Source organism: Sapajus apella, unplaced genomic scaffold, assembly GCF_009761245.1.
Source record: "Sapajus apella isolate SASKATOON/1434 unplaced genomic scaffold, GSC_monkey_1.0 scaffold161, whole genome shotgun sequence".
Lineage (NCBI taxonomy): Eukaryota > Metazoa > Chordata > Mammalia > Primates > Cebidae > Sapajus > Sapajus apella.
Window position 1 is genome coordinate 2,082,177 of NW_022437101.1, and position 68,522 is coordinate 2,150,698.

The window sequence follows — 68,522 nt, forward strand, 5'->3', positions numbered from 1 at the left end:
GAAAGAAAGAAAAGAAAAGAAAAGAAAAGAAAGAAAGAAAAGAAAGAGAAAGAAAAGAAAGAGAAAGAAAGAAGAAAGAAAGGAAAAGAAAGAAAGAAGGAAGGAAAGGAAGCAATGAAGGAAGGAAGGTAGGTGGAGGGAGGGAAATTGAGAGAGACAGTGTGCAGTGCCCTGGGTTCCCTTTATAAATTCAGCCTATCTCTCTGCTTTTGTGCTTCTGAGTTTTCATTTCAAAGAAGACTCTTGAGTCTGCAAGGTGAACAATATGCCACACCTCGGAAAAGCCGGTCACACATCCCACAAAAGAATCTTTCTCAAAGCTCTGTTTCCTCTTGGTTCCCAAGGACAAGCTCTCTCTTGTTCTTCTCCTACCATCTGCTCCTCCCAGCTCCTGGGATTTCTCTTCCTATTTCTGCTGTGTATATGCCAATGGACCCCGTAGTCTCTGTTTCTTATATTAAGGTGCAGCAATATGGGCTGAGGTGATGCAGAAGGGCCCCTCCACCTGCAAAAGCATATACACGAAAAGGAAACATTTTAAAATATATAACCAAGTTCCAGAGAAAGAAAGCAAGTCCTCACATTCCAGAAAAAAGAAGTAAGATGTCCAGAGCATGGCAGTAAGCAGGAGCCCAAGGTGAATCAGAACAGAGCCTCAGTGGCTCCAGCTGAGTTCACCGTTCCTGCAAACAGAGAAGACATAACAGCTCATGCAAGGCGGGAGAAGCAACTAAACTCCTTGTGCAAACTCGGACCCCCAGAGGCATGCCGATCATGTGACAAAACTAGAAAAACCTTTCTCATCAGCGCAGGAGAGGATGAAAAAAGCCTGCCATCCACAGGGCTGTAGGTGGAGGGAAAAGACGTCTATGAGAAAGTAAAACCATAGACTCATGCCATTTGTGGTGAGGAGCCTGAATTCATACAGCTTATATGTAAAGCAGGCACTGCAAGCCAATATATATTTTTTTATTCTTTCCAAATATTTGTTTATTTTTATTTCACTAGCTTTTGGGTACACGTGGTTTCTGGTTATATGGATCGACTGTACAGTGGTGCAGTCTGAGATTTTAGTGCACCTGTCACCTGAGTAGTGTACATTGCACCCAATACACAGTTTTTTAAATCCCTCACTACCCCTCCATGTTCCCCCTTCTGAGTCTCCATAGTCCATTATAGCACTCTGTGTGCCTTTGCATACCCATAGTGTAGCTTCCACTTATAAGTGAGAACATATATTATTTGGTTTTCTGTTCCTGAGTTACTTCAATTAGAATAATGGCCTCCAGTTCTGTCCAAGTTGCTGCAAAAGACATTTCCTTTTTTTTTTTTTAATGGCTGAGTATTATTCTATGGTGTGTGTGTGTGTGTGCATGTGTGTGTGTGTGTGTGTGTATATATATATAACATTTTATCACTCATTGGTTTATGGGCACCAAGATTGGTTCCATATCTTTGCAATTGTGAATTGTGCTGTAATAAATACACTTATGCAGGTGTCTTTTTGATATAATGACTACTTTTCCTTTGGGTAGATGCCCAGTAGCGGGATTGCTGGATCAAATGGTAGATCCACTTTTAGTTCTTTAAGAAATCTCCATGCTGTTGTCCACAGAGGTTGTACTAATTTACAGTCCCATAAAGAGTGTGTAAGTGTTCCCTTTTCACCACATCCATGCCAACATCTATTGTTTTCTGGCTTTTTTTTTTCAAACAGTCTTGCCTTGTTGCCGAGGCTGGAGTGCGATGGTGCAATCTCAGCTCACTGCAACCTCCACCTACTGCATTCAAGTGATTCTCCTGCCTCAGCTTCCTGAGTAGCTGGGACTATAGGCACATGCCACCACACCCAGCTAATTTTTTGTATTTTTACAAAGAGACAGGGTTTTGCTGTGTTAACCAAGATGGTCTTGATCTGCAGGCACATGCCACCACACTCAGCTAATTTTTTGTATTTTTACAAAGACATGGGGTTTCACTGTGTTAGCCAGGATGGCCTTGATATCCTGATCTCATGATCTGCCTGCCTTGGCCTCCCAAAGTGGAGAGATTACAGGTGTGAGCTGCCACGCCCAGCTTTTCTGGCTTTTTAATAACGGCCATTCTTGTAAGAATAAGGTTGTATCTCACTGTGGTTTTAATTTGCATTTCCCTGATGATTAATGATGTTGAGCATTTTTGTGTTGACAATATGTTTAATATTATTAAAGAATATTTTTTGCAGTAAAGAGACAGCTTAATTAATGCAAGGCCAGTCATGCAGAAGACAGAATTATCACTCAAATCAGTCTTTCCAAAGGCTCAGAGGTTAAGGTTTTTCAAGGGTAGGTTGATAGGAAGGAGTCCAAGGAATGGGTGCTGCTGACTGGTTGGGGCTGCAATCATAGGGATGTGGAAAACACGACTTGTGCATTGAGTCTGCCTCTGGTAAAAAAATTATTAAAGAAACACAAGAAAGATAACAAGGAGTTCCAACATACATGTAGGAGTTCTGGGAAGAGAGATGACACCAAATGGGGTGAAAACACTGTTCGGACAGAAAGTGGCTTAAAATATTCCAGAATTGAAGAAACATACAATTATAAAACCCATGGTCAAAGAAGAGATTATAACGAAAATTTTAAAATACTTAGAGCAGAGAGATAAAGGTACCTCATATTAAAACCTCTGTGATACAGCAAAAGTATTCAGGGAAGATATATAGCTTTAAACACAACAGAAAAAAAGAAACATTGAAAACTGATGAGCTAAGTGTCACTTAAAAGGAAGAAAATGAGCCAAATGGTAAACTTAAAGTAGAAGAAAATAATAAAGATAAAAACAGCTACCCATGAAAGAGAAAACAAAAAAATAGAGAAGCTAAACAGAGCAAAAGTTAGCTGTTTGAAAAGACTAACAAAATAGACAAGTCTTATAAAACCAATAAAAAGGAAGTTAGAAATAAATAATCTTATGAATAAAAAGTGGACATTCTTCAATAAAGCAGAAATTAAAAAGATCAACCACTTTTTCCCAGTAAATTTCAAAATGTAGATACAAATAGAAAGATTCTTGGGGAAGTATTATTTGTCAAAACTGATGCAAAAAGAAATAAAATTCTAGATAGTCTTATAAATCATAAATAAACTGAAGCAATATTTTAAAATCCCTTTGGATAAAAAAAGAGGCAGGAGTGCAAAGTTTTATAGACAGGTTCTATCAACTTTTCAAAGAAGTGATTATTTCAGTTGTATCAAAGATAAATAAGGAGATACTCGTTCTTTTTCTACCCTCCCTCATTTATGCTCTGAGACTACTATAATTTTAATACCTAAACCAGGCAAAGACATACAAGAAAGAAAAATTACAGGCCCATTCCACTCATGCATATCTATGAAGAAATCTTAAACAAAACATAAGCAAATAAATCTTAAGATATCAAAAAGATAATACACCTATGACCAAATTGAGTTTCTCTAAGAATGTAAAATAGTTTAGTATTAGAAAACTAACTGCCATTTACTCATTGACAACATAAAGAATTAAAATGATAGGATCATTCTAATCATTAAAGTATGTTCAATAAACGTCACCATCATAATTTAATTTTTTTAAAAGAATCTCCATAGAAGGGGGACTTCAAGGTCGCTGACTAGAGCCATCTTGTACTTGCTGCCTCCTTCACAAAGAAGAACCCAAATAGCAGGTAGAGAATTATACTTCAAATAGAGCATCTAAGAGAATTCAACAGAGAAGTGACATGAAACACCAAAAGCAAGGAAGGAGAAGGAAGCAAGGGAGCCTGCTCAGTTGGGATTGGCTGGGAACCCAATGTGGAGAAAGGGTAAGTGAGAAATCCCCAGTAGCACATATTTCCACCTTGGACTCCAGCAATCCTAGCCGCAGAAGAGCCCCTTGACTCCCATGGGCCCCAAGACTATCATAGGGAGTTGCCTAAAGACCATGCAAGAGCATTGCTCCAAAGATGGAATTCATCCCAAGTTCCACACACCCCTCTGAGTTCTAAGCAGCTACAACAAGGCACCATTTTGAAAGCCCAGTCCCAATCACACTGCATCCTGCTGGGGTCTCAACAGCCCCTGCATCTCCACATCCCCAGAGCCCCACAGACATCCCTCACCCATGGTCACTGCTGCTGCTGACTGCTGCTGTCAGGGTCAAAGCATGAGTCATTGGCAGTAACCCTATCTCCAGGGCCACCATGCATTTTCACAGACCCTGAGGACATGCTACTCCACCTGCAGCCACTGCCTACCATGGCAGACTGCTGTCACTGGGTGCCAAAGGGTGCCCCACTGGCAGAAACTTCATCTCCCCCAGTAGAGGGGTCCCCATGCATTTTCACACACTACAAGGACAGGCTCCTCTGCCCACAGCCACAGCCTGGAGGCAACATGCATGCTCCCCAGCCACCTGCCTATAACTGCTGCCACTGAAAGTGACCCTGCTCTCCCAGCAGAAGGGCCACAGTATAGTCACTGCTGCCCAAACCCAGGTACTCTGCCAGGAGCCTGAAGATCACCCCACCCCTTCTCACCACATCCACTGCACACACACACAACTGGAGGTCCCGAGGACAGGCCATCCAGCTCCATTACCACCCCTCCAGTTCCCAAGCACACCATCTGGGGACCTGGGGATTACCCTACCCAGTCCACCACCAGTGACAACTAGGCACTCCTCTTAGGGACCTGTAAACAGGCCCACTGAACCTTCTACTAACACCACAGCTGGCATCCACCCACACAAGCCACCTGCAGGATGGGGACTGGCTCACTCAGCCTGTCATAGCCACTGCCAACATCAGTTGTGACTGCTTTGGAGTCAAAGGGTTGTCCCACCACCTGCTACAGCCATTTCCCACACCATGTCCACTGCCTGGGTACATAAGAACTCCCCAACCTACCACTGCCAATACTGGCACCCAAGCAAGCCCCAAACAGACCCGCCTGGACGCACTAACACTGGTGCTGGGGAATGCCACACTGGGACCTATGGATAGGCCTGCTTGGCATTCCTATTCCCAGAAAAACTTCACCACAACCTCCATAAACAACTGCACACTAAGCCACTGAAGAAATCACAAGCATTACTGATAATGTGTACAGCTAAAGAACTTAAACAAAAACTATACTTCTGTATGCACCTAACCAAGTACCCTACCCAACCAACACCACAGATGCATTTTCAGGAAAAAGTCATCTCAAAAAACAGACGCAAAATATTGGAGGAAGTGACTGTTAAAGAAGATGCTCAGATAAGGACAGGAAAAAAAAAAGGAAAAAGCAAGACTACATGACACTTCCAATTCTTCAGCAACAGATTCCAATGAAAAAGAAATTTATAAAATACTAACAAATATAATGATATAAAAGAAGCTCAGTGAGACACAAAAGAATGCAGACACTGCAAAGAAATCAGAAAGACAATGCAGGATTTTAACAAAAAATGTTACCAAAGAGATAGCTATCGCAAAAGGGAAAAAACAGAAATCCTAAAACTGAAGAATTCATTGAATGAAATTTTAAAAATACATTCAAAAGCTTAAACAATAAATTATATCAAGCAGAAAAAAAGAATGTCAGAACATGTAGATAAGTCTTTTGAAATAACTGAGTCAGACAAAAATAAATTTTAAAAGAATTTAAAAGAATGAACAAAGCCTATGTGATATATGGGAGACCATAAAGTAACCAAGTATTTGAATGCTTGGTGCCCACAAGGCAAAGAAAAACCAAAAGGGAGTAATAGAAAATACATTTAACTAAATAATAGCTGAAAACTTCCCCAGTCTAGTAAGAGATTTAGACAGCTAGATACAGGAAGTTCAGAAATCCCCAAATAGATAAAATTCAAAAAGTCTTCCCAATGGCACATTATAGTAAAACTGTCAAATGCCAAAGACAAAAAGAGAATTCTAAAAACAACAAGAGAAAAGCATTCAGTCACTTATACGGGATTTTCCATCAGACTAACAATGGATTTCTCTGCAGAAACCTTACAGTCCAGGAGAGAACGTAAAGATGTATTCAAAGTGCTAAAAGGAAAAAACTATCAGGCGAGTATCCTACATCTAGCAGTTATCCTTCATAAATGAAGGACAAACAAAAGCTGAGGGGATTTATCACCACTAGACCTGCCCTACAAGACATGCTTACAGGAGTCCTATACTTGAAAACAAAAGAATGATATCCACCATCATGATGAAAACATATGAAAGTATAAAATCCACTACTACAGCAAATACACAAATAATGAAGAAAAAGGACTCAAATGTTAACACTACAGAAACTACCAAACCACACTGATAAACAATGAGAGAGAAATAGGGGAACAAAGAATATACAAACAACCAGAAATCAATTAATAGAATGACAAAATAATTCCTCACATATCAACAATAACCTTGAATCTAAACATATTAAACTTCCTACTTAAAAGATACAGATTGGCTGAATGAATTTTTAAATAAGTAACTACATATTGCCTAAAAGAAACTCAACTCACTTATTAAAGATACATATAGACTGAAAGTAAAGGGCTAGAAAAGATATTTCATATAACAGAAACCAAACTGAGCAGAAGTAGCTATCCTTATATCAGATAAAACAGACTTTAAGACAAAAACAGTAAAAAGAGACAAAGGAGGTCATTATATAATGATAAAGTCATCAATTTGGCAAGAAGATATAACAATTCTAAACATATATGCACTCAACACTGGAGAACCCAGATGTAGAAAGCAAGTACTATTAGATTGAAAGAGAGAGAAGATTCCAATATAATAATAGTGGGTTGCTAAAGTGCGTTGCTCAGTATACTAAGAGTGGGGGACTTCACTACCCTACTCTCAGTATTAAGCAGATCATCTAGACAGAAAATAAACAAAAAATCTAGGATTTAAACTGCACTTTACACCAAATGGACCTAACAGACATTTATAGAACATTTCACTCAACAACTACAGAATATATACATTATTCTCATTAGTACATGGAATATTCTCCAAGACAGGCTATATGTTAAAACACAAAACAAATCTCAAAAAAACACCTTAAAAATTGAAATTATATTAAGTATCTTCTCAGACCACAATAGCATAAAACTAGATATCAACAAGAAGAGAAACTTTGAAAACTATATAAATACATGGAAATTAAACAACCCACTCCCGAATAACCATTAGGTCAATGAAGAAATTAAGGAGGAATTCAAAAAATTTTTGAAACAAGTGAATACAAGATAAAGCATACCAAAATATGCTCTATTCTAATACAGCAAAAGTAGTACTAAGAGGTAAGTTCATAGTATTATAGTAACAAGTGTCTACATTATTTTAAAAAATTAGAAAGATTTCAAATAAACAATCTAATAGTACACCTCAATGAACTAGGAAAGCAAGAACAAACCAAACCCAAAAATTAATAAAAGGAAAGAAATAATAAAGATCAAAGCAGAAATAAATGAAATAGAGACTTAAAAACAATACAAAAGGTCAACAATATGAAAAGTTGGTTTTTCAAAAAGATAAAATTGATAAACTACTAGCTACACTAACCAAGAAAAGAAGAGAGAAGGCCCAAATAAAATTAGAAACAAAAAAAGACACATTATAACTGATACCACAGAAATACAAAAGATCATCAGAAACTATTATGAACAACTACACGCCAACAAACTGGAAAAACTAAAGGAAATGAATAAATTAATGGTCACACACAACAAAGACTGAATCGGGAAGAAATAGAAAAGTTGAACAAAGCAATAACTTGTAATGAGATTGAATCAGTAATCGAGTCTCTCAACAATGAAAAGCCCAGGACTGGAAGGTTTCACTGTCAAATTCTACCAAACTTACAAAGAAGAACCAACACCAATTATTCCAATTATTCCAACTATTCCAAAAAAATTGAAGAGGCAGAAATTCCTCCTAACTCATGCTACAAGGACAGCATTACCCTGATACCAAAACCAGACAAGGATACATACATAAAAAAGAAAACTACTGGCCAGTATCCCTGATGAAAATAAATGCAAAAAATATCCTCAACAAAATATTAGCAAATCAAATCCAACAACACATTAAAATGATAGTATAGCATGATCAAGTGGGATTTATCCCAGGGTTGCAAGAGATGATTCAAATATGCGAATCAATAAACGTGATACATCACATCAACAAAATAAAGGACAAAAACCACATGATTATCTCAATAGATGTAAATAAACCATTCGACAAATTTCAACATCCCTCAACAAACTAGGCATAGAAGGAACATAGCTCAAAATAATAAAGCCCATATATGACAAATCCACAGCTAACATCATACAGAATGAGGAAGAGTTGAAAGCCTTTCTTCTTAGAACTGGAACAAGACAAGGCTGCCCACTTTCACCTTTCATCATAATACTGGAAATCATAGCCAAAACAATCAGATGAGAGAAAAATAAAAGGCTTCCACGTTGGAAAAGAAGTCAAATTGCTGCTCTTTGCAGATGACATGATTTTACACCCAGAAAAACCTAAAGACTCCACCAGAAAACCTCTCAGATCTGATAAATGAATTCAGTAAAGCAGCAGGATACAAAAACAACCTACAGAAATCAATAGCATTTCTATATACCATTAATGAACTATCTGAGAAAGAAATGGAAAAGGCAATTTCACTTGAAATTGTTACAAAAAACCAAACTACCTAGGAATAAATTTAATCAAGGAAGTGAAAGACCTGTACAAGGAAAACTACAAAATATGTATGAAGAAATTGAAGATATACAAACAAATGGCAAAACATCCTATGTTCATGAATCAGAATAATTAACATTATTAAAATGGCCATAATACCCAAAGAAATCTGCAGATTCAATCCTATTCCTATCAAAATATCAACAGCATCTTTCCCAGAATTAGACAAAACAATCCTAAAATTCCTATGGTGCCAAAAGAGAGCCCAAATAGCCAAAGCAATTTGAGCAAAAAGAACAAAACAGGAGGCATTACATTACCTGACTTCAAAATATATTACAGAGCTATAGTAACAAAAACAGCATGGTACTGATATAAAAACAGACTCATAAGCCAATGGAACAGAATAGATAACCCAGAAATAAATCCACATATTTACAGCTAAACTGATTTTCAACAAAAGCATGAAGAACATACACTAGGGAAAAGACACCCTCTTCAATCAAGGGTGTTAGAAAAACTGGATATCCTTATGCAGAAGAATGCAACTGAACTCCTATGTTTCACTACACACAAAAAACAACTCAAGATAAGATTAAAGGCTTAAATGTAAGACTCAAAACTATAAAATCTACTAGAAAAAAACATAGAGGAAACACTTTAGGACATTGCTCTAGGCAAAGATATGGCTAAGACCTCAAAAGCGCAGAGAATGAAAACAAAAATATAGGAATGAGGCTATATTAAACTAAAAAGCTTCTACACTATAAGGGAAGCAATCATCAGAGTGAAGACAGAACCTGTTGTATTGGAGAAAATGTCTGCAAACTATTCATCTGGAAAGGGATTATTATCCAGAATATATAAGAAACTCAAACAACTCAACAGTTAAAAAATAATAATAATAACCCCATTAAAAAGTTGGCAAGGGACATGAATAGACTTTTCTCAAAAGAAGACACAAAAATAGCCAACCAGTATACAAACAAAAAATAAACGCTCAACATCACTAATCATCATCACTAATCATCAGGGAAATACAAATCAAAACCACAGTGAAATATCATCACCACCCTCCTTAAACTAGGATACCATCGGAATTAGGATTAAATATAAATCAACCAATATCCAAATGGACTGTAGCCCAGTTTTGAGTGTTCGTCTAGGTGTTTCAGAAAAATCTCAAACTCTGAAATTGTATAAAGATGATCCTGGGTTGGTGCAAGTAGGAGTTAGCAAGAATTAAATTTTAAAATCTTCTATAGGGGAAGATATCATCTTAGGCCTCGAATTGTTTCTACAAAGAATTTTTGAATACAATGTCCAGCACACAATTAAAATAAACCAGGAACTCTAGGAGACAAGACAAAATGTGCAGAAACAAGCAGAAATAATGAACCACAGGAACAAACACATAGATTCTCTCCACAGTGGAATTCTCAAACACAGGCTGTAAAATACCTATCTTTACTACAATGAAGGAGATAAAGCCAAACCTAAAAAGCTTGGAAGAAGCTGAAAGTGGCACAGCAGATTGGAAAAAAGAACAAACTAAAATTCTAGAATTGAAAAATAAATAACTGGAATAAAGAACCAGATTGCTGGCTTTTGTTCTCAGTTACAAGACGGCTAAAAAGAAAATTCATAGACTCGATTAAAGGTAAAAATGAATGAATGCACGCATACATACATGTATACATACAACCCCAAAAGAGGCATGGAAGAAAAAAGAAAAGTACAGAAAAGAGACACACACAATACAATGAGAAGGTCTAACATATATTTAGCTGGAGTCCCTGAGAATGAGAAAATGGAACGGAAGAAATATGTGAAGAGACGATGGCTCAAACTATTTCAAAAACTGATGAAGGACTTTCATGCAGAGTTTCAAGAATCTCAACAAATCTCAAGAGAAGTAAATTTAAAAGAAAAAAAAAAACTACATATAAGCATCTTACAGTAAAACTACAGAAAGCAGGAGATAAAGGAGTCTTGAAAACAGAGCAGTAACAAAAAACAACCATTCATACAAAACTTTTAGCAAAGTTAAAACCGTTAAATTTCTAATTAATAAAAATACTACAGTGAATAGCGAATTTTTGCCTTTTAAGAAGTGTACGAAGTTTATGGAAAACCAGAAAGTCCTTCTAAGACAGGACAGATAATCATATAGAGCCAAGAGGATGAATAATGGCATCATGTGCAGTCCTGCCTTCCTCCACAGTCTGCTGGGTTCAGCTGTGTTGGTGAATTCAGTGGTCCTTGTCCAGTGATGCAAAACTCTCAAGTGCTGGGGGAAATTATTTACGACCCACAATAATGTAACTGATATCATTCCTCTATTAACCAATGATGTATATACTAATTCTCATCAAAGAAATATATATCATAGAACATACTGTACACGTGGAGAGAATTAAAATACACAGTAGCATATGTTGGGAGAAGAATTAGTGGCAAAGGGTTTTTAAAACACTTTACTGTTCAAAAGGAGGGTCAAAATATCAATTACAATTGAATTTTAAGAAAGTAAGACACGCTGTAATCGCAAGGGTATTGCGATTGTTAGGTTGGGCTAATTGCTGTAATAAACAACCCCTCAAATCTCAGTAGTTATGGAATAAATGTTTCCTTCTTGCCTCGGTAGCCAACTAATGCAGATCGGTGGGGCTCTACTCAGGGGTCCAGGTTTCTCCCACGTTTTGGGTCTGTCTCCCCGGGAGCCTCAGGTCCTCCCTGGTATCCCATATCTGGCTACCGATAAGGAAAGGGCGACAGCAGGTGTGGAGACTTTTTAGGGACCACGCCTATGAGTGGTGGATGTCTTTTATGACCGAATTCCAGTGAGCAGAACTGAGCAAATAGAAGGGAATTAGACGAACTCACAGTTTTGTCTCCACCAAGTATCCTAACTGGTGACAGAACAGACAGGTGGAAGGGAGTGGGGGAAGAGGAATGAAGAACAAATATCCTCAATCAATCAAAAACAGACAAGAAAATAGAAGAAATGCAAGGGTTTCCAATCCATATTACACCCCTGTCACTGTCGGGATCGTTACTTGGCCTCCCTGAGCCTCTGTTTTATTAACAGAAAACACAAAATACTTCCTAGGGATGGTAAACTAATTCAGTCAGATAACGCAGGGAAAGTGCTTAGCACGCCGGCTGACACGAACTTACAGTGCCTGGATGCTGCTATTCATCACTAACACTTGCCACACCAGGTCGAACGTACGTGTGTGCGGACCTGGCGCTGAGGCTCATGTGAGCAACTTGGGGCGGGGAGGATCCCGGAGCACCACCACCCCGGCCCCGCCCCGCCCCGCGCGTGGCCACGCCCACGTCCCGCGCGTGGCCACGCCCACGCGCCGGGGCCGAAGGAGAGGTTGCGTAGCAACGTGTGTTGCTCTGTAGTCCAGGCTGCGGTGGCGGAGGACTGGCGATGCCCAAGAACTCGGTGGTCATCCTGCGCTACGGGCCCTACAGCGCGGCAGGCCTGTCAGTGGAGCACCACACCTTCCGCCTACAGGGCCTGCAAGGTGGGCCTCCCCGCCGCGTGCGCGCCTGCGCGTCCCAGCCTCCGGGCGTTCGTGTAGGTGGTGCCCTGTGCCTAGGCCTTCCTTCCTCAGACCGCTACCAAGCGCCACCTCCCCAGGAAGTCTTCCCACAGCTCCCAGTCCGCCGGATGACGTAAAATCCATCCTATGGCTTCCAGGGCTTGGATAAAAGAGTGGGAAAGCTGTTCTATTCAAGAGTGAGCTCTCCACCCAGTGCCCAGCACATTACACAAATTACCTCCATAGAAAAAATTACATAACCCTGCTTTAAGAATTGGGAAACTGAGGATCAGGAATATTAAGTGACTTTCACAAGTCAAATAGCTGGGAAGTAGCGGTGCTGGGATTCCATTTCTTAATCATTCATGCAACATACTTTTACTAAGCACCCAGTGTGTGTTGGACACCCAGGGACTGAAGACACACTGTTGAACAGTGATGAATGTCCTTGAAGTAATCTTGTTAACTGTTAAATGACAGTTGTGCCTAAGCTCTGACTGAGGCTAGGTGGTGCCTTGGGAACTAACCGTAGTGGGACCTGGGTCTAGCCATAATGGGAGGGTAGAGGGAGAGGCCTGGAAAGGCTCATCTAAGTGGAGCCTTCAATGAGCCCACATTTGAGCAGGGCTTTAAAGAATGAGTAGAAACTAACCAAGTCAAGAGAGAAAAGCTTTACAGGCAGAGGGACTAATAATATGGGGAATGGCTGGAGGCATTCAACAAATGATGTATTAATATTTGTTCAACTGACGGGGGATGTGGCTGGAGAGGTATTCAGGGGCCAGATCCTGCAGGACCACAGACAAGTTTTAGGTGGGGGATGAAGTTGTTGCTGCTCTGAGGAGGGCAGATTAGAGGGGGCCAAGAGTGGAAACAAGGAAGACAAGTCTGTTTGGGTGGTCCAGGGCTGAGATGAGAGTAGCTTGGACCATAAATGAGACCATGGATCAAAGTGAAAGCAATGGTACTTCCTGAGAAGATGGATGTGGGAGGCAAGGGTGAAAAGAATGTCATCCAGATCCAGTCAGTGTCTGGCTTGAAACAGTGCTGGTGGATGGACATGCTGTCCGCTAAAATTGAAGACACCAAAGATGGGCCACAATTTGGAGGAATATGTGGAACAGTTCCAAAGCAACAGTCTAGGTTGGACATACATATGGTACCCGACTCAGACTTTCTGACTTTGGGATGGATTTATTGGGAGGTAACCCCATCATAAGTAGAGGCACATCTGAACTTACAATGGTTCCACTTGCCATTTTTCCACTTTATGGTGGGCTTACCCAGGTATTAAGCCCACCTTCCATTTACAGTGAGCTTATTGGGACCTAGCCCCATCGTAGGTCAAGGAGCATCTAAATTAAGCTTCATGTGCTTTCAGCTACCTAGATGGAGGTGCTGAATCAGCTCTGTTTTTCTGGAATTCAGAGAAAAAGTCTGAGATGGAGATAGAAAGACCTGAGTCACTGACTTGGAGAGAACATATAGAATGAGATGAGAGCCCAGGAATGAGCATTGATGAACTCCCATGATATGACCCAACTAAGAATCTTCCAGGCAAAATACCCTGGAAGTCCAAGGACGCAAAAATTAGTTTTAGCTGAGCAATCAGGGAAGGCCTCCTGGAGGAGATGGCATTTCAATCAGCAGAGGAAGTTGCTTTCTGTGAGAGAACAGTTGATAGAGAAATTTCTGTTGCAGATACCTCCATGTTTGTATTAGTCTATTGGGACTGCCATAACAAAATACCATAGCCTATGGGACTTAAACAATAAAAATATATTTTTCCAGTCTAAAGGCTAAAATTCCCCGATCAAGGTCTGGCAAGCTCAGCTTTTGGTGAGAGCTCTGGACTCTCTTCCTGGCTTGCTGACAGCCACCTTCTCTCTTGTCCTCACATAGTGGGATTGTATGGGGAGAGATGGGAGTGAGCAAGCTCTCTGATGTTCTTCTTAGAAGAAGAAAGACACTAATCCTATCAGATTAGTTCCTCACCCTTATGATCTCATTTAACCTTAATTACCTCTTTAAGGACCTATCTCCAAATACACATTGGGAGTTAGAGCTTCCATATATGAAGTTGGGGGAAGGGGGCAACAATTTAATCCATAGCAGTGTTGCATGGTGAAGTTTAAAATATTTTGTAGTTTTGGCTGAGGACACAGCCTAAGTAAGTGATTTTTCTCTTCATCCCCCTCTGATAAGCCACACCTATCCACCCTCACCTCATAATCCACGTTTAGTTTATGTTCACTTTCTCTAAAAATAATGTGGATAAAATATATATTTAAAAATTTGCCACTTTAACCATGTTAAGCATACAATTCAATGACGTTAATTAACTTTACAGTGTTGTGGCAGCATCACTGTTCTCTTATTTTTAAAATTGTTCAGCACCCCAAATAGAAACTGTATTCATTAAGCAATAACTCTCCATCTCCCCACCCCCAGCCCCTGGTAACTTGTAATCTACTTTGTAGCTTATTTCACTTAGCATAATATTTCAAGGTTTATTCATGCTACAGCATGTATTATAGTACTTTATTCCTTTTTGTGGCTGAATAAATTCTACTTTATGGATATACCATATTTTGTTTATTCATTCATCTGTTGATAGACACTTGGGTTGTTTCCACCTTTCCACTACTGTGAATAGTACTGTTATGAACATTGGTAAACACATATCTGTTTGAATCCCTTTGTTTTAAAGGAGTGAAATTGCTGAGTCATATGGTAATTCTATGTTTAACTTTTTGAGGAATGACCAAACTGTTTTCTGAAGCAGCTGCACCATTTTACATTACTCCAGCAATGCACAAGGATTCCAAATTTCTTTGTTTTTAAAATTAAAGCCATCCTAGTAGGTGTGAAACAGTATCTTATGGTTTTTACTGAAAATTCTCTAATGATCAGGATGTTGAGCATCTTTTCATGTGCTTATTGGCCATTTGTATGTCTTTGGAGAAATGTCTGTTCAGGTCCTTTGCCCATTTTTAAATTGGGTTGCACCTTTTTTTTGTTATTGAATTGGAAAATTTCCTCAGACATTCTGAACATGAGACCCTTACTAGATAAATTATTTGTAAATATTTTCTCCCACTCTGTAAATTATCTTTTCACTTTCTTGATAGTATCCTTTGATGCACAAAATTTTTAATTTTAATGAAGTCCAATTTGTCTGTTTTTTTCTTATGTGGCCTGTGATATGTTGTTTAAGAAACCATTGTCTGCTGGGCATAGTGGTTCAGACCTGTAATGCCAGCACTTTGGGAGGCTGAGGCAGGTGGATCACTTGAACCCAGGAGTTCAAGACCAGCCTGTTTTGAAGTTCAAAACCAGCCTCTTTGGTAGAGACCAGCCATCTCTATAGAAAATACAAAAATTAGGTGTGTGTGATGGCACGCATCTGCAGTCCCAGCTACTCGGGAGGTAGGAGGTAGGAGGATTGTTGGAGCTCTGGAGGCCAAGATTGCAGTGAATCAAGATTGTGCCACTGAAGTCCATACTGGGTGACAGAGCACAAGACCCTGTCAAAAAAAAAAAAAAGACAGAAAAGAAAAGAAAAGAAATCATTGTCAAGTCTAAGACTTTGCAGATTTGCCCCTATGTTTTCTTCTAAGAATTTTATAATTTCTAAATTTAGATCTTTGACCCATTTTTAGTTAATTTTTGTATATGGTGTAATGTAAGGGTCCAAATTCATTCAAAAGATATTCATGTGGATATCCAACTATCCCAAGACCTTTTGTTAAAGAGACTGTTCTTTACCCATTGAATGGCCTTTGCACCCATGTCAAAAATCAACTATTTGTTCACATAAGTCAATGTGAACATTTATTTCTAGGCTCTTAATTCCATTCCATTGTTCTGTATGTTTCTCCTTATCTCAGTATCATATTATTTTGATTACTGTAGCTTTCTAGTAAGTTTTGAACTCAGGAAATATGAGTCTTCCAACTTAGTTTTTTTCTCAAGATTGTTTTATCTGTTTTAGGTCCCTTGAAATTCTCTATTAATTTTAAGATAGGTTTTTCCATTTCTGCAAGAAACTCCATCCGGAATGTGATAGGTATTGCTTTGAATCTGTGTAATCCTTTGAGTAGCATTGTTATTTTAACAATACTAAGCCTTTTAATCCATGCACACAGGATGTATTTTCATTTATTTAGATCTTCCTTAATTTCTTTTAGCAACTTTTATAGTTTTCAGTGTATAAGACTTGCACTTAATTGTTTGTGTATATTCCTAAATGTTTTGTTCTTTTAGATACTATTATAAATTGAATGATTTTCTTTATCTCCTTTTCAGATCAGTCATTGCTAATGTGTAGAAATACAACTGCTTTTTGTGTGTTAATTTTGTATCCTTCAACTTTGCCAGTTTCATTTATTAACACTAACAGCTTTTTTTTTTTTTAAGAACACTAGCAGTGTTGGGATATAAGATCATGCAATCCGCAAATAGAGGTAGTCTTACTTCTTCCTTTCCAATTTAAATGCCTTTTATTTCTTTCCTTTTTATTTCTTTCTCTTTATCTGGCTAGTACTCCTAATACTATGTTAATTAGAAGTGGCAAAGGTGGGCATCCTTGCCTTGTTCGGTGGGCCTCCTTCAATCAGTTGGAGGCCTTAAGAAAACAAACACTAATGTTTCTGAAAGAACACAGGACTCTCCCCAAGACTGCAACATAGAAACTCTACCTTTCTCTCTAGCCTAGACTGTGAGCCAATTCCTTAAAATCTCTCCCCCACTATCTCTCGATAGATAGATGATAGATAAATAGATAGATAGATAGACAGATATGCAAACATACACATACATACAACACACACACACACACACACACACACACACACACACACACACACAGAGAGAGAGAGAGAGAGAGATGGTCCCTGACTTACAATTGTTTGACTTATTTTTGACTATATGCTGATGCTTTCAGCTGTGTACATTAATTGTGAGTACCCATACATCCCCATTCTGTTTTTCACTTTCAGTATAGTATTCAATACATTATGTAAAATATTCAACACTTTATTGTAAAATTGGTTTTGTGTCAGTTAATTTTGCTCAACTGTAAGCTAATGTAATTGTTCTGAGTATGTTTAAAGTAGACTAGGCTAAGCTATAATGTTCAGTACATTGGGTGGCCTAAATGCATTTTTTTTTTTTTGAGACAGTCTTGCTCTGTCGCCCAGGCTGGAGTGCAATGGTGCAATCTCAGCTCACTGCAACCTCCACCTCCCAGGTTCAAGCGATTCTCTTGCCTCAGCCTCCTGAATAGCTGGGACTACAGGCATGTGCCACCACGCCCAGCTAATTTTTTGTATTTTTAGTAGAGATGGGATTTCATCATGTTGGTCAGGTTGGTCTCAATCTCCTGACCTCATAATCCACCTGCCTCGGCCTCCCAAAGTGCTGGGATTACAGGCATGAGCCACTGCTCCCAGGGCCCTAAATGCATTTTTAACTTACAATATTTTCAACTTACAATGGGTTCATCAAGACTTAAGTTCACTGTGGTTGAGGAGCAACTATATATGTGTATAATGTGTATATATTTGTATATGTGTATATATATGTACACACACACTCACACAAATGTAGATTTTATTGGTTCTCTTTCTCTGGAGAATTCTGACCAATACAACAGGTTGTTGTTTTTTTCCTTTCTGCACTTTAAGTATATATCCTACTACCTTCTGGCCTCCATGGCTTCTGATGAGAAAGCTGATAATCTTATTGAGGTGTGTGATGAGTCATTTCTTTCTCACTGCTTTCAAGAGTCTCTCTTTGTGTTTTGACAATTTGTTTATAATGTGTCTTAGTAAAAAACTCTGAGTTTATCCTGCTTGGAGTTGGTTGAGCTTCTTGGATAGGTATTTTCATGCGTTTCATCAAATTTGGGAAGTTTTCAGCCATTATTTCTTCAGATATTCTGTCCCTTTCTCTATTTCCTTTTCTCCTGGGTCTTTCACTAGGTATATGTTATTATACCTTAGGGCATCACAGGTCTCCAGGGCTGTTCATTTTTCTTCATTCTTTTTTCCTTTCTAATCTTTGGACTGGGTAATCTCAATTGGCCTGTCTTCAAGTTTGCTGATTTCTTCTGCTTACTCAAGTTTGCTGTTGAATCTGTGTAGTACATTTTTCATTTTGGTTATTATACTTTTTAACTCCAGGACTTATTTGGTTCCTTTTTAGAATTTATCTTCATTGATATTCTCATTTTGTTCATATGTCATTTTCCTAATTTCTTTTAGTTCTTTGTCTCTGGCTTCCTTTGGCTCTTTGAGCATATTTAATATAGTTGATTTAATGTAAGCCCAATGTCTGGGCTTCTTCAGGAACAGTTTTTGTTAATTAATTTTTTTCCTTTGTATGGCTCATACTTTCCTGGTTTTTTGTATGCTCTGTGATTCCTTTTGTTGAAAACTGGACATTCAAATAATATAATGTATTATCTCTGGAACTCATATTCTCCTCTTTCCCCAGAGTTTGCCATTCCTAACTGTAGAAGGCTTAGCTTGTGGTCAGTGTTTTGACCAAAATTTTCTTGAATAAAGTTTTCTTGAGTGCCAGTAGCTTTAAAATAAAACAAACAAAAACCCTCTCCCATTCTTTGTGTATTTGCTCCATTTGAGACACTCCTTTAACACTCGGCCAGGCTGTTTACAATTTTGGCTCAGCCTTTACTTCCTGTTTTCAAGAACCTATAGATCAGCCAGTGATGAAACTGCAGGATCTTCACGGCCTTTTCCAAGCACGCATCCTGTTCTAAGCCTGTACTGGCTTTCTAAATTCCCCAGTATACATGGGTGCCTTTGAATGCCCTAATTTTTCAAAGAAACTATCTCTAGCTTTTCCCCTAGGCTTTGTGAGATCTACTGTGTATCTCAACTATAATCTATTGCCCAGGCAGCTGCGGGTTTTTCATTTGCCTTACAATGTTTGTGAGCACTGCCCCCGGCTTTTCCACCCTGTGTGAGTTCCAAGTTAGGCAAACAAACACAAGTACCTTGAGTCAGTCCTTCAGGAAACCTGCAGATGGGTAGAACAAGCAAACACAATAATTTGCAAGTAAGATCCACTCTGCACCTTCTGGAATCAAGAAACACAGTCCCATACTGGGAACACAGGCTGCTATCTTCAAGACTGCCACCAGGTTAGGGAGGAGGTGGGCAAGGGCAGGCAAAATGCCACAAAGCTCTCCTACCATTTTGAGGTTGCCTTTTCCTTGATTCAGTATTCATGTGGTTGCTGTAGACCTTTGACCATTTTCTAGAGTCTTGACAATGTTGGTTCTGACAGTGTCTGGGTTTTTTTTTCTTTTACGTATCTGCAGAGGAATGGGAGTTTGGAGCTGTCTGCTCTGCTATTTTGCTGACACTTTTATGTCCCTTGCTCCTGCCACGACCAACATGATTGTAGGGGTTCCATTAGATCATTTACATACCAAAATTTTGATTAAAGCAGAATACATAAATGAACATTTTGTTATATTATACAACTTACCAGTTTTGCGGGGGAAACTCCCCATCTAGTTTGTCCACAAATCCTGTCAGCTTTACCTGTCACTTCTGCCTGGTCGCTTGTCTCCTGCCTACATTCTTGGCACCTCTGGCAGGGAGATGGCATGAGCAGAGCATCAGCATAGGGGCTCTGAAGTCAACACATTTGGTTTGAATTGGGCTCCACCGTTTAGTAGCCTTGCAGTCAAGGTGAAAATCAAGTGGTTTTACCTTTATGAGCCTCAGGTTCTTGTTAGTAAAAGGGGAATGTGAATCCCTGCCTCACCAATGTGAGATTCTGATGAGCAAGTGCGTGTAAAGTAATGAACACGATGCCTGCACACAGTAAGGGCTCCACGGGAATTAGTTCTTACTGTTCCTGAGGAAGGCTCATTGTGAAAGGGATGAGCAGGTAGCCTGGGCACTTCTGGGGAGCAGCAGACTATTGGGTCTGGTTGGAAGAGGATGTGCAACAAGAGAGTTCAGCCTGTCTCATCCTTGGCAACAGGAAACAGCAAAGGTTCTTGAGCTAAAGGATGATGAGATTAGAGATGTACCTTAAAAGTCTAATTCTGGAAGAAGAAATTTAAGAAAGAGAGGTCGGACTGAGTGGGCAGCGTGGAATGAACTATTAATAAATATTAAGCCAGTGGCTAGAAATTGAGTTCTGGAGTTTGGAAGAAAGATGAAGGCAGGAGATTTGAGTCAGGAGTAGCTACGACTTTAAATGACATCTCTATGCTGATGAACTTCCAAATTTATGTCTTTAATCAGGACCTCTTGTTGCCACTGGCATGTTGGGTAGGCATCTCAGACTCAGTATGCCCAAAATGTCCACCTGGACTCCTAGCACTCACCCCCACCAGCAGCTCTGTCCACTTCCCCTCTGGGCTCACAGCAGCTCCATCTCGCAGTTACTCAGGCCTGATGCCCAGCAGACATCTCTCAGTTCTCCCTTTCGCTCACACTCCCTGTTTAGTCTGTCAACACAATTTGTCAGCTCTGCCCTCAAAGAACGCCCAGAATTATTCACTCTTAGGCCTCCAGAGTACCCACTCTGCATTTTTTGTCCACCGCCATCATCTCCTGCCTGGATTACTGCCCTGGCCACCTGATTCTGTTCGCTGAGACCCTCGTCTGCTTGCAATCTGTTCTCAGCACCACAGCCAGGTGATACTGGTAAACCTGAATTACAGCATGGCCTTTACCCCTAAGAACATTCCAGGGACCCCCAGCTCACTCAGGGGAGAAGCCAAAGGCTAACCTGGCCCCCTAGGCTCCTCGTGCCCCCGGCTCTGATCTCACCACCTCCTCCCTCTGCCTGTCCTCTCCCTGGCCAGCAGCTGCAGTCACAGCCGCCTCCTTCAGTCCTTCACTGCTCCTAGCCAACTCCCACTTTGGGGCTTCACCGCCACTCTGCCTGGAATGCTCCTTCCCACGTGGTCTTCAGCTTCATTCTCTCAGTCTCAAGATATTCCTCAAAAGTCACCTTCATGGGCAGGCCTTCCTTGGACATCCCACCAAAAATGTCAGCACTTCCCTCTGCCTCCCTCTTCCTGTTCTCCCTTCCCTCCTTATTTCTTCTTGGTGCTGGTTATTACCTACCACAATGAAAGACAGGACCAGAGATATCAGGATGATGGGACGGCCCCCCTAAGGCCAGGGAGTGTTAAGAGGAGCAGCCTATGGAAGAGCAGGCACTGAGGAGGAGAGCACTGGAGGCACAAGGGGGCAAGCAAGGGCATTTCGAGAAGAAAATGACCCGTGGGCTCCAAACTATTGAGTAGAGGTGATTTCTAGAGAGAGATGATTTCATGGCTGATGAAAGACTGAGAAAAAAGAGTATTTTTCTAATTTACCCTTGGCAGGAGAGTAAATTAAACTGTCACCTTGGAGGACAACTTGGCAGTGTCTATTAAAATGTGACCATATAGTGTAGAATCCAACTGTTCCATTTCTCAATATCTTCCTTAGAAAAGAAAAACAAACCTCACACACGCACAAGGATGCATGCTGTGAATGTTTTCTACAACATTCTCAGTGACAGCAAAAAATTGGAAATAACCAGGAAAAAATGGCTAAATAAGTTGTAGTACATACGTCATGTAAAATACTACGCAGCACTGAAGAAGAGTGCAGCCGCACTATGTGTGTGACAGGGCTGGCACACACACTGTGGTGCAAGGGGAACAAATCGCAGTCCTGAATGCCATGGTCTCACTGCCACTGAAAAGACAGAGTCAGAGAAGAATTAGGGGTGATTTTTAAAATGTTGTACTTTTCCATAATTTTAAAGTTTTTTTTTAAAAAAAAAAACTATGAATCTGTGTTACATTGATAATCTGATTTAAAAAATTTAGAGTTCAAAATACGTATTTGTTTTTACCATCAAAAGCATTTTAAAGAAACAAGAAAGAAGGTGAGTCCAAGAGGGATGGGGAGCGCTGGGAAGCCATTGAATGTGGGATGGTTTCCTGACTTATGAGAGGGCAGGCTCTGGACCCGGTGAGCCGAAGGCTTCCCTGCAGGCAGTGAGCTGGTGGAAACAGCAAAAAGCAAAGGCAGCAGGCACAGGCGGCTCTTCCCACAGTAGGGGAGGGGAAGAGTATTTGGAGGAGAGCAAGAGGAGCATTTTTGTGGCTGAAGGAGACTTGAGGGTTGCAAGGTATCAGCAGGTGGTTGATTTGTAAAGCCAGGTCTGTACATCAGCGAATGATAAGCCACGTAATACCGGCAGCCAACAAAGGCCAGGGTGTTCACTGCAGCAAAGCAGGGAGCATCTGCGCCCCCCACAACTTTAGACCCAGCACTTACCGCACAGCAGGCAGAGAGTGGTACCTTTGTAGGCCCTCCTCTGTAAAATCTGCATCTGAATTCTGTGTGTTTCTTTAAAAATTATAGCTCTTTATCATTTCTTGAAGCCCTGCTGGCTTTAGAAATAGACCCGATCTTTTCTGAACTTACCATGCCTTTAGCAATCTGAAAATTTTTGTTCTTTCTTCATTATCCATAAATTATAATAGCTCAGCAAAATGTTTCCACTATGGCCTCAATGCTGGTGAAGCTAAACTAATGTTTAATAAAAAGTTCTAAGTAATTTTCCTGGCCACGCTTGCCCCTTGCGCGCTGTACTTAAGTTTGTCAAATGACCCACTCAGAGGGCTTGGAAGGAACTGAAACCAATCCATAAAATAGAATCCACCCTATGTAGCTGAGACACCCTGTGTGCCATTCTCCTGTGCTACTATGCATCAGCGGCCCTCGCTTGTGGGCATGGGTATGCCTCTGTGCTGGGTAGAGGAGGGAAAGAGGTCTGTTTACCTCGACTTCCTGACCAGCAGCATTTAAATCATTCGCAGATGGTGCGCAATTCCACCAGCACTGAAGAGGAGGGAGCCTTTTCCATGTCCCTTTCATTTATTTAAATCCCCCTTGAAGAATGAGGTGCCACTTCAAAGAGGCCGGCGGACTGCGGGTGGCCTTACAGCTTCTGGTTGATTTATGCTGGAGTTTAGCCACTGCCTTTGCACAGACTTTGTTTTAGGGAGTATATTTATCTGACCTTTCTTTGACTAGACAACCCCACAGCAACTCATGGGAGGAAATGGGTGCTCCGTGTAGAGAGGTGGCATTTGGATGAGCTGCAGGAATTCCAGGGCGTCTGGTGTTTGATCCCTTAAGCCTGCCATGGCCACCTTACAGCCAGCTCAGCACCTCCCAGATTGATGGGAAGGGAGTGTCCTGGGGCTGAACAGTCAATGTGGACTCTGAGGCAGCTTGTCGCCTTACCAAGAATCAGACTTAGGTCACTCTGGGTCCATAAGGGTGGTGGTGCCCAGGGCCATTTTGTGTTTGCTTCTTCAGTGAGCCTGTATGAAAACCCGGCACTTGAAGAGAACTGTGTTCAGTGAGGAAGACACATGTCCTTTAAGACCACGAGAGCCTGTGCTTTGCAACCCTTTAGAGGGTAGAGTGAGGAGTGATGTGTCTCTTAAGATGGTTTCTTCCTATTGGGCTTCATTTGCTCAAACGTGAGGTGGACCCTCATTATTCAGCACCCCTCAACTCTATAGGGTTAGTGATTCAGTGGATCAGATCCTGTTTCTGAGCTACACCGTGCCATGTAAGAGTGTAAGAGTGCCCGTGTCCTCAAAACAAACTCCAAGCTCAGATGCCATGTGAGGCTCAGTCAGCAGGCCCTGCAGGAGGGCCAAGGGCAGGCTACAGTGTGCTCGCCTCCTGGGCCCTCCTCCCGTAGGGCCACTCCTCACCCACAGTCCATGCACCCTCACCTCTCCAGGCCTTAGAGAGTTGGCACTGGGTGTTAACACTGAGTGGCAGCACCTTGCCCCACAGGTGGGGTGGGAGGCAGGTGTAAGGTGGGAATGGAGAAGCTGTTTTGTTCCTGATTTCTTCCTGTCAAATTGAAATCCATCCTCCAGGCGTGTCTTCAGACAAATGCAGCTCCCCTGTCCTGAGGGGTTGCTGCTGAGGGAGCATGGGATCCCAGAAATCTCTGCCCATGGACTGCCTTTATGTCTCCCTAGACCATCAGCTGCCTTTCCACATGAGCTGGACCGCTACATTTAAACAAGTCATGGGTTCAAACTGAGTGCCTTCTTTAAAGATGTTTAAGAAGAAGACACTTAAACAGAATACAAGATCATAAATATGCCAACGAAAAAGGTGCAGGTGTTTTTTAGAGACGCATTAGCTGACGCGGCTCAATTAGGGCCGCCTCTGGGTGCCCAGGGAGTGCTGTCTTGTTAATGGAGATCCTTGCTGAGTCTCTTTCTGAAGTTCCTTTCCAGAAGTGAAATTAAAATCACGCAATTAAAATGTTCACAGCTGGGGCTGGATGTTCTTGAACTGATTGAAAGATGAAGAAGTGGACACACCATTTTGAAACAGCAATTGTCTCTGTAATTAAATGCAATTAACTGACATAACTGTTTGCTTTTCTCCATGTAAAACTGATTGAAATGCCAACACTTTAAAGAATATTCCCCCATCTGTTTTCTCTTTCCATCCTAACCAAAATTCTCACCAACACATGAAGACCATCAAAGATAATGTTTGGCACACCCACTCTAATATTGATGTTATGGGGTAAACATATCCAGGAAATTGGTGAGAAATACATTGGAAAAAGTAGAGCCCTAGGCTATCCAATGCACATCACTTCTGAGCTACACTTGCTTCTTCACAATAAAAAGATTAAATCTAACAATTTTTCCATGGCTGATCTCTGGGGAAGGAGCCATTGAATGTAAGTGATAACCAAAACACAGATTCCAAAGATGAGACTAAAAAGTTAGTTCATTAGCTTTTCTAAAAAATCATTTTTTTCAGATTATTATAGGCAATCTGGAAAATGCTGAAAGAATAAAGAGAAAAACGTTTCCCATAATCTCACCACAGAAGATAATCAATAGGTATTTTCTTCATCCTTACATACATATTTGAATTCATATTGACTATATATTTTAAACATGTATTATACATGTTTGTATCCTAAGTTTTTACTTATGTTGCAAGTATTCTCCTTGCCATTAAAAAAGTTCATAAACATTTTTATAAATGTCCAAATAAAATCTCATCACAGGGACACTCCGCCATTTACTTGGCCTTCCTCTCGTTGTTGGACATATAAGTTATTCACAGTATTTTACTATCATAATAATACAGAAAAGACACCTTGTTGCAAAAATTTGCCTGTATTCTTTACATTTTTCCTTAGGAAGCTTTCTTTTAAGTGCAATTTCCTGGAGTAAAGATTCAAATCATTTTTTGAGGCTTTTGGTAGGTACAGCCAAATTGCCCTCCAGGAGGTGCCCAATTTGTACTTCCATCAGCAGGGTAAGAAGTTGCCTATCCCCCTGCCTGAGTCTTCTCCAGCACTGAGTATGGTCTCTATAAGATTGAGCCTCTGCAAAGCCCAATAGCCCTTTACTAGAGAAAGCTCATTGTTTAACAGATCACCATGGTTTAGAACAAATAGCAACTGAAACCTGAATTACTCAGGCCTCTGGCTGTGCTTTTCAACAAAGGTGAGGGCACCTGGGACCAGCACCCAGTAAGTGCCTACCAGGGCAGTTGAGTGACACCCATGAGCAACTAGATGGCAGACAAGCTACTGTCATCATGAGGACTGGAACTGCTACCAATCAGGTTAGTTCAAAGACTGACCCCATGTCACCCACCTCCCTTCCTGTCCTTCTTAGCTGTATTGGCCAAAGATGGACACGAGGTCATCCTAGAGAAGATAGAAGACTGGAATGTGGTGGAACTTATGGTGAATGAAGACGTCGTCTTCCACTGCAACATTAAGGACCTGGAGTTTGGTAAGTCCTTTAGCGACATTTCCAGCCAGCATTTTGTCTCCTCTGAGGAGTCCCTCAATTTCTAGTTGAAATGATCAGTGCATCATGCCAGGATTCAAATTGGGCTTCTGTCTGAGTATGAAACTCCTACTGAAAGCCCTGTGCCCTGTGGCACACACTGGAGTGCATCCGAACCACATAGTAGAGTGTGTGATGCTCTGAGTTTCCCCAAACACTGGAAACAGAAGAGGAAGGAAAATGAAGTGAAGCCCTGGATTTCAAGGAATGTGATGGGATTAAGGGATAACAGTTTTTTGTACTTCAATAGTATGTATTCTACTATTATTTGCATTCAAAGCTGCTTTTGTTCCATATATTTATTCTATCTAGACTTGCTAAGACAATTTGAGTTGATATGCCAGTAGTGCATGACACTATCAGCAACGTTCAAGTGATTTCTTTGCCCTGGAGAGCTTCAGGCCTGGCAGGCTGTCACCGTGCATGCCTCTCTGTGCTCAGAAGTCAAAGCTTTGCAATCCATTCTATTTAACTCCATTAAAAACTAGTTAACATTTTACTTGCCCATGGCCTTTGAAAATGCCCTCTGGGTAGAAACCATAGGTATGTCTGATACGATAATAAACTGTATATGAAGCTAACCAAAAGACAATTATGTCTATTTCCCTAGGAGGCGACGGTACACTAGACCCACTGTGCGAAAAGGCCCGGATAGCTGTGCTGAACGCCTACTGATCTCCTTGTGGAACAAGCATCTTAAATTGGCAGAACAGCAGCTGCCCCAGCCATTCTATGATGCAGGCAGAAGTGGCTGTGCTGGGGTGTGGACACTGGGCTCTACTAGTGAGAACAGGGTAACTTCGGCCTGACTTCCAGCCTACACAGCCTCAGGGTTTTCACCTGGCTGCACAGGAGTCCACAGAAATAATAAAAACCACATCATTTGTAGCATCTCTCAATCTCAACCCATTGGGAGAGCCCTCCAATATCAGATACACATTGAGCTGAAGGAAATCATAAAATGCAATCAAATAACAAGGTGCCATCCCTTACTAATAACACATAGTTGCCAGAAGCATCTGAGATTTCATTGTTTAGTACTTGAAGAGCTCAGAACAGGTAAAATTAAAGAGAAGTTGGGGGAAGGGTGGGAATAAAGGCTTTTGACAGTCTGAACCAAAAGCAAATGTTAATATTTGGAAACTTTGCTGTTCCTACAGATTTATTTCTGTCTCCTGAGGGAATATTTTAAATTGCTAATATAAAATTAGCTGAAATCAAATCTTCAGTTATTCTCATCTAAAACAAGAAAATGACCTGTCTTCTTTTGCATCAAGATTGTCTAAGGAGGGCATGAAACCGTCCTCGGCAGGATGTGAGATGGCTCCCTGGTCCCTCTGGAGGAGAACACAGCCCCGCAGAGTTAAAGAGGGTCTTCTTTATGTTCAGTGTGAAAATCAATCATATCAAAATGATATTTTTACTTTCTAGTCTTATGCACCAAAGTGTAGTATATATTCTTAACTACAGTGTAACGGAGAGGGGGAAATGCAGGTACGTTAAATGGGACGTCATGGTAAGAAGGCCTCACACCTATAGAAGAAAGCCAGATTCCCTAACAGAAGACTCTGGACCCAGGGCACCCGTGCAGAAGGAGCAGGGTCTTTAGGATCCCTCCAAGAGCTTCGGCCTTGCCCCCTCTGAGAGCAAGCCTAACCATTGCCCCCGGAAGCCTCAAACCCTTCTGCACCCTAGAACTTCAAAGGCCGCCAGGAACCATGAAACTGCTTGCACAGGTTCTTTCTCATATGTGAGAAAATAGACGGTATAGTTTTAAAACCTCAGCCCAAGCTACACTTGTCAGAGTTGATTCAGGGATTGAATCAACTATTTAACTGATTCAATTAATTAAATCGAATCAATTTAAGCATCTCCTTACTGAGAAACTGAGGCTCAAAAAAGATTTTTCCAGTGTCTAGTGCCAGTTTTCATGTATCTTTTGTAACCCTAGATTTAGTCCTTTTTGTCAAAGACCAGTTTAAGTTACTATAGATATAGCATTCAATCTTTGTTTCAATATAACATTTTACTACAAAAGAAATCCATTCTCATTAAAGAAAAATGAAAAAATACACATAAAAATAAAGGACAACTTTAATATTTTTATATATTTCAATTTGGGTTTCTTCTATTTATATCTGAATATTCATAAAGAGATAGACATGCAGAAATTGACTATCCATTTGAGATTTGCACAATTTTGTAAGTTTTCAAAAATTTTTCAACTTTTATTTTAGATACTGGGGGTACATGGGTAGGTATGTTGAATCTTTCTTAAGACATAACATTTTACATAGAGCCACTTCCCACATGACTAAAGCATTTGTTGGCTGGGCATGGTGGCTGACATCTGTAATCAATCTCAGCACTTTGGGAGGCTGAGGCAGTCAGATCACCTGAGGTCAGGAGTTCAAGACCAACCTGACCAACATGGTGAAACCCCGTCTCTACTAAAAATACAAAAATTAGCCAGACGTGGTGACCTGCACCTGTAATCCCACCTACTCAGGAGGCTGAGGCAGGAGAATCGCTTGAACTCAGGAGGCAGAGATTGCAGTGAACCGAGATTGTGCCACTGCACTCTAGCCCAGGTGACAGAACAAGACTCCATCTCAAAAAAATAAAAATTTAAAAAAAGCATTGTGGGAGAAGATCTAAGATGGCCGAATAGGAACAGCTCCAGAGTGCAGTTCCCGGTGAGAACAGTATAGAGGGTGAGTGCTCACTACATTTCCAAACAAGTTTTCACTGCCCACAGACCAGGAGATCCCCAGGCCAAAAAGCACCACAAGTTATCAGCGCAGAGGTTGCAGCTGGTGCCACGTCGGAGCACAGTAACTCACACACAAGTCTGGGCTGCCTTTTCTGCCGGAGCCTGGAAGGCCTGGGAGACAGAGCTGCCCATTCAACTGAAAGGGAGGGGGCTAAGACAGGGAGCCAGGGGATCTGGCTCGGTGGGTACTGCCCTCACAAAATAAGCAATCTGAAATGCTCTGGATTGAGAGTTTCGCAGCAAGCACAGCTGGACCCAGGACTGTCCAGCTTAATGGGGGGAAGGGCATCCCCTATTACTGAGGCAGTTTACCACTTCACACAGGAGCTGGGCAGAGCCTGTAGCAGCTCAGCAATATCTCTGCTGGCAGACTGTGATTAGACTACTCCATGCAGGGCAGGGCATCTATGAAAAAAGGCAGCAGCATGACAGGGACTTACAAATATAGCTGACCTTCCTAGGACAGAGCTCCTGGGAAAAGAGGTGGTTATGAGTTCAGCTGCAGCAGACTTAAAGGTACCTGCCCAGCAGCTCTGCATGAAACAATGGAGCTCCCGGCACAGCACTTGAGCTCCTATAAGGGACAGACCGTCTCCTTAAGCAGCTCGCAGACTCCCATATACACAAAGAGACACCTCATAAAGGGGAGCTCAGGCCAACATCTGGTGGGTACTCATCTGGGACAAGGATAGCAGAGGAAGAAATCTGTGGCAACCCTTGCTGTTCTGCAGCCCCTGCAGGTGATCCACAGGCAAGCAGGGTTTGGAGTGGACCTCCAGCGGTCCTGCAGCAGAGGGGGCCTTACTGTTGGAAGGAAAACTAAAAAGCAGAAAGAAATACTTCATCAGCAACAAAAAGAACATTCACTCAGAGACCCCAACCGAAAGTCACCAACTGCAAAGACCACAGGTAGATAAAACCACTAAGATGGGAAGAAACCAGTGCAAAAAGGAGGAAAACACCAAAAACCAGAAGGCCTCTCCTCCTCCAAGGGATCACAATTATTCAATAGCTGGGGATCAAAGACGGATGGAGAATGAGTCTGATGAATTGACAGAAACAGGCTTTAGAAAGTAGGTAATAACAAACTTCTCAGAGCTAAAAGAACATGTTCTAACCCAATGCAAAGAAACTAAGAATGTAGAAAAAAGGTTAGATGAGATGTTAAATAGGATAAACAGCTTAGAGAAGAATATAAACAATCTGATGGAGCTGAAAAACATAGCACGAGAACTTCATGAAGCATACACAAGTTTCAATAGCCAAATTGACCAAGCAGAAGAAAGGATATCAGGGATTGAAGATCAACTCAATGAAATAAAACAAGACGGCCAGAATAGAGAAAAAAGAGTGAAAAGAAATGAACGAAGCCTCCAAGAAATAAGGGATTATGTGAAAAGACCTAATCTACATTTGATAAGTGTATGTGAATGTGATGGAGAGAATGAATCCAAGCTGGAAAACACTCTTCAGGATATTATCCAGGAAAACTTCCCCAACGTAGCAAGCCAGGCCACCATTCAAGTCCAGGAAATACAGAGAACACCACAAAGATATTCCTCAAGAAGACCAACCTCAAGGCACATAATCATCAGATTCACCAGGGTTGAAATGAAGGAAAAAATGCTAAGGGCAGCCAGAGAGAAAGGTCAGGTTACCCACAAAGGGAAGCCCAACAGACTCACAGCACATCTCTCAGCAGAAACTCTACAAGCCAGAAGAGAGTGGGAGCCAATATTCAACATCTTTAAAGAAAATAACTTTCAATCTAGAATTTCACATCCAGCCAAACTAAGCTTCATACGCAAAGGAGAAAGAAAATCTTTTATGGACAAGCAATTGCAAAGTGATTTCATCACCACCAGGCCTGCCTTACAAGAGCTCCTGAAGGAAATACTAAACATAGAAAGGAACAGCCAGTACCAGCCACTCCAAAATGTACCAAATGGTAAACACCATCAACACAATGAAGAAAATGTGTCAACTAATGGACAAAACAGCTAGCTAACATCAAAATGGCAGGATCAAATTCACACATAGCAATATTAACCTTAAATGTAAATGGACTAAATGCCCCAATGAAAAGACACAGACCGGCAAATCGGATAAAAAGTCAAAACCAATCAGTGTGCTGTGTTCAGGAAACCCATCTCATGTGCAAGGACACACATAGGCTCAGAATAAAGGGATGGAAGAAGATTTATCAAGCAAAAAAAAGCAGGAGTTGCAATGCTAGTCTCTGATAAAATGGACTTTAAACCAACAAAGATCAAAAGAAACAAAGAAGGACACTACATAATGGTAAAAGGATCCATGCATCAAGAAGAGCTAACAATCCTAAATATATACACACCCAATACAGGAGCACCCAGGTTCACAAAGCAAGTTCTTAATGACCTGCAAGGAGACTTAGACTCCCACACAATAACAGTGGGAGAGTTTAACACCCCATTGTCAATATTAGACAGATCAACAAGACAGAAAATTAACAAGTATATCCAGGACTTGAACTCAGACCTGGACCAAGCAAACCTAATAGAAATCTACAGAACCCTCTACCTCAAATCCACAGAATATACATTCTTCTCAGCACTGCATGGCACCTACTCTAAAATTGACCACATAATTGGAAGTAAATCACTCCTCAGCAAATGCAAAAGAACAGAAATCATAACAAACAGTCTCTCAGACCACAAGGCAATCAAATTAGAACTCAGAATTCAGAAACTAATTCAGAACTGCACAATTTCATGGAAACTGAACAACTGGCTCCTGAATGTCAACTCGATAAACAATGAAATGAAGGCAGAAATAAAGATGTTCTTTGAAACCAACGAGAATAAAGACACAACATACTAGAATCTCTGGGACACATTTAAAGCAGTGTCTAGAGGGAAATTTATAGTAATAAATGCCCAGCAGAGAAGCAATGAAACATCTAAAATCGACACCCTATTGTCAAAATTGAAAGAGCTATAGGACCAAGATTTTAAAAACTCAAAAGCTAGCAGAAGACAAGAAATAACTAAGATCACAGTAGAACTGAAGGAGATAGGGACACAAAAAAATATTTAAAAAATCAATAAATCCAGGAGCTGGTTTTTTGAAAAGATCAACAAAATAGACAGACAGCTAGCCAGATTAATAAAAAAGAAAAGGGAGAAGAATCAAATAAGTGCAATAAAAAAAACAATAAAGGGGTTATCACCACTGACTCCACAGAAATACAAATTACAATCAGAGACTACTACAAACAACTCTATGCACATAAACCAGTAAACCTGGAAGAAATGGACAAATTCCTGGACACGTGCAGCCTCTCAAGCCTAAACCAGGAAGAAGTTGAAACCTTGAACAGACCAATAACAAGGGCTGAAGTTGAGGCAGCAATTAACAGCCTACCAACCAAAAAAAGTCCAGATCCAGACGGGTTCACAGCTGAATTCTACCAAACATACAAAGAGCGGATGGTACCATTCCTTCTGAAACTATTCCAAACAATCCAAAAAGAGGGAATCCTTCCCAAATCATTTTATGAGACCAATATCATCTTGATACCAAAACCTGGCAGAGACTCAACAAAAAAAGAAAACTTCAGGCCAATATCCATGATGAACATAGATGCAAAAATCTTAAATAAAATACTGGCAAACCAATTGCAACAGCATATGAAAAAGCTTACCCAACATGATCAAGTAGGCTTCATCCCGAGCATGCAAGTCTGGTTCAACAAACACAAGCCGATTAACGTAATCCACCACATTAACAGAACCAAAGACAAAACCACATGATTGTCTCAATAGATGCAGAGAAGGCCTTTGACAAAATTTAACAGCACTTTATGCTAAAAACTTTCAATAAACTAGGTATTGAAGGAACATATCTCAAAATAATAAAAGCTATTTATGACAAACCTACAGGCAATATCATACTGAATGGGCAAAAACTAGAAGCAATTCTTTTGAAATCCAACACTAGACAAGGATGCCCTCTGTCATGACTCCTATTAAATATAGTATTGGAAGTTCTAGCCAGAGCAATTAGGCAAGAAAAAAAAATAAAGCATATTCAATTAGGAAAGAGGAAGTCAAATTGTCTCTATTTGCAGATGACATGATTGTATATTTAGAAGACCCCATCGTCTCAGCCTAAAATCTCCTGAAACTAATAAGCAACTTTAGCAAAGTCTCAGGATGCAAAATCAATGTGCAGAAATCACAAGCATTTCTATACACCAACAACAAACTAACAGAGTGCCAAATCATGAGCAAACTCCCATCCACAATTGCTACAAAGAGAATAAAATACCTAGGAATACAACTAACAAAGGATGTCAAGGACCTCTTCAAGGATAACTACAAACCACTGCCCAAGGAAATAAGAGAAGACTCAAACAAATGGAGAAACATTCCATGCTCATGGTTAGGAAGAATCAATATCATGAAAATGGCCATACTGGCCAAAGTAATTTATAGATTCAATACTATCTCCATCAAACTACCAATGACCTTCTTCACAGAACTGCAAAAAACCACCTTAAACTTCACATGGAACTAAAAGAGAGCCTGCATACCCAAGACAATCCTAAGCAAAAAGAACAAAGCCGGGGGCATCATGCTACCTGATTTCAAACTATACTACAAAGTTACAGTAATCAAAACAGCATAGTACTGGTACCAAAACAGAGATATAGACCAATGGAACAGAACAGGGGCCTTGGAGGCAACACCACACATCTACAACCATCTGATCTTTGACAAACCTGACAAAAACAAGCAATAGGGAAAGGATTCCCTGTTTAAATAAATGGTGTTGGGAAAACTGGCTAGCAGTGTACAGAAAGCAGAAACTGGACCCCTTCCTGACACCTTACACTAAAATTAACTCCAGATGGATTAAAGATTTAAACATAAGACCTAACACCATAAAAACCCTGGAAGAAAACCTAGGCAAAACCATTCAGGACATAGGCATAGGCAAGGGCTTCATAACTAAAACACCAAAAGCAATGGCAACAAAAGCCAAAATAGACAAATGGGACCTAAATAAACTCCAGAGCTTCTGTACAGCAAAAGAAACAATCATTAGAGTGAACCAGCAACCAACAGAATGGGAGAAAAATTTTGCCATCTATCCATAAGACAAAGGGCTAATATCCAGAATCTACAAAGAACTGAAACAGATTTATAAGAAAAAAATAAACCCATCCAAAAGTGGGAGAAGGATATGAACAGATACTTTTCAAAAGAAGACATATATAAGGCCAACAAACGTATGAAAAAATGCTCATCATCACTGATTATTAGAGAAATGCAAATCAAAACCACATTGAGATATCACCTCATGCCAGTTAGAATGGCAATAATTTAAAAATCTGGAGACAACAGATGCTGGAGAGGATGTGGAGAAATAGGAACACTTTTCACTATTGGTGGGAGTGTAAACTAGTTCAACCATTGTGGCAGATAGTGTGGCGATTCCTCAAGGACCTAGAAATAGAAATTCCATTTGACCCAGCAATCCCATTACTGGGTATATACCCAAAGGATGATAAATCATTCTATTACAAGGACACATGCACACATATGTTCATTGTGGCACTGTTTACAATAGCAAAGACCTGGAACCAACCCAAATGTCCATCAGTGATAGAGTGTACAAGAAAAATGTGGCACATATACACCATGGAATACTATGCAGCCATAAGAAATGATGAGTTCGTGTCCTTAGCAGGGACATGGATGAATCTGGAAACCATCATTCTCAGCAAACTGACACAAGAACAGAAAATCAAACACCACATGTTCTCACTCATAGGCGGGTGTTAAACAATGAGAACACATGGACACAGGGAGGGGAGCATCACACACTGGGGTCTGTTGGGGGGGCCAAGGGAGGGGCAGTGGGGAGGGATAACATTGGGAGAAATGCCACATGTGGGTGATCGGGGGGATGGAGGCAGCAAACCACATTGCCATGTGTGTACCTATGCAACAATCCTGCCCGATCTGCACATGTACCCCAGAACCTAAAGTACAATAAAAAATAAATTTAAAAGCATTTGTTAATTGTCTGAGCATTTTGTCTTGAATTAGGAAATCTCTCCCTTGAGCTGTGATTGCTGCTTTCATGGCCAAAATTTTTTCAATGCTGAGAACTGAAATTGCTAGTTTTTCCTGTCTGCATTTGGAGTGGGAACTTCATCTCCAAGGACGAATCCTGTCTTCTCTAGCCCTGCAACCTCAGTGTTACACTGGTACCAGGTGCTTCCCTCGGCAGCCCATGCCCTCCTCCTTATCCCCTTCAACCCTCCAGGTTGTATTTGCGCCTTCAGAGCAGCCCACCACCACCAGGACCTGCCCTCCTTCGCTTCGTGACCAGAGCTGAAGGGCAGGCAAGGCGAGACAGTACACAGATTCTGAGAAAAACCGAAGAAACTTCTAAGAGATACCTGTGCCCGGAGGCCGATGTTTCAGTTTAGATCAGAGGTAAATGATGTCTGAATCGCATTGCTGGGAAAAATCACCGAGGTTTCCTCTGAGCAGTGGGATTGGTGGGGTGGGGGGCAGGTGAGGCAGAGGGAGGAGGTTTGCAGAGCTACTCTGCCTTCCATAGTATAAATGTTTTCAGTGGTGGGATTGATTTTTACTTTGTAAGTGTGTGTCAGGGGTACTTTTCAAATAAAAATTTAAAATAAAATCAAGGCCAAGCACTACGGCTTTTACCTGTAATCCCAGCACTTTGAGAACCCGAGGTGGGTGGATTTGCTTGAACCCTGGAGTTTGCTTGAACCAGCCTGGCCAACAAGGCAAAACCTCATCCCTAAAAAAAATACAAAAATTACCAAACCTCGTGGCATGCGCCTGTAGTCCCAGTTACCTGAGGGGCTGAGGCAGGAGGATCACCCGTGCCCAGGAGGTCAAAGCTGCAATGAGCCTAGATCATGCCACTGCGCTCCAGCCTGGATGACCCTATCTCAAAAAACGAAATAAAATAAAGACCTTGATATAGAGGCCGCCTGTCTATGTGGCCTTACCCTCCTCTGTCATTGATTAAGAAGAACTTTGTCTTTGGAAATGTCTGAAGAATGTGCTGTCACCCTCCTCCTTCACCTCCCTCTCTCTAGAGCACGCACCTCCCTGCTCAGAAGCAGGAGGCACAGCTTGCTTCCCATCAGGCAAAAGTGCCCTGTGCTCTAACATGCTAGACATTCAGTGTCTTTATGCTTTTAAAATACCACTGATTAAGTCACATTTTAAGTTTTATAAGATGCCAAGTCAGTGTCACCATTATTAACATGTGAAGAAAGTATCTTTTGGAATAAAGTTAGAAGCACAGCTCTGTTGTAATCGTTTGTTTTTTATTTTGATTTTGAGACGGAATCTCACTCTATCACGGAGACTGGAGTGCAGTGGCACGATCATGGTTCACTGCAACCTCTGCCTCCTGGGTTCAAACGATCCTCCTGATTCAGCCTCCTGAAGAGCTGGGATTACAGGCACATGTTACCACGCCCAGATAATTTTTGTATTTTTCATAGAGATGGGGTTCCACCATGTTGGCCAGGCTGGTCTCCTGAGCTCAAGTGATCCACCCACCTCGGATTCCCAAAGTACTGGGATTACAGGTATGAGCCACACTAAGCCTGGCCCTTCATTGTCTTTAAATGAAATTTGGGATCTCTAAGCTTTTTCCATCTACTTCTAAAATTTAAAGAGAATAGATTTTCAAGGGGCCTTCCTGGGCTCCTGCCTGGGGCCTTATTGGCTATATCTGCTCCCTTGGCAGAACTGCCCTTAAAATCTGACTATTGGCTGGGGGCTGTGGCTCACGCCTGTAATCCCAGTGTCTTGGGAAACCAAGATAGGAGGATCGCTGTGGCCATGAGTTCCAGACCAGCCTCGGCAAGATAGTGAGACATCATCTCTACAAAAAGTTAAAAATTAGCTGAATGTGGTGGCATACACCTGAAGTCCCGGCTACTTGGGAGGCTGAGGAGGGAGAATGGCTTGAATCCAGGAGTTCAGGGCTTCAGTGAGTTACAATGACATTACTGCACTCCAGCCTGGGTGGCACAGTGCAAGCTTGTCTCAAAAAACCTGACAATCCTTGCAAGCGGGCCATATACAAGGGAACTGTGTGAAAGATCAGCTCCTAAGGTAAGTTGCTGGGACATCTCAGTGGTGCAGAGACAAAGGAAAGACATTGAGGGAGGATTGGACACAGGTCCTGAAAAAAATTATGCTGCTTCCCCTTTGCTGATGTTCCTGGAAAAAAAGAAGAAAAAAAAGAAAAAAATAACACTGGGATTTGTTACTCTTGTCCCTGCTTCAGACATTCATCCCAGCCCCGCGAGCATTACAGTTAGAGAAAGAGAACGTCTCAACTGGTGACAACCGACAAATGCCCTGGGGGTGTAAGTTTCCATGAGAAACACAGCAGTTGACCAAATCCTTCAGGTAAAAGACAAGGAAATGCTGGCCCAGGTCTCCTGTTAAGGCATGGAGGAATATTCTTCCCAAATTGTCTGAACATTGAAAAAGGGGATGGAAGAGAGCTTCCTATGAGACAGTGGTGTCATCAGGCTCTCTAGTGGCAGCTGTGAGCAGATGGTCCCACTCATGGGACGGGGCACTGCACTTCTGCCCCGTGCAAACCAGAACACACACCCGAGGCCTCCGGAGTCAGGCAGCAGCAGGCTGAGGGCACCACGCTGGCGTAAGACAATAGGGTGGACAGTGTAGTGAGTGCCAGGGACGTGGGGAGCAGGCACCTCGGCTAACAGTGGCGGTGGCCACTCAGCTCTAGCGACGTTGCTGCTGTGCAGTGGGAGGCAGGTCTGCTGATATCAATCTTCTAAACTGTTCCAGAAAAGCTGGAAATCTGGACTTTTATTAGAAACTTTTGGTTTTAAAATGTTGGTTCAATTTTGTTTTTTAGCCAACAGTAAAATTTTACTGAAAGGCATTTTTAAAATAGCCCAATAATATGTCAAGATCTATCATTTTTGTTTGTCTCTTTAACTTTTTATTCTGGTGGCTCACTTTTTTTTTTTTTTTTTGATAAGACTTGCTCTGTTGCCCAGGCTGGAGTGAGTAGAACAACCGTAGCTCACTGCAACCTCAGACTCCTGGGCTCCAGCAATCCTTCTGCCTCAGCCTTCAGCGTAGCTGGAACCACAGGCACATGCCACCATACCTGGATATTTTTTCTTTTTTTTGGAAGAGATGGGGTCTCCCTATGTCATCCAGGCTGGTCTTGAATTCCTGGGCTCAAGCAATTCTCCTGCCTCAGCTTCCCAAAGTGCTGGGATTAGAGGCTTAAGTCACCACACCCAGTATGGTGGCTCAATTTAAAAAACCAAACAAACAAAAAAACATGGTGCCAACTGAAAAACAAAAGCAGCCACATTTGTGGCCCATTACTATGAAGGTCGCCTGCTCCTGTTTGCATGGGACACTAGTTTGCACCTTTGGTCTGAGAGTCCTTTTCCCCACGGATTCCCCTGACACCCTTCCCAGGAGCCCCCTGACTCTCCTGTCCACAGCTGTAGTGTGTGCAGACTACTCTTTGTTCCAGTGAAACCACTTGACCCAACTATTTGGTTGTGCAAATAAAAAAGCAAAGACTACTTGGAGATCTGTGAAATAAAGACATTTGAGAAGCTGAGACCTAAAAAGCCTCGTTGTTCCTGTGAACAGGTACAAGGAGGTCCAGCTGTAGGCAGAGCTCCTCCCTGAGGTCCGCTGACCTGAGGAAAGCGCCTACCTTTGCCTGCATGGTCACAGGCCTTTGTGAGCCTGGGTGTCCCTGTTCTGTGGATGGTCTGTTTAGAGGAAGTCAAGAGCCGAGACCCAGCAGACTTAAGAAAAATGGTGAAGTAGCCCCTCCTCACAGGGAAGTAACCCAGCAGGGGAGGCTCAGTCCAGACTGCACCACCCATGTCTCCATCCGAAATACTGTGCACCAAAGCTTCTGACACCGAGGAATGCACTGGCATGGCAGTCTCTTGTCAGCAGACTCCAGGCCCCATGCCCATGTTCTGATTTAATGGGTCTGGGAGGGACCCAGGAATCTGCTTCTTTCACATGTATGCCACCTGATTCCATTGCACACAGGCCAGATGCACTGACAGAAGTGGCATCAGGGTGTTAGGTAGGACTATGTCATCCCTGTAGGTAGCAGTGGGCATTTCCCCCAAAGGGAATGGGGCTACCCTCTGACATTCATTCTGGGAAGGGCCAGGAAGGCTATCCCGAGACCAGGGGAAGGGGATGTTTCTTCCCTCCGGGCCTCATGTTCTTGGGCCCGGATTCTAGGGAGCCTAGAAGGGCTTGGAAATACTCCGGGTTGGGGTGGTGAGAGAAGCTGGTCTCTAGAGCGTGGAGGTAGGCTGGGGTTAGGCTGGCAAGCATGGTCAGTACCCCATGGGTGTGTCCACTTCTCCCTGATTCTCAGCTCTTGCTAACAGTCACGGCACCACCCAAGCTGTCATGTGGAGAGGTCGAGTCTTCCGCTAGGTCTGCACCTACTCCTAGGGTGGAGGAACAGCTGGGGGAAGAAAATATACTCCCAGGGTGAGCACAGCAGCAGCAGCAATGGCCTTCCGAGTCTCACCCTGGAAACTGCTGGAAGTGAATCCAGGCAGTGTGGACTCCCAGAGCCCAGAACTGTGAGGGAAACCACTGGGCATGCAGCCCCCATCACTCCTGTCCAGAATAAAAGCAAGTTAGATGGGGCGGACTGGTCCTTTGGCCACGCCAGAGGACTCCTCTGAGCAAACTTGGGGTTTTATTACTAATCTGCCACTCGTACCCTGAACCAAGAAGAGCCAGGCAGCAATGTGTCTTTATATACACATCTATTTATTAAAATCCACATTTACATGAATGGGTCTTTTTCTTCAGATACAAAGCAAATACAGGTACTCCTCACTTTACAGATAGGTATGCTCCAGCGGAGGGCAGCAGTCAAACGCGACTCCTGAGAGAGAGGAGGGGAGTTGAGAGGCCACGGCTCCCTCAGGGCGTATCAGGTTTCGGCTCATTCAGCCTCCAGGCACTTTCAGCAGAGGCTGATATGGTCACCTGGGGAGGAAACCTGCAGCTAACTGCACCTCTCTCACTGATGTGAGTGTATGCTAAATAGGGCAAAACCAGGCTGACAATCAGGGCTATATGTTTTGTACAAATTGCTGCTGCTTTTTTTCTCTTTTTTTTTTTTTCTTTTTTTGCAATTTTTTAGTAGAGACAGGTTTTCACCATATTGGCCAGGCTGGTCTCAAACTCCTGACCTTGTGATCTGCCTGCCTCAGCTTCCCAAAGTGCTGGGATCGCAGGTGTGAGCCACTGCAGTCGACCTGCTTCTTCTTTTTTTTATTAACTTTTATTTTACACGTGGAAGTATATTTCTGAGTTGCTATAACTACTGTACTACAAATTGTTTCCAAATTCATTGTGATTTTTCATACCTTTTAAGTCTGACCACTGACCCAGACCTTATTCTACACACATACAATCAGGATACCCCAAATTTCTCACAGTTCCTCAAAGTAAACCATGGTATTTTCTTTTCTTTGCCTTCCTCGTGCTGCTTCCTCCTCGTGGAAGGCCATGCTGTGTTCTCTGGCTGACAAACTCTTGCTCAGCCTTCAGGTTCCTGCTCACCTATCAGGCCCTCCTTGAAGCCTGCCCTGCCCTCCCACCACCCCCACCCCGTGGCACCAGGGACGACTTTGGTGGAGCATCGCACACCGGGGACACTGGCTTACTGGTCTCTCCAGCGCCTCTGTGTGATGAGCCCATCAATAACGATCTCTTCTCTTTGCCTTTTGCTCTGAATGAGAAGGATCAAATTCAGCAGCATGTTGAATAACGGTGGAAGAAATAACAGTGGTGGCTTGGCATGGTGGCTCATATCTGTAATTCTAGCACTTTGGGAGGCCAAGGTGGGCAAATCACTTGAGGTCAGGAGTTTGAGACCAGCCTTGCCAACATGGTGAAACCTGATCTCTATTAACAAAAATTAGCCAGGCGTGGTGGCGGGTGCTTGTAATCCCAGCTACTCGTCAGGCTGAGGCAGGAGAATCACTTGAATCCAGTAGGCAGAGATTGCAGTGAACTGAGGTCACAACACTGAACTCTAGCCTGGGCCACAAAGTGAGACTCCATCTCCAAAGAAAAGAAAGAAAAAGGGGGAAAGAGGGAAGGGAGGAAAGGAGGAAGGGAGGGAGGGAAGGAGAAAGGGAGGAAGGGAGGGAGGGAGGGATGGATGGATGGGACAGTGGGGAGGGAGGGGACAGTGGTCAAAACCAGTGGGAAGTTGGGGTGATTAATTTTATGTATCCAGTTGACTGGGCCATGGGGTGCTTCGGTATTTGATGAAAGTTTCTGTGAAGATGTTTCTGGCTGAGATTACCATCTGGATCACTCGACTGAGTAAAGCAGATTCCACCCCTACTCCAGGTGGTGCGCCTCATCCAGCCCATACCTCATCCAAATCCGAATAGAGCAAAAGGTGGGATTTGGGGAAATTTGCTTTCTCTGCCTGATTCTCCTCAAGCTGGGATGTTGGTCTTCTCCTGCACTTGAACTGGAACTTACACCACTGGGTCTCCTGGTTCTCAGGCCTTCATATTTGGACTAAAACTACCACCCACTGTTAGGTCTTAAGCTTTCAGGCAGTAGGTAGCAGTACTTCTCAGCCTCCATAATTGTGACAAGTCCAAACAGATAAAGGTTTAGATATGGATGTAGATATAGACTACATAGATATGCATATACATCTCCTATGGGTTCTGTTTCTCTGGAGAACCCTGACTAATACAGAAGTCCAGAACTAAGGCTGCTCTTCAGTCCCAGAGACCCTGACTCCACCTACCTCTATGCACTATCATCTAAGCATGGAGCGTTCTGGTCCATGATGTCTCCCGAGTTTCAGCCATCAGGTATATGTTGCAGGCATCTGGAAGGAGGAAGGGACAAAAACAGGGCCCCCCTCCCCTTTTTCTTTTTTCATCTGGGGCCTGCAAGGACAGCATACCCCACCCCGTACCCTCAAGGGGAAGGGGGGCACCAGGGGCCTCCAGTTATTCTCCACCTCTCATGTCTCTTCACCGTGCCAGACTAGAGTCAAGCTCAACAGGGTCTTCTTTCCCTGCTGATTCCGCCAAGCCCATTCCCTTGGCTGTGGTTTCGCTGGTTAGTAGGTAGGGACAGTGGGAATCTCCACTTCATTCATTCATGCGTGTGACTAATTAGATGACAAGGCATCCAGCTACTTAAGAGAGTCACAGTTACTCCTTTATCTGCACTTCATTGAATTTCTTCGCCTCGGCATTCAGAGCACTGCACAGAAATCATATCGCGCCAACACCCGCCGTGGGCCTTCGTGATGCCCCCTCCTGTGCAAACACATGTGCACAAGCAAAAATATTCCAGGAGGATTATTCTTGCCCAGGGTTACCTGATAGCAAGATGAGTAGGTGGGAGCACAGGAGGAAAACATTTCTTTTTTTACTATACAAACTCCTATGTTGTTTGATTTTTTTTACACTGACACTGAGCACATGCTACTTTGTTAGCATACAATGAAAATTAATAAAAGGCAAAAATCGAGCTTCTTTGCTGGCATCCATCAATGATCAAGCCCTGATCATGTGCCTCACATGGACCATCTCCAGATGTAGCTTCTGTCCTCTAATCCTCACAAGAGCCCTACACATCCTACACAGTGTTTTCTCCATTTGACAGATGGGGACACTAAGTCTCAGTGGAGGTGAGACACCTGACCAAGCTCACTCACACAGGAGAGAAGTGGTCAAGCCTGGGAGCAGAGCCCGCGTCCACAGGATGGACCCCGATGCTAAGCTTTCCGACTCCTTCCCTTCCCATCACTGGAATGGGACTGGAGCTATTTTTGTAATTTTCCCAAAACTGACCTTAGGAAGTCTCCTTCAACCATAATGAATGACAAACACGACCAGCTACAGTGCCCTTATATGATGAACCAGGTTCACGCCAAACTTTTCAGGTTTCACCAGAATGTAGGCAACAGCCTAAATAACACCAAATAAGGTTCAGAGCAGCTGGTGACTGAGCTCCAAGACTTAACTGATTCTTGTCTTTAAAATGTTACGGTCATTTAGATGTTCACTGGGAATTTAACGTCACTGAGGAAATGGGTTAAAGGAGTTAAATGCCCAATTCATAACGGAAAGCTATCTTAAACTACTTGTAGATTACTGTCTTTCCTGAAGCAAGCAGTGGAGTGCCATGGAAGCCAGGTAGCATGTGGCATTTGGATAGTGTATGCTTCTTGGGAACCGTCCTCAGAGAGATATCTATTTTCCTCTGTTTTAAAAATGCTCTCAAAGCATCTAATAGTATCCCAGTGATTTTCTTTAGACATAAAAAAAAAAAGGTCCCAATGGCCTCATTGAATTTTTAAACTTTTCTCCATTTGCTACAAACATCAGCGCTTTATAAGAGTACCGGTATTAGTATAGTGCTTGGAGTTCCAAGTGTTTCTAAACGTATTTCTGTACAACACCCAAGTATTGACTCACCTCCTGGTTCTGGTTATGCATTCTCCCTGCACACTCTATGGTCATAGCCACAGCTTCGGCTCTACTTCCCAACATCTTTCTCCAGCCCTGATTTCATTGTTATGTGTGAGATCCCAAATCCCAATGGTTAAGTCAGGAAACGTTCATCTTCGAGCAGTTTAAGCCAACTGCAATCAGCTTAAGAATACAGGAAATGGATCGGATACCTGCAAAGTCCAGTTACAGGCATAGCTGGATATGAGTGTTCTGTCAACAACGGCAGGACTCTGTCTCCATCTCTCGGTGCTGCTTTCTTTGCTGTCTTTGTTCTCAGGCAAGCTCACCCCAAGTGGTGACAAGAGGACCACCAGCGGCTCCGGGCTGACATTTCACCAGCTTAGCAGCCCGTGTGGAATGAAAGCTTTTCCTTTGCAGCAGTTCCCACAAAAGACCCAGGACCTGACTCGTATTGGCCCAGATTGGATCATGTGTCCATTTCCACACGAATCTCTATGACCTGGGTTGGCCAGGCCTGGGTCACATGCCCACTTCTAGACTAGAGAAGCGGGGAACACAGCCCTACTAAAATCAACAGGACAGATTGTGGGAAAGGGGTTCATTTCACAAAAGGAAAATGGTGGGTCTGTTTCCAGAATAAGGGTGAATAGATACTGAGTTCCCCAAAACAAAAATGGTCCCACATCTTCTGAACCTCTCCAGCTGGATGTCCCACAGACAACCTGTGGCAAACCCAACATACTTCTCCCCAGCTCTGCCTCTACAACTGTATTCCTGCGTCGAAGTTATGATCGATGAGCTACTTACTCAACTTGGGAACAGCCCTCACCATCTTCTGAAGTAAACTGATCTGCCCTTTTCTCAACAATGCCAGTGCTTTCGCCCAGCTTTGGGATTTAGCGTCTCTTCCCCAAGCTGTTTCACTGGACACCTATCTTGTTACTCTGTCTCCATTATCTCCTCCTGCAAACCACTCTCCACATGGCTGCTACAATCATCTTTCCCAAGCATTGAACTGTCCATTTCTTCCCTGTGCCTTTATTATTTTTTGGTTTTCCATGGTGATGTGGTACTTGGGGACCTCCCCACACTGTGAGTCTTGTTGGAAACAGAGTCTTGACATGAGCAAGTAACCCACGCTCTGTCACGAGCATGCACTGGCTTCAGACCTTGACTCTAGGGCTTGTGGCACAGGATGGTAAGAGAATGAATGATGTGTTCTGTGGCTCTGGCAGTGGTAGCTACATCCAGCTTCTGGGGGCAGCCAGGGCAATCATGCTGCTACGACAGCCAGCACCCAGCAAGGTTAATGGTGGAAGCTGCCATTTCCAGCCTCGGCAGCATGACCGTGGGCTCCTCCCAGGCCTGGTTTTGCGGTGTGATAAGGGCTGAACCTCTGGCTTCAGAGCCTCTCCTTGTGTCCCTGTATTTTATCCAGACTGCTTCTCCGGCCTTCCAGGCAATTCCTTGAGCATCCTGGTTTCCTCTCAAACAATTCCTTTGAGCCTGTCTGAGCCAGGGCCAGCTCTGTTGCTCACAGCTACAAACCTTGACAGAGACACCCCTGAGTGGCTTCAGGAGAAAGTCTAAACTCTTCAGCCAGGCATAAGAGACCCTTTTTGATCTGGGCCTCACTCATCTATTCCCTGGCCCACTGCCCACCCCACAGCCCTAAGTGATTAGCAAAGCAGGCCTTTCACATCGGCAGGCCTCTGCCCTCCCCTCATCCGCTTCACCTGGTAAATGTTGCCCGACTCAAGCAGCAACTCCTGCCATCAGCCTTCCCCTCCTCCCTTCTCTCCCAGCAGAACGGTGGACTCCCTCCTCTGGTCCCCTGCAGCCTCGCTCTGCGTAGGCTCTGATGAATGGCTGGTACCCTGTATCTGTGTGTGTGTGTGTGCGCGTGCGTGTGTGTGTGTCTGCACATGTGTGTGTGTGTGTGTCTTGGGAGGGTCTTAGAGCTCCTCAAAGCAACAGCATGCCACCTTTCACCTCCCACGTCTTTGTGCCTCCTACTCTAGAGCCCAGCACAACACTCGTCCCATAGTGAGCCCTCAACAAACACACAGTCAACAAAGGATAACCATCAAGGCTCCATCCTGCCTGCCCTAGACACAACACCCCACAGTTGCTCGAGGGCCAGTGTGGCATTCTTACTTAATAAAGCATGTTGGAAAGTGTTTGACTGTCTCGGGGAAGAGTGCTTCGTACAAATTGCTGCAGACATTTCCATGGCATCTCTCTTGGAGATTCTCAGTTGACCCGCTGGGAAAGCTGTCTCCCTCAGGTTCTGGTGGCTGGAAGAGCCTTGTGACTGTGGAGCAGGGAAGATGTGGCTGTCTCTTTTGGCCACTGTGGTGGCCAGGGGCTGCTGCTGTCAGTGCCTCCCTGCCTCTCCCCACTCTCAGTCTACGTGGTCCCCTAGGACTCCACGCCTTGCATTGCTGCAGCCGAAACTCGTGTCCGAACAGTCAGCACATCGCCCAGGCCACAGCAGTCAGCTTTTCTTAGGCCAGTGTTAAGTTAGACTTCCTGTCACTTGTCATCAGAACTGAAATGTTTCTTGCTACATCAGCCACTAAACTCAACAGTGGGTGCCCAGCAGGATTAAGTGGGCCTCTACTCACACAGGAAAGGGGTGGCTCCCTGCAGCTCCTGCCACACCCAGCTCTAGTCCGGGACTTGAGTCCCCCACACCCCACTGCAGGAGCTGACTGCTTTAGCTCCCCATTTGCCCCCTCGCCCCCAGGCTCTTCTCTGTCTCCCCCATCCCAGCCCAGCCCTTCCCTCCTTCTCCCCATTCTCCAGGGCTCTGCCTTCTCCCCCTTTTCAGGAGCAATCACTTTCCTGTTTTCTTCTCAGGCAGCTAATGCCTCGCCATGTCTTGATTTCAGGCAGGCATAGACCACAGTTCTGGAAGCTTCACCCTGTTACCTGCTATAAGCAATGAAGCCCATGGCATGGGTGTCATGGATGTTCATGAGTTCTCAGCAACCTATGAGCTAACAGGCTTTGTTATCCAATTTTTAAAACTGTGTTTCAGAGAGTGAAGTCACTTGCCCATGGCCCCAAGGCTGGCTGGAGGCAGAGTCAGGGCTCAAACCCCGATCTGTGTGACCCAGACAAAGCTGAGATGGGTGAGCAGAGTGCTGATGAACAGAAGAGGAGGCAGCAGAGGAGCCGAGAACACACAGATTCACTTCACAAGTTGTGGGGAAGGTGTTAGAACATGTAAGGGCTTTTAGCCAAAGTACAGACATACATATTGTAGAGGCTGTCCTGGAAAAAAAAAAAAACTGTAACTATGAAATGTTTGGGAAAATAGCCCCCTTTCCCAATATGTTGTTCAGTTTGTCACAGTGACTGTTGCCGATTTCCAGACAGCTTGACTTGCATGTTATATGAGTAATGGCCCCTCCCAGCATGCAGTTGCCAGCACGGATGGCTGCTGTGTCCTTCAAAGCACACATTTCAACAGGCTCTAAGATCCCAGCAAAAAAGCGCCCCAAATCCCTTTACTGCATAAGACAACCTTGGGCACGCCTATGTGTGAGCAAACGCTTTGAGGGTTTCTCGAGTGGAAGCATGTGTGTCATTTTATGGAACGGGGGCAGAGGAAAAAGAAAAGATTGCTGTCTTCTTTGTCAGCCACACAATATGCACAGCTCAGGGGTGGGGACGCAGAGCCAGGATGTGAATGCCCGCTCCCCTCTCGCTGTTTGTAGTATTGAAAACATACTTAGCCTCTCAATTCTCAGTTTTCTCACCTATAAAATGGGGGTGGCAATAATATGTTCCCCCTGGGGCTATTATGAGGATAAAATGAAACGCTGTAAGGAGTTGAGCCCACCGGCACACGGTTAAGCCAGCAGTAAATGTGAGTGACCATCATTCCGGGTTTTTTGGTTTACGTTCTCATTTTTACTCAAAGGACATAGGTTGCTTTTCCACCAGGAAAAATATGAAGCTTGGATTTTAGGATCATCTACGATAAAGCAGCAGCATTCGTTTTCTTTGGTCTTTCCTTCTGAGCCCAGCAGTCCTGAGAAGGACGTGACCGCAGGGTTTTCATCTTGCACTTCAGTGGAAGAGAGAGGTGACAAACAACAGCTCGCAGAGGCAGATAATGTGTATCGGAGTTCCGCCCCAGCCTCCAAATTTTGAGAATTCTTTCTTGTTATACCGGAAGTTTCCTGGGGTATTTAAAGAGAAAACAGCTCACATCATTCCCTCCTTTCCTCCACCTATGGAGAAAACCCAGTGAGCCCCAACAGACCCACACTGACTGACCTGGCAGACACTGAGTTGCCGCTCTGGACCAAGCACTGTGTCGGGGCTCTCCCTGCAACTCCTCACTCAGTTCCCACCACAGCCTCATGAAGAAGCACCTGAATCCAGAGGCAGCGCGGCTTAGGGGCTCAGCATACGAACTCTAGACCCAACCAGCTGGGTGTGAATCCCAGCTGTGTGACCTTAGTAAAGTTACTTGACCTGTCTGAACCTCAACCTCTTAGTAGCATAGATGTGAAGACATGTCTCGTAGGGTATAGTGAGGATTAGGTGGAAGAAATTGAGAACAATGGCGCCCCCGGTAAGGAATTGAAATTACTTGATAAGTATCAGCTGCTATTATTGTTCTCACACCTACCAAAGTAGACTGGCCTCCACAGATGTTCTGTTCAACATCCACATCCCCTTCTTCTGGAAACCATTCCCCAGTTTTATTTGGAGGCTTCTCCCCCATTCGTTGTAGACAGTCTTGGGTAAACTGTCAATCAAGTTAATCCAAGAAAGATATGGATAGCCCCGCCTAAAAATTTGCCAATCTCTCTAGGAACTTGGCCGGGCACAGTGGCTCAGCCCAGTAATCCCAGCACTTTGCGAGGCTGAGGCAAGCAGATTAGCTGAGGTGAGGAGTTCAAGATCAGTCTAGCCAACATGGTGAAACCCCATCTCTACTAAAAATACAAAAATTAGCTGAGCACGGTGGCATATTTCTGTAGTCCCAGCTACTCAGAAGGCTGAGGCATGAGAATTGCTTAAACCCAGGAGGCAGAGGTTGCAGTGAGCCAAAGATCGCCTCACTGCACTATAGCCTGGGCAACAGAGCAAGACTTCATTTCAAAAGAAAAAAAAAAAAAAAAAACAGGCCGTGCACAGTGACTCACACCTGTAATCCCAGCACTTTGGGAGGCCGAGGTGGGCAGATCACAAGGTCAGGAGATCAAGACCAGCCAGGCAAACATGGTGAAACCCTGTCTCTACTAAAAATACAAAAATTAGCCAAGTGTGGTGGTACACACCTGTAATCCCAGCTACTCAGGAAGCTGAGGCAGAAGAACTGCTTGAACGCGGGAGGCAAGGTTGCAGTAAGCCAAGATCACATCAATGCACTCCACCCTGGGTGAAAGAGGAAGACTCCATCTCAAAAAAAAATGTAAGTATCTTTGGGGCCAGAAACAGGATAGAAGTGCAATGTAGTAGGCAGTACAGAAGCCACAAGGTTCCTGAGCACTGGCACCAGGGCAGGGAAGGAACCCAGAAGCTTGGCTTTCACAGGGTGATAGGGCTAAAAATATCCCACGTAAGGTGGAGGGTTGGCAGCAGTTTCTCTGCTTAAAACCAGGTGTTGGGATGCGGATCTACCAGTCAGGAGATATGGCAGAACAAACTCTGACCTACAACCTGGAACCCTGGTTTATTTGAGGTTCTGGACCTAAAGAGGAGGCTGGATAAAGAACTCAATCAAGATCTCTGGCCCGCTGTTTGCCTGGGCCTAGCATCTGTCTAGCATCACCACAGAATCCATAAAACTTCATTATAATGTTTAGTCCAAATGAGATTAGATGAGGCTTAGTAAAGACAACCACAAAAACGAAAAATTGATGCATAAGGCGGGAAAGAGAAGAGAAAAAAAAAACAAAACAAAACGCAAGGCCTAAAACACCCCACTCTAAATAAGCCAGCAAATCAACATTCTAAACATAAGGGAGAATTGCAAGTACTGGAAAAGACGGCCAATAAAGTCGGAACACGAGCTCACTCCAGACAAAATTAGGTTTATGAAACAGTCTGACAAATGGTTCACAATTATTATGAGCTGCTCCAAGAGATTTTTCTAATAGAATCCATGAAGAAAAAAATACTTTTAAACAGGCAGAAAGGAAGAATGTGTACTAAAGTGAGAGATATCAAGGACATATGAACAGTTTTAAAATCCTAGAAAAGGATAGTCATTGACCTTTTTTAAAAACTCACTAGATAGGATAAATTCTATATAGAAGCTAATTGAGGAGAACATGACTGAATTGGAAGATAGGGTCCTGGAGAATTTACCCTGACAAGATACAGAGACACAGAAATTAAAAGATTCATTTGAAAAAAACAGTTACAGGACCCGACATCTACTTTGAGATGTTCTAACGTCTGTCTGTCAAGGGTTGCAGAAGCAGGGAATGGAGAAAATAGCAAAAAATACATATTTGAAGAGATACTAACTGAGACATTTATGGAATTGAAGAAAGAGTGCACTATGAATATGGAGCCAGGACAAAGAAAGATACATCTACACCTAGAGAACCTGTAACAAACTGAAGAACATCAAGGGTAAAAAAGGAAATGTTAGGCCAGGTGCAGTGGCTCACGCCTGTAATCCCAGCACTTTGGGAGGTCAAAGGGGCAGATGACTTGAGGTCAGGAGTTCCAAACCAGCTTGGCCAATATAGTGAAACCCCGTCTCTACTAAAAATACAAAAATTAGCCAGGTATGGTGGCAGGCGCCTGTAATCCCAGGTACTCGGGAGGCTGAGGTACAAGAATCACTTGAACCCAGGAGGTGGAGGTTGCAGTGAGCCAAGATCACACCACTGCACTCCAGCCTGAGCAACAGATCAAGACTCCATCTCAAAACAAAAAAGAAAGAAAATGGTAAAAGCTACCAGAAAGGAAATATAAATTGCGAAGAGAGCAACAATTAAACTGATGGAAGGCTTTTCATCAGCAGAGTGAGAGCCAAGACAATGGAGTAACAGCTTCCAAAGGACTGAGGGTAAAAAACTGTCAATTTAGAAATTTATGCCAGATAAGCTATCATTTATGAGGAGTAATAAGAGTTTTTATAACTAAAAGACCAAGAAGGCTTACCACCTGTATAGTCTCAGTAAAGGCATGACTTGTTTCAACGGTCCCTGGGTTTTGCTTTAATCAGGTGTGGTAAGACACACACACAGAAGCGGCTGTCATGAAGAAAGTAGTTTGTTTTACTCACAGCTAGCTATAAACAGGAGGTACCACATGCCAGGCATGGCATGGCAAAGCCCCAGGTGGGTCAGGGACAGAGGGAGTGAGGGGGAAATGTGGGTAAGAGCCTTTTTATTAAGTTTCTATAAGAAGAAAAGGACAAGGGAGGGGAAGCAGGCTTAGGACTGGCTAGCTTGAATGGCTTCAGCAGGCTTTTAATCCTCATGGGGAATGCAAAGGAGATGTCCTTAGTTATGTGGTGCCCAGCCCTGGGGTGATTAGGGCCTATGGTTGAGGAATGGGCTCTTGATTGGTTGGTTTGCATACAGAAGGCATATTCTCAGGGGAGTTGTTTACTAACTCTCCAAATTTGTTGGCCCTGGGAGAGGCAGTCCCTCTAGGGTTAACAATGTCCAGAGATGTCAAAGCATCAGAAAGTAAAAAACATGATTATAAACTGGGAAGATTGTTTGAGGCCAGGAGTTTGAGACCAGCCTCAGCAACAAAGCAAGACCCCGACTCTACAAAAAAAAATTTTAACGTAGTTAGGTGTAGTAACAGGTACCTTGTAGTCCCAGCTAAGACGATCATTGGAGCCCAGGAGTTCAAGGCTGCAGTGAGTTATAATCATACCATTGCACTCCAGTCTGGGCAACAGAGTGAAACTCTCTCTCTAAAAGAAAAAAAAAAAAAAGATTAATTACAAAGTTGTATTTCAGTCCAAAGTAAAATAAACCAAGAGGGAAGTTGCAGAATTCAAAATACAAGGCTAAGCACAAGGATGAATAAAACATCATTAAATTTATTTAACAATAAAAAAATAGTAAGCCAGGCACAGTGGCTCACACTGATAATACCAGCATTTTGGGAGGCTGAGGCAGGAAGATTGATTGAGCCCAGGAGTTCAAGACCAGCCTGGGCAACATGGCAAAATCCCATCTCTTCTTGTACTTTTTGTACAAAAAGTAGAAAAATTAGCAGGACATGGTGGCTCGCATCTGTAGTCCCAGCTACTGGGGAGGCTGAGGTGGGAGGATCACTTGAGCCAAGGGAGGTCAAGGCTGCAGTGAGCGGAGATCATCAGTACATAATCCTGCCTGTCTCAAAAAAAAAAAGGAATATAGTCATATCAAAATAATATAATTTGTGTTTAACAACATTGTTTTTAGATAAGAAGACGAAAATGGGAGTTATTCAACAACTTTGTTTGTTAAAGAAGTTAGAAAGAGTGGCAGGTGGTGGCTCATGCCTGTAATCCCAGCACTTTGGGAGGCCAAGGTGGTTGGATCACAAGGTCAGGAGTTCAAGACCAGCCTGACCAATATGGTGAAACCCCATCTCTACAAAAATTATCCGGGCATGGTGGTAGGCACCTGTAGTCCCAGCTATTGGGGAGGCTGAGGCAGGAGAATTGGTTTTACCCGGGAGGTGGAGGTTGCAGTGAGCCAAGATCACACCACTGCACTCCAGCCTGTGCAACAGCCCAAGACTCTGTCTCAAAAAAAAAAGAAGTTAGGAATACTAAATAACAAATTTTTAAATAAAATCATACATAAGAATTATTAAGAATAAGAATGCATACTAAAATGAATATTAATATGTATTGCTTCCAAACCAGCAGATGATAATTTGGATTATAAGAAAATTAAAACTTTTATTCAACAAAAGATGGGCTAAATGGAAAGATAACCTACCGTTTAGAAAATGGTATCTGTACCACATATAACTGTCAAAGCTCAGATTCTAGAATTTATAAACAACTGCTAAAACCCAAGATGAAAAAGAAAAATAACAAAGAGCTTCAATTGTATTTGTTATGCTTTATTGCAAAAATATGGAAAGCATGTAGAGCAAGACATTAGAATTTGATCAGGATGAGTGGTTGATGGATATACTGATGTCTGTTCTCATATCCTCTTCGCTTTTCTGTATATTTTATTTTATTATTATTTTTTTGAGACAGAGTCTCACTCAGCTCACTGCAACCTCCACCTCCTGGGTTCGAACGATTCTCCTACCTCAGCGTCCTGAGTAGCTGGGACTATAGGCGTGCACCACCACATCCAGCTAAGTTTTGTGTTTTTTATAGAGATGGGGTTTTATCATGTTGGCCAGGCCGGTCTCGAACTCCTGACCTCAGGTGATCCTCCCAACTTGGCCCCGCAAAGTCCTAGGATTACAGGCATGAGCCACTGTGCCTGGCCTACTTTTCTGTATATTTTAAATATTTCATAATTTTATTTAAGAATTAGAAAGAACTGTAAGCATTATAGCAGGATCAAATACAACCCTATTTGATTCCCATCTTTACCTTAATTACCACAGTAGACAGAAAATATGGCCACTGTCCCCTCTCAACTATGGTCCCAGCTGAGACTGGCCAACAGGAACAGTGGAGACAGGGAGACTGGCAGACTCAGCTCTGCCAAGCAAAGATCTCTGCCCCTACACAGAGGAGGTCCCTTCCTTCCCACTGTTCAGAAGGAGCTGAAGATCCCACATGGGTGGCAGGTGTGCTTCTCCAGCTGGCCTCAGTCTGGGGAGCCAGCGACAGGGACCCACTGGCTGCTGCATGGGGCTCACAGGGAAGGAAGAAAGACAGTGCTGCCAGCTGGAGTCCCCTTTCCGCTGGCTTCTCAGTGCTGCTCACGCCCCAGCATCTCAGGACCCTTGGGCTTAAGATGTTAACACAAGGAAATCCAGTTCAGCAATTAGGAGGAAAACTGGCAAACTGAAGTAGCATTCAAACCATGGGATGTTTCAGATCCGCATTCTACACTGTTTCAGGGAATATAAGCTTCATAGACACAACATTTATAGAAGTTGCTCCTTAAGTAACAACTTAACCACCAATCCCAATTTAAAACCAAAAACATGTCAATACAATCAGAGTGTTCACCTTAGAGCTGCTTAGCTTTCATGTTGATCACAAAGCAGGTACTTTTCGGAGGGACCTCACAGCATTTTACTGAATGAAAAAAGCCCAATCTCAACAGGTAAAATACTTGTGATTCCATTTATATAACTTTTTTTCCCCCAAGACAAAGCCTTGCTCTGTCACCTAGGCTGGAGTGCAGTGGCACAATCATAGCTCACAGCAGCCTCAAACACCTGAGCTCAAGGGATCCTTCTCTTCCAGCCTCCCTAGTAGCTGGGATTATAGGTGCATGCCACCACCACACCCGACATATATAATGTTCTTGAAATGACAACATTATAGAGATGGAAAAGAGATTAATGGTTGCTAGAGCTTAGGGACAGTGGGAGAGAGGTAACTATACACAGATAGCACAAAGATCTTTGTGGTGCTGGATAATGTCGTATCTTGAATGCAGCAGTAGTTACAAAAGTCTACCTATGTAATAAAATGGCATTGGCTGGGCACGGTGGCTCACACCTATAATCCCAGCACTTTGGGAGGCTCAGCCAGGCAGATCACCTGAGGCCAGTTCAAATCCAGCCTGGCCAACATGGCAAAACCCTGTCTCTACAAAAGGTACAAAAATTTGGTTGGTTAGAGTGGCTTGCTTCTGTAATCACAGCACTTTGGAAGGTGGAAGTGGGCAGATCACTTGAGGTCAGGAATTCAAGATCAGCCTGGCTAACATGGTGAAACCCCATGTCTAATAATAATACAAAAATCATTGGGCATGGTGGTGGGCGTTTGTGATCTCAGCTTCTCAGGAGGCTGAGGCACAAGAATTGCTGGAACCCAGGAGGCAGAGGTTGCAGTAAGCTGAGATCTTGTACCTGTACTCTAGTCTAGGAGACAGAGTAAAACTGTGTCTTAAAAAAAAAGTAATTAGCCAGGCATGGTGGTGCATGCCTGAAATCCCAGCTACTAGAGAGGCTGAGGCATGAAAATCACTTGAACCTGGGAGCAGAGATTGCAATGAGCCAAGATTGAACCACTGCACTCCAGCCTGGGTGACAGAGAGTGAGACTGTCTCAAAACAAACAAACAAACAAAACAGGCATAAAAGTATACACATACTGTACTAATGTCAACTTCCTAACTTTTATGTTGCACTATAATTATGTAAAGCATACCCACGCAGGGAGACTGAGTAAAAGGTACTCTGTACTATGTTTGCAAATTCTTGTGAATCTATAATTATTTTAAAATTAAAATTTAAGAAAAAAAATCACTTACTTGTGTATAAAGTTAAATGAAATCTATAGATTAGGGGTTGGCAAACTATGAACCATAGACCAAATCTGACCCACCTCCTATTTTTATATAACCTGAAATCTAAGGATAATTTTTATATCTTTAAGTGGTTGAAAAATTTTTTAAGAGAATGTTTTGTGATATATGAAAATTATGTGAAATTCAAATTTCAGAGCCCACAGGTAAAGTTTTATTGGAACACAGACATATATATTCATTTACATATTATCTATACGTTACCTCGGCAGACTGGTGGTGTTACTTGCTATAGAACGAACGTTCGTGTCCCCTAAATATGCTGAAACCAAAGTCGCAATGTGATGGTATTTGAAGGTAGGGTTTGTGGTAACTGATTAGGCCATGAAGGTGGAGCCTTAATAAATGAGATTAATGACCTTATAAAGGGACCCCAAAGAGCTCCCTCATCCTATCTGCCACGTGAGGACACAGTGAGAAGATAGCTCTCTATGAACCAGGAAGCAGGCACTAACAAGACACTGAATCTACCAGCATCTTGATCTTGGACTTCCCAGTCTCCAGAACTGTGTGAAATAAACTTCTGCTGTTTATAAGCTACCTTAAGTTTACGGTCTTTTGTTACAGCAGCCTGAACAGACTAAGACATTGCTATAGAAATCATCTGGCCTACAAAGCTTAAATTACTTACCATCTAGCTATTTACAGAAAAAATGTTTGCCAATCCTTGCTATAGAACATTTAGGATTTTTATTAATTAACTATTTTGAGTAATGCTGAAATGAAAAATCTTTGCACTGATTTCTGGATACACATGTGTTTCTAGGATAGAAATCAAGAAATGGAGGTATTTAAATTTTTAATACATACTGCCAAATCTTCCTTCAAAGATGGTGGTTCTAGGGAACAGCTTCTGGTAATGAAGGAGGAATTTGTATCAGATTAACCTTCCTGCTGATGCATTTGCAAGAATCTGGATAAAATGTAAAAAGAACAGCTGTTTGAAGCACTGTAGATCAACCAAAAGTAGGGAGAAATTGATGGGATGCGACTACTCTTATGAGAAGGAAAGCAAAGTAAGAGCAAATGAACCTGAACCCTAAAATAAGCAGAAGAAAGTAATAAAGATGAGGGCAGAAGTCAGTAACATAGAAAATGAAACAAATCGAGAAAAGCGATAAGACCCAAAGTAGGTTCTTTGAAAGGAGCCCAAAAAATGATAAATATTAGTCAGACTTGTCAGAAAAAAAAGAGAAGACACAAATTGCCAAAAGCAGAAATGAAAGAAGAGCCATTACCAGAGCCTTACTATGAACAATTCTACACTAATGAATTCAACAACTTACTGAAATGGAAAAATTCCTTGAAAGACTCTGTATTAGTTTCCTAGGGCTGCCATAACAAAGTACCACATAATTCCTCGTAATTTCTCAAATTCCAAAGACTAGAAGTCCGAGATCAAGGTGTCAGTAAGGTTGCTCTCTTCTGAGGCCGCTCTTCTTGGTCTGTGGATGGCTGTCTTCTCTGTGTGTGTTCACATTCACATGGTCTTTCCTCTGTGTATGTTTGTGCCCTAATCTTTTCTTCTAAGAATCCCAGTCGGTTTGCATTTGGGCCTATGTTAATGACCTCATTTTAATTTAGTTATCCCTTTATAGGCCATCTCTCTAAATATGGCCACATTCTGACACGCTGGGAGTGAGGACTTCAACATGTGAATTTATGGGACACAAACGATCGAGCTCATAACAGGCACAAAAACACACTCAAGAGAAGGCACATAATACAAGTAGCACTAAATTTATTTTTAATTGAATTTATGATTTAAAACCCTTCCACAAAGAAAACTCCAGGTCCAGGTGGCTTCACTGGTTAATTCTACCAGATGTTTAAGGAAGAATTAATGTCATATCTACATAATCTCTTCCAGAAAACAAGAGATGATGGAATGCTTTCCAACAGATACCAAAACTTGACAGAGACATTATAAGAAAAAAACTATAGAACAATGTCTCTCATAAACATAGATGCAAAAGTCTTAGTCAAAATTTTAGCAAACCAAATCTATCAATACATAAAATAAGTAACACGTTATGACCATGTTGTTTATCCCAGGAATGAAAAGTACTTTTAATATTCAAAAGCCAATCAATGTAATCCACTATATTAAAAGACTAAAAACTGTATGCTCATCGCAATAGACAAGAAACAAATTTATCAAAATCCTACATCCACTTCTTATAAAAACTCTCAGCAAACAGAAATAGAAAAATTTTGCTTAACCTGATAAAGAGCATCCTAGAAAAAATTTGGTTTAACATCATACTTTTTTTCCTCGTTTCAAGTTTTAATCAAAGCTTGTATATAAGATTACTTTATTCCTGCATCTTCTCAATTGCTTCTTCCATGTATTTGCCCTTTTCCTTTCCTTCTTGGCGAGGTTTGGCTTTCCGTTCAAGGATCTTTTTGAGGTCTTTATCCAGTTTTAGCCTAATGATAACCACCTTGCTGGGGTGAATGCCTACGTGGACAGTTGTGCCATTAGCCTTTTCCTGCTGCATCCGTTCAATGTAGATTACGTATTTCTTCCTGTAAACCTGGACTACTTTGCCAATCTGTTGACCTTTATAGTGTCCTCATACAACCTGAACTTCATCATCCTTTCAGATGGGCATGGATCACACATTGTACTTCTCCCTCAGCTCTTTGGAAAGAGGGGGAGACATAATCTTCCTGCGAATGTGGGAAGATGCATTGAAATGCCTTTTGCAATTCTTGCTTCAGTCAGAATTCACAAAGGGATCGAACTTCATTTTGGCCGCTCCTGCTTCAGTGATGGTCACAAAAGAGCAGTTAACATCATACTTAACGATGAAAGACTAAATGCTTTTCTCTAAGAATAGGCAACTTCTTACAACTTCTGTTCAACATATTACAGGACATCCTAGCCAGTGCAGTAAGGCAAAAATAATAATATAGGCAAAATACACTATAGGCTCACACCTGTAATCCCAGCACTTTGGGAGGCCAAGGCAGGCAGATCACTTGAGATCCAGAGTTCAAGACCAGCTGGGCCCCATGTCTACTAAAAATACAAAAATTATCTTGTATGGTGGTACACACCAATCCCAGCTACTCAGGAGACCGAGGCAGGAGATTCATTTGAACCTGGGAGGTGGAGGTTGCAGTGAGCTGAGATTGCACCACTGCACTCCAGCCTGGGCAACAGAGTAAGTGAGGAAAAGAAGAATAAAGAACTATACAATGGACTCTGGGGACTAGGGGAAAGGGTGGGAGGAGGGTGAGGAACAGAAGATTACACACTGGTTACAGTGTACACTGCTCAGGTGATAGGTGCGTCAAAATCTCAGAAATCACCACTAAAGAACTTATTCATGTAACCAAACACCACCTGCTCCCCAGAAACCTATTGAAATAAAAAAAAAAAATTAATTTTTTTTTTTAAAGAGAGGCCCAGGGGCAGGCTTGTTTGCCCCTTCTACCATGTGAGGGCACAGCAAGAAGGCACCATCTCTGAGGAGAACAGGCCCTCACCAGATACCAAATCTGCTGGTACCTTGATCTTAGATTTCATAGCCTGCAGAACTGTGAGAAATATTAATAAATGTTTGTTGTTTACAAGCCACCCAGTTTATGGCATTATGTCACAGCAACCCAAACGACAAATGATTAAAAATGATAAATTGAATTTTGTGAAAATAAACATCTTTCACCCTCAGAGAAATTTAAAATACATGCCAGACTGACAATATTCGCAAAGCACATGCGATAAAAGACTTGTTTCCAGATTATGTAAGGGACACTGACAACTCAATAGGGAGCAAACAACTCATTTTTTAATTAAACTTTTGTATTTGATATCACTGTAAACTTACATGCAGTTATAAGAACTACATCACAGAGAGCCTTTACCCATTTTTCTCCAATAATAACATCTTGCAACAATCTAGGAGAATCACAACCAGGATACAGCAAGAGACAGATATTTTGTCACAAGAATTCTCCATGTCTTTTCCTCCTGGGATTCCTGTTGGATGCATATCAGCACCGTGAAATTCCTATGTTCTCCGTACTTCTTTACAGAATTTAAAAAAATATATCTTTGTTCTTTGCTCTACTTTCTTGGGAGAATTCCTTGGCCTTATCTTCAAACTTAAAATATTTCAGCTATGTCTGTTTTGCTATTTAGCCTCCGTATTGAGGTTTTAATTTTGACAAAATTTCATACTTTCTAAATGTCTCATTATTTTTAAAAGTCTGTTATTGTTTCACAGTGGCAATATTCTCCTTGCCCTCTGAAGTCACTATGGTTCATTTAAAGCCTTCTGCTTGTCTCCTGAGCTTGTTTTATTTCCCAGGGTTAGTTCTTATGTTTATAGGGTTTGGTGCCCTTTTTTATGTGTTTGGCTTTCTCAATTTGGTGATCTGATGGTTGCACCTCTTTCCTTTTTTCTTTCTTTCTTTCTTTTCTTTTCTTTTCTTTCTTTTTTTTTTTCTAAAGAGACAGGGTCTTGCTAGGCTGGTCTTAAACTCCTGGGCTCAAGTTATCCTCCTGCATCAGTCTCTCAAGTAACTGGGACTACAGCTAGGAGCCACTATGCCTGACTAATTGTACTTCTTCCTAAGGGAGGTGTCCCCCAGCCCATCTGCAGCCTTCCTGCACCCACACCGAGGAAGGGCAGTATGCATCTCGGGCAGGCCATATCCACCATCTGATACCTGAGGGTTCCTGCACAGCCCAGGTGCCTCACCAGCCGCTGCTTCAGCCAATTGCAGGGAAAGCCCAGACTAGTAGATCTCTGTGGGGCCAGGAATGCATGGCATGGGAAGAGCTTATTTCCCAAGGGAAGCAATGGGGTCTTGTGGACAGAGGTGAAGTCCAAAACCACCCCTTCCTTAGCAAATGACCTTGGGCAAATAACTTTATATGAACCTCAATTTCCTCATCTATAATACAGACGTATTCCCAACATGCAAAGTCATGATGAAGATTAGACAGCATTCAATTATACACACAAAACACCCAGCAGAAGGCCCAAGACACGGCAGACACACTATAAATGGGGGCTACGATTCTTTTTACTTTACGTCACTTTGAATGCCCCTGTGGTAGGATTCAAAGTATATCTCAACAAGCTTTTTTTTTTTTGATACAAAGTCACTCTGTCGCGCAGGCTGGAGTTCAGTGGCACAATCTCGGCTTACTGTAACCTCTGCCTCCTGGGTTCAAGCAATTCTCCTGCCTCAGCATCCAGAGTAGCTGGGATTACAGGCATGTGTCACCATGCCCAGCTAATTGATTACAGGCATATGTCACCATGCTTGGCTAATTCTTCAACAAGCTATTTTTGAGGCTGAAGAAACCTAATACTCCACCATCCAACCTCACACTGATTGTTCCTCTAGGTTGCCCATGCCAGCCCCATGGTCAGTATTTGTGTGTCTGTTCCAGAGAGACTCATCTGTGTTCTCCTCTTCCTTCAAACACCACCTCTTCCAGGGATCTTCCCTGACAGCCACAGCCATCTGCGCTGACTGCCAACATAACTCATAACTCAGTGAATTAAACCGCTGACACATCTCCTCACTGGACTTCTGATGCAAAGAGCCAGCACGTAGACGGATGGCTTCCACCCGGGCCCCGGTGTCCAGCACGGAGGAAGTGCTCTGAGAAGGGGATACATGAACAAATGATCTGTTCCAAGCAAAACAGCCCTCCTCTGTGGCAGCTTCTCCAGCATCTCCACAGGGAAGCAAAACCAATAAAACGTGAGAGTAGAGAAGCCAACAGACAATACTTGGTGCTCAAATGAAAATCTGGCACGGTGGCTCACACCTGTCATCTCAGCAGTTTGGAAGGCTGAGGCAGGCGGATCACTTGAGGTCAGGAGTTCAAGACCAGCCTGGCCAACATGGTGAAACCCCATCTCTACTAATAACACAAAAAAATTAGCCAGGCATGGTGGCGCATGCCTGTAATCCCAGCTACTCGGGAGGTTGAGGCAGGAGAATCACTTGAACATGGGAGGTGGATGTCGCAGTGGGCCGAGATTGAACCACTCCACTCCAGCCTGGGCAATAAGAGCAAAACTCCGTCTCAAAAAAATATCCATGGAGGCGGAGATTTTCTTCTCTCCATACATTTTTTAACTTTCTCTCCATTCCCTAACCTCTCGCAACCGTCTGTCCCTCCCCCAATTTTACAACATGAAATGAAAACAGCAAATGTCTCTGAAGCATCTTTTTATTTCTCTGTGATTTGGTTTTCTACTTTGGTACACATAAGCTGTGGCTGCATTTCACACAGAAGCTGACACATCTCGCAGGAATGCCCCATAAAACAGAGCGCAAACACATTACCCAGCAGGTTCACGTCACCTGGCTGCTACTGCTGAACTCCCTACTTCTAAGAGCACAGAAGAGAACATCGCTTTGAACGTACAAATGAGCGAGAGCAAGGAGAGGGGCAGCTAGGGCTGCCAGGATGGGAGCGGCCACAGACACAGCCTCCCAGGTGTCTGTCTTGAGACACAGGTGGTGAAGCCACACAAGAAATTCCAGCAAGATGGGAGCAGCTGGGGGATGCTCTGGCACAGCAGCCTGCCTATAGGACTCCTCTGCTCCCTCAGATCCAGGCATGACACCAAAGCCAGCAGTGCAGGCTCTTTGGCCCCGTCACTGTGTGAGTCTGTTTCATCTGGAGGCCCTGCAGCCCCTCTTCATTACCTCCTTGGTCCCCAGACAACCCCACAGCAAGACCCACACAGCTCTTGCCCAGCTCTAAAATGTCTTGCCCTCAAAGGCCTGGAGATTGAAGGCAGTATCCAGAAACTTCTTCAGTGACACCAGGTGAGTGTTCCTGTTTCCTGTGGCTGGTGCAGCTGCTGGGTCCCGGCCGACATACCTGGAGAAGGAAGACATAAGCTAAGGGGAGGGCCGGGCCTGGCCGCCCCAGACCACCTTCACCCCAGGACTGCAGGGGGCATGCATCTGAGAACAGATGACCTTGAAGCCACATGCCCTGCCTTCTGGCCCTGGCACCACTTCCAATAAGCTGCGAAGCCTGGGTCAAACTCAGTCACCCAGCCACAGAAGAGTGGGGAGAAACTGTCCCTCCATGTCACTGCACTTGCCCACGAGAACAAACAAGGCAACAACTCAAAGGCTTTGGGGAGAAACTCACTTTCGGCTTCTTCGAGTTTCTCAGGCCCCTCCCTCATCTTCCCAGGGACACGCGATGCCAGTATTGAGCACCCACCCTGTGCCAAGGCTAACACATGCATCAGATCTAATCTTATCACTGTCCTGTTGAGATGAAGGTGCTACATAACCGGCTTAAGACCAAAGGCAGGAGTTCTGAGACAGGCAGTAGGTTCCCTAATTCAGTTCTGGCCGCAGTAATGACAATGCCCCATCCCTGATGGGTAAGCTGTCCCACCGCAGACATGGCACATGGAGCCAGCACGGACTATGGGGCCAACTCCTTGGTTTCCAAATGCAGCCCAGAGAAGGGCAGGGGCCAGTTCTGGTGGCATGGCCCATGGGACAGGCAGAGCCTCGCCTCAAGGCGGAGGCGAGGGCAGGCAGCAGCCCCGCCATGTACCATATGGGCCGTGTGCGCCTCAGGATGGTCATGAAGCGTGGGCTGATGTAGTCGTAGTAGCCCATGTTCTTGTGCTCCTCCTGACACCAGGCCAGCTCCGCACGTGGGTACTTCTCTGCCTCCTGCTTGATCAGGTCGAAGGGGAACGGAGAGATCTGGGAAGGCAGGAGGGCAGGAACAGAGAAGCATAGCCAGAGGAGGGGCGGTATGTACCCAGCACCCCCAGACAGGAGCCACAAGGCATCACTGGCCTTCACCTGGCCTGCCTGGCACACTGCACAGAGTCAGGGCCAGCGACGTGAGCTTCCCCATCACTTGTCTGTGCAAGGGGCTCAGGCGTACCTGCTCCAGGCGCGTGATGGCCACCTTCTCCTCCAGGCCCTGGCTGCTCCGCTCCTTCACCAGGTCGTAGTACACCTTTCCTGTGCAGAAGATGAGCCGCCGCACCTGCTCAGGGGCCCGTGCTGCCACCCCATCTTCGGGAATCACCCGCTGGAAGCTGGTCCCTGGGGGTCCAATAGGACACAGCAGAGGCATCGGTACCCAGAGGGGCTGGAGCAGCTCGGGACCAGGGCTGCATCCGCAGGTTCTCCTTAGCCACTGAGACTCACCCCAGGTTTGGACCTGTGGCTGCAGTGGACACCTCTTGAACTAAAGGATGGAGCAGGGAGACAGATGATGCCCTGAGCTGTCATAGGGGGAGGGGTGGAGATGGCCAGGTGTTGAGCCCTGGGAGCATCACGTTTAAGGTGACCAGAGGAGGGGGTACAATGGAAAGGGGTCTCCTGAAGGAGACAGAGAATGTGACATGATGGACCCCTCTGATGGCATCATTCTTTGCCCCAAACTTGCTTCTGCTCAGTTGTGCCCACCTCCCACAGAGCACTGCAGTACCCCATCACCAACCAGCTGTCCCAGGAGGCCGCTGCATGCTCCTTGTCTTTCAGCCTGGCAGCTGAGCCCTCACCTCCAAGCCCCATTCATTCTTCCTTCCTGAGCCCAAAAGCCTGACCTCAGGTAACACACTCTGCAAAACCTCTCAGCAGGCTCCTGTGGTGTCCCCACATCCCTGCGTCTCAGGTGAGGACTCTGGGGCAGAGAGGCCAAATGGATCCCAGGCCCTCAAGAGAGAAGCCAGCACAGGGCAGGCAGCCCAGGTAGTGCAGTCCTGACATCAGAACTGTGACTGCTCTCTTCAGCTACCTGCCCTCACAGAGGGGACATCCAAACACGCATGGGAGAAAATCCAACCCCTATCCACACTGAGGCCCTTCCTGCCCTCCCCCTACTGCCCAGGACCAAAACAGCTCTGCTCCACCGGCCTCATACCTGTCTTTCCCAGGACATAGCCATCTCTCAATTGCAACTACAGGTGTTTTATCTGATCTGACTCCCAGGTCAATAAGGCCAAAGACTCCTGGAGGGGATACCAGGACCCCAGGGCCGTAATGTCTATTTGGTTCATGAATTTTAAAAATGGACAAATGAATGAATGATACTCAATGTACTGTGAACTCAGCAGGCCTCTGCCAGGCCTCGATCAGCCCTGCTAGGGCCTAAGGGGGCCCCAATGCACTCATCTGGCCATGGACTCAGCCCACAGGACCTGAGCTGGCCAAAGTCAGTCACTGTGCCAACCTCCCAACCCTATTTCTGGTGGAACCATGGCAGAAGCTGCTGCAGGTCAGCAGAGTCACAGGCAGAGGGGAGGATGGAGGAGCCCCAGGAGCAGAGGCCATGCCACAGGCCACCGCCCCAGTGTGGGCCGCCCCACACACCCAGGCCAGGCACGTACCGGACACCATTTGGTCAAAGCTGGACTTGGCCTCTGGGTGCCTCAGCAGAGATTTAGGTGTGAAGATAATCAGCTGGAAGGGAAACACACGCCCAGCTGCCAGCTGGCCCTGCCTGGCCAGAGCCCCTGCGTGTGACCCCTGCCCTGGGATGGAGACTCACCGGCTTGCGGAAGGGCAGCAGGATCTGCCGGCGCAGGACGTGGAAGTAGTTGGCTGGTGTGGAGCAGTTGACCACGATCCAGTTGCAGTCATAGAGCTGGCTCACCTCAAAGTCCTTGGTGAATGCCTGTGGAGACGAGATGCGTATGGCCAGGACGGCTGTCTAGTGCACCCACACCCTGGACCCCTAGCCCCTAGCCCTGTGAGCACAATAGGGCGCGCCCCTGTTCTGGGGACAGCAGCAACACTCACAGGGTAGGCATCTGAGTCGTCATTGCTCATCTGCAGGAACCTCTCGGGCCTCGCTGACGAATGCTCTGGGCCCTAAAAGCAAACACCGGAGAGCCCAGGCTGGCCCCACCACGGGACAGACATCTGGCCCTGCAGGGATCCCAGGCTCAGGGTAGAGTCTGAAGGGCTTCTCAGCAGAGATGCCCTCACCCTGGAGCCTGAGCCACAGAAAAGAACCAAGACTGTGGAACAAGAGCAGAATAAGCATCCTCAGAGTGGGGTCTGCCCAGAGCTAGCACAGTGTGTGAACTTGCAGGGATGGAAGAAAAAGCAAAAACCCTGCACTGAGACATGCTTTCTCTGAACATCCTGGAACAGTGGCTGTCACTGACTGAGCACCTGTTATAGAGCAGGCAGAGTCTAGGACCCCCACACGCCTTACTCGCTAATCCCCAAAGCAGCTCCATGACGCAGACACTCTTCCCCACTGTACAGATGAAGAGGCAAGGAGAGGGTAAGAAACTACCCATGACCATGCAGCCAGGCAGGTGCGACCCAACTCAGCCTGGGCCTCACCCATCTTCACCCACACGGGCCGCTCTGCTCCATGAAAGCAGCAAGACAAGCCTATGGGCATCTCCAAGCTGGCTCCCCACAAGACAGGGGTGACCCATCTCATAGCTGCCACCCCCCCACTCTTGCTGGGGATGGCCAAAGACCCAGCCTCCCACACCCAGCCTGGCCCAGATCCCACCTCCCAAGAAGCTGCCTTCACAGTGGGCAGCCCCAGGCAGGGAGCCTCACCTTCCTCCTCACTGACCCTCAGTGTTGTGAGGATGCCAAGCATACAGCCTGTAAAACACTCAGAACTGAACACATCGGGGATAATGGTGGCAATGAGCCCCCTGCCTGACTCCCTTCTGCCTGGTCAGGACGTGTGCCCACCCAAGTGGCATGACATGATAACCTGCTCCTTCCTTCCCTCCTGCTAGCCCAGGGGACTCCAGAGGATGAACTCAGCCTGTGTGTCTTTCCTCTGCCCCGTGTGTGGCTGCAGAGGCAGGTCGCAAAGGAGGGGACCAAGGGACAGGCAGTACTGCACAGGATGGCTTCAAACCCCCGCCACTAGCTGTGAGACCTTGGGCAAGCTTCTCCACCCCTCTGTGCCTCAGTTTCCTCATCTGAAAAGCAGGAACAGTGCCTACTTCATTAAGTTGTATGGATTGGAAGAGTTAACATTCAGAGGCATTGAACAGTGCTTGGCACATAGCAAGTACTCATACATGGTAGCACCTTCTGCTGCAGCAGCAGAGGATGTTAGGTAGCAACCTCTTCTCAGCAGCTGCAGCATACACATGTGCAGACCCCACCCTGCACAGACCCACATGCTCCAGGGGCCTGAAAGGCATATACCATCCAACTCAACAAAAGGCCCAGGGTCCATCCCACCCCTCCAAGGCCCACCAGAGCCCACCAAGCCACCAGCCACCACCACGCCCTCACCATGCCTTCCATGCCATGGGGCAGCAGCAGCACAATGCCGTTATGCCTCACCCACTTGGCCTGGCCAGTGCTGATGAACTGGTCGATGATGCACTGGGCTGTGTTGTGGAAGTCCCCAAACTGGGCCTCCCAGAGGACCAGGGCATTGGGGCTGGCCATGGCATAGCCCAGCTCAAAGCCTAAACAGAAGACAAGATAGAGCTTGCTGCACACTGTCACCAAGTGTCAGTGGCTCCAGTCAAACTCAGCCCTTTCTCAGCATTCCCTCCCTGCCCCCACCCATCCTTCCCGCAAGCCAGGGCAAACCCAAGGATTCCTTGGGATTTAAATGGGAGGGAATGTCCCATCCTGGGGGCTGACAACATGCCCAGAGATGCCACCCTTAGCCCTGACATCAAATATGGTCAGGTTCCACCTTATTTAGGTATTCTAGGGAGGCAGCAGGGACCATCTGCCAAGAAGAACTCCTCAAAAACATGCAGAGCTGCTAAGAAGGGGCAGAAAGAACCCTAGATGCATCTCCCTGGGGCGGGGGGCTGTCTGGCCTCTGGGGGCAGGCCGTGAGGACGAGGTGAACCAGCTAATGAGGGAGCTGAGGGAGAGCATGCACAGGAGACACAGGCAGGGAAGCCCAGAGCCCAGAGAAGGGATCTTGTTTCTGGGGTGCAGGGCAAAGGAGGCGAGATGGGACTCAGAGGAACCCACAGCAGGCTCTGTTGGCTCTCTGTCTAGGCCCATGGGGCTCTGATACCCACAGAGCCCCCTCAAAACAAGCAGAGCCCCCCAGCTGGGATCCCCAAGGGACCCAGCTGGGACACGATCTCATCTCCCACATGGCCTTAGGTGGGGGCAGCCCAATCACCATCCCCCAGGGCCATCCCCTGGTGGCCTCTGAGCATCTCTCACCCCCTCCCAGGCCCTGGCCCCGGTCCCTTCGCAGCCCATTTCTGGTCCCCAGGTGTCCTGGGCCTGCCTGGTTTGCAGGGGAGCATGGACCCACCCAGGACTCCGTACTCCGAGAGGGAGCTGTTGCACACGGTGTACGGGGCCTGGTCGGGCCAGAGATGATTCATAGGCACACACGTCCTGCGGTCAACCTCCTGATCATGGAGAACGTGGTGCCGGTGACTGCAGAGACACAGACCAGGGCAGGGACAGGGAGAAAGTGGACTGGCACCCGTTCACCTGAAGCAGGGGAGCTGGGCAGCAGGAGGCAGGCAAGCCTCCATCACTGTCCCAGGAAGCCTGCAGGGTCCCACAGGATGGTATCCAAGAAGGCTGTGGAAAACCAGACCACGTGGTCCCTCCTGCAGGCTGCCCACCGCCAGTCCTCCCCAGCCTGCCCCCTTCCTGCTGGCAGCCCCCACACACCACGCACTGGGGGATCTGGGGGAAGGAGCTTTGAGTTTTGGCACCTCCCTGGGTCTCAGCTTCTCACCCATAAAAGGGAACCTGATGAGACATTTCCCAGGTGCTAGCTGGAGCCAGAGACCCTAGAAGGCCACTTCCCCTGCCCCATCTTGCTGGCTCCTTTACTATCTCACCAGCCCTGTCCCAACTCACAGAAACTACTGTGTAGTAGCTGAGGTGGGCACAGTAAGCGACGGGCACCTAGCTGAACCCCAGTTCCTGGCAAGGACTGACATGCAGCTCAGGGTGCATCAGAGGGCCACCTGGGCCCTGGCTGGAGCAAGGCCAGCAGAGATGAGCAACCAGGAGTGAGTCCCGGAAGCCATACCACCTTGGCTTGCTAACCAGGAGCAGATTGAGGCAGGATCTAGAACATTTTAGATAGGGCCCAGACCAGAGGAAATGTGGGGTGAACAACTGACAAGTGTTAAGTTCCCATCTGGATTCACAAAGTCAACTGCAAACAAGCAAGATAGAGAGGGGCAGGCTTAACAGCAGCACACACACACCACACACACACACACACACACACACACCCCACACCCATACACATCTCCATGCACCAAACATACTAGACACACCCACCACACACACAAACATACATAAACACCACATACACATACACCAAACACACCACACACACTACACACCACACACACACAATACATACCACATACACCACACACACTAGACACACCACACACTACACAAAATCACACACACGTCACACACTATACACCAAACACACCACACACATCACACACACCATACACAACCATACATACACACCACACACACACTTCACACATACAAAAAACACCATACACACCACACACTCACCACACATATACACACACATCACACCACACTACACCACACACCAAACATGACACACACCACCCAAACACACCACACACAC

The 68,522-nt window shown here is 44.2% G+C and overlaps 2 protein-coding genes across 6 annotated transcripts in view; one reads left to right on the top strand and one right to left on the bottom strand.

Moving 5' to 3' along the window:
- The first annotated feature begins 12,066 nt into the window (after window positions 1–12,066).
- On the top strand, window positions 12,067–28,268 carry CUNH10orf53 (chromosome unknown C10orf53 homolog). Its single transcript, XM_032266813.1, has 3 exons — window positions 12,067–12,225; window positions 25,982–26,101; window positions 26,769–28,268. Exons 1-3 carry the CDS (start codon window positions 12,129–12,131, stop codon window positions 26,831–26,833), a joined length of 282 nt encoding a protein of 93 aa, XP_032122704.1. The 5' UTR covers window positions 12,067–12,128; the 3' UTR covers window positions 26,834–28,268.
- Window positions 28,269–61,129: 32,861 nt separating this feature from the next.
- Window positions 61,130–68,522, bottom strand: part of OGDHL (oxoglutarate dehydrogenase like) — a 28,289-nt gene continuing 20,896 nt past the window's right edge. For 2 of the 5 annotated variants that reach the window (XM_032266895.1, XM_032266896.1), the window contains exons 16-23: window positions 67,194–67,321; window positions 66,194–66,372; window positions 64,712–64,783; window positions 64,461–64,586; window positions 64,300–64,372; window positions 62,847–63,010; window positions 62,505–62,659; window positions 61,130–61,805 (exon numbers count right to left, since the gene is read on the bottom strand). In XM_032266895.1, the coding sequence (XP_032122786.1) occupies window positions 61,682–61,805; window positions 62,505–62,659; window positions 62,847–63,010; window positions 64,300–64,372; window positions 64,461–64,586; window positions 64,712–64,783; window positions 66,194–66,372; window positions 67,194–67,321 (1,021 nt within the window). In that variant the 3' untranslated portion in view covers window positions 61,130–61,681. The other 3 variants (XM_032266897.1, XR_004265073.1, XM_032266898.1) reach the window with 3 other exon arrangements.

Bases quoted from the DNA above. Each gene is read 5' to 3' on its own strand.
- CUNH10orf53 (XM_032266813.1), top strand. From the start codon at position 12,129: ATGCCCAAGAACTCGGTGGTCATCCTGCGCTACGGGCCCTACAGCGCG. The intron at 12,226-25,981 runs GTGGGCCTCCCC...TGTCCTTCTTAG, and splicing joins CCGCCTACAGGGCCTGCAAG to CTGTATTGGCCAAAGATGGA. The intron at 26,102-26,768 runs GTAAGTCCTTTA...CTATTTCCCTAG, and splicing joins CATTAAGGACCTGGAGTTTG to GAGGCGACGGTACACTAGAC.